Below are 71,684 nucleotides of genomic sequence, written 5' to 3'. Positions count from 1 at the left end.
ATATTACATTTTTTATAACCATGAATGTTTTTTAATCAAAGCGAAAGGTTAGTTTCTTAATGTAGAGATTGATTATGACTTTATGGATTGCGAGTGAAAAAAATAACACAGTCAATCAATTAAATTAAAAAAAATATTTTATTTTTAATATCATATTTAAAATAATTATTATAAAAATCAATAAATATAATATATATATATATATATATATATATATATATATATAATGTTTATAATTAGATACTTGTATAAAGTTATTTTATATTATCTATTTGTCCACAATAGAATATTTAATCTTATACTATTTTAAATTATTAAAGTGAATTTTGTCTCTTTTAAGTTTGTTTTTCCACACAATCCGACGTTAGCTAACTTGTTTTAAGCGATTTAATTGTCTATGAACTGCTTGTCTCAGACCTTGTTAATTATTTTTACAATATAAATATAAAGTTAGATTTCACCTTATTCCTCTATATCTCTATCGAATCGCATCATAAATTGTATAAAGATAAGATGAACGTACCTATACCTTATTCCTCAATCGAGCAAAAATTTCAAGTGATATACATAAAGATTTTTTTATCGCTTTTAACGTGTTTCAATTCAAACTTGTAGAGACTCAAATAGAAAAACTAAGATTTTGGATCAACCCTGAAGATTTGTATCGGGGTATTTTTCATTTCACAAAGTTAGGACTCAAGGAAGATTTCAACAAGAATATGATACTTGATGGAAATGGATCGTGCCACAGACTTTCAAATATCCTTCTCGAAATTACAACAAATTAATATGAATATATGTTTTTGGTCTTTCAATTTTAATCCTATTAAATGTGTAAAAAAATTAATTTTAGCCCCTCTTAAAAATATGACGTAGAACCATTAACTCATATCAAGATCCACGTAACACCACTATCACATATGATGGTGAGTGACAATTATTTCTATCCACTCAAATTAATGAACTCAGTTAAAAAAACCCAACTAAAAGTAAAATATTTTGAATATAAAGAACTAAAATCCAACTTGAAAATAGACTGAAGATATATATAACCTTCTTTTTCAAATACTCGGTTCAAATTATTGAGTTGTCAAGAAAAGCCTCATAAAAATAGATCCAAGGTCAAAAGGTGAAAAGACTAAAATAGTATACTTAACATGAATATTCTTTACGTACATTGATGATTTGACATACTTTAGACTTATTATTTTACATCATATAAATTAAAATTATAAAAAAAAAAAGTAAATTCTAAGTGAAATCAACTAGTGAGTTTGTTTAAGAAAATATTTAAAGCTTTCTCACCACTCTTTTTTTTATCACTTAAACCGATTACATATATACATTAGAAGTAAAATCTCATGTGTAATAGAATTTGAAACTAGCAAACGTTAACTAATACACCTGAATTGTTATATTAAAATATATAAGAAGTAATTTGATATTCATTTTTTTATATAATATTTTAGAGTATTTAATAAAATATATGAAACATTACGTAATCAATATCTCAAGATACACGTTGTGACGGCAGCTTTCGGAGTTTCGTTGAACGAGATTTTAACAACCACTGAACCAAACCAAGAAGCACGTAGAACAAACTAGTAGTAGTAGTAATTAAATTGTGGTCTTAAAAGTTAAAACGCATAACACATGGCACGAATCTTTTTCACATTGAGGAGTAAGAAGCCTCGAGAAGTTTAACCCTCACCCAAAATCCCACAAGCAATTTGTGAAGAAAGCTACGTGTGAGTGTGATGGAACCACACAACTACAAGCCCTTGTAGTAGTGGCCTTGCTTTTGTCCAAACCCTAAAATCATTTGTGAGCTACCATACCTCAATAAATTGGTATATATAATATAGATATTTGACCACTAGGGTCCCACGGAATACTCTTTATAGGTCTTACGTTGAATTAGAATACAATTTTTGTTGTGTATTTAACTAAGCACGTCATTGAACCTACTGCCATCATAGTTACAAAACCATTAAGAAAAGTAGAAAACCTCCACCGCAACCTTCTAACCACTCGTAATTAAAAAAAAATACTAGCCCAAGATCCCATTAATTAGTAGTGGATGTTATTTTCCGTTCTTTCAGTGTAATAGCGAAGGGAGTTAATAATTGTAATTTATTATTATAAGAGACTTTGGAGATGATAATTGATAAGAAAAGTCATTCTTATGAATATTATTGTTTGATAAAGTGGGAGATAAGTGAAAGTGACCCTTAAAGGGCCATTCACTCACTCTTATCCTACTATAGGGGGTAACTTGTGAACGTGGAAAGAATTGGGACAGGTGGCTTTATTGTTGGAAAGTGGCCAAGGAGTTATGTACAAAACAATTACGACAAATTGGCTTTAGTGTTAGGGTGACCACTTTCCCTTTGTCCTCTAAACTTGTGAATGGTCATGCTCTTGCCCTCTCTCAAGTTTTTGGAATATCTATTCTTTGCTCCACTTACCTCTCTTCCTATCAAATCCCAATTATCCTCAACTTCAAAAAGAAGCAAACCCCCTTTTTTTTCTTCTTCTTTTTTGCTTTCTTTTACCCCCACAAAAATCTAAAACCTTTTCTTCCCACTTTTCCAAATGTATTCATATTTATATTTATATGTAAAGCATGAAACCAGACGCAAGATATATGGTGGGTATGATCTTAAACAAAAGAGGTAAAGGAAATGGTGAGCACGCAATAAGGTTTAAACATTGCCTAGTTTGACACGTTACAATTGAATTATTATTTTTTATGTTATTAGGAGTTGAACTGTTTGAATAGAAATAAGGTGTTATTAAGAATATTTATAATTAACTGTTTAACTAATCGCAAAATTAATAGGAATACAATTTAAGTATTTGAATAGAAATGCCACATTAATAAATAATTATTTGTTTGAATGATATTAGATTCTATTTTCTTAAGTGTTAAAGTATTCTGAATGAAAAAAAAAAAAGAGTTCACCAAAAGTAATTAATCAGATTTTTTTATGAAATTAAATTAATTATCAATAAAAATCGATAAATATTTCGTATGAATAACAATATAAAAAAGATACTCTTATTTAACTACTTAACTAATTACAAAATTAAGAATATGTTGATGTTAGATAACACAACTCTCTAAAGAATTAATCCTAAAGCTAAATAGAGACTCAAGAAACGTCAATGAACCGTACTATGTGACACTGAGCTTATCTCTTTTTTATTTATTCTTTCAACTAAATGCTTTGCATTTCTATGTTATTTTCACTTATTCTTACTATCCGTTTTATTTTCATTCATCTTATTTCTTTCTTCTCTGCCAACCAAACATGACATAAATTCTTTGGGTGGATGCATAATACATGCTAATGTTCCGAGTTATGAATTGAACGTTACTGATTAAAAACGGAAAGGTAAGCTAGATCAAATCTTGAACAACAGTAAAAAACCAGTTGAAGAAGGTGGTTATTTTGGCCACAAATTACTAGTGGGTCCTACAGAGCCATTTTAGAGCCCAAAAAGGGTACACGATGCCACTATATTAGACATAGACAGCATTTGACATTATCATCATTTTCACCATGCTCATCAAGCTAGAATCTCGTTCGGAATCTTTAGTGGTGCCAAGTTGATGCCATCATCTCAAAACTACAATCAATACCCGATAAGCTGACTGAGGTAACTTTTTTGTGTGTGCAATATGACTCACACAAATTCCTTCATCTTGATCATCGAGTGTGTATATCACTTCGAATGAAATTGCTTAAATTTGGATTTAAATCTCCTAAAATATATTTTTGGGGAGAGATGTTCAACTTGTGAAAAAAAAAATTGAATTTAAATCTCGTAAAATATATTCTTTGAGAGATGAAAAGTTTTATATTAACTAAGTCATGAATTCAGAATTAGTTCTGTAACTTATTTGATTGGTCAATGAAAACAACAATGCATTTCATCTTTTATGAAATTAATATCCAATCAGAATATGACACGTGATAATTATTATTCGATAAGAACATGACACGTGATAGTCAACATTCTTTTATAGTAATTATAGGGACCAACATTGTGTGATTTGATTAAATACGAACATAAAATTCGTGAATAATTTTACAGGGGAACAAAATTCAAAATTAGAGACAAAATAGAGGACTAAAAATGTAATTTTGTCAACTTATTTAAAGGATTAAAATTTATAAGAATACTTTGGGATCTCACAAAAAATAAAAAAAATCATTATAATTATTGCCAAAAATATTTTTTAAAAAATTATGGTTCATAATAATATTATCTAACTTGAATTAACTTATCTCAAAGAAAATAAATGTCATCTCTAAAAAAAAATATTTACTATATTCTTATATATCCCACTGAAATCAAGGGAGTCCTAAAAATCCGGTCAATTAGTTTATGACAATTATTTTATCAATATCTTTATTTTATTATGCACTGTATATGCAAAGTGCCAAAGTGAGATTTCAATAATATATTTAATCAAGCATTGGTCTCTATAATTGCTATAGAAGGAAAGTCCTCACAGGCTTACGCCGGTCGCTAGAGTGAAAAAGATACTCTAAGTTGTTTTCTATTTTCAAATGCTAATTATTGCACTTATTTATCATGCTAAACAAGTTCTAAGTAGTATTAATTTCATTCTTAACACCTTGTCTATTTTCTGACACTAAACACGTTCATTTGGTGGCTTAGTTTTCTTCAAGAATAAAAAACCCTCATAATGTGTTATGTATTTGTATGTAAAATTCATTCAACGATCTGCCGGCTAATAATCGTCAGATTGTGCCGACTATTTTGATTTAAATATATTGTTAGTATACAATTGTTGAATAATCTCTATTGAAAATTTTCTCTCTGATTATTCTAAAGTTTTTTTTTTGTTTAAAATTAATTGTTTCAATAAAAAAAAATAAGAAAGACAATATTTTGTCTAATCATAATTTGGATCTATACAGATAGGAAACCAAACCCACTAAATTATACTATGTCTTTTTATTAATTAAATATGAGCTAATGACCTCAAATTCAGGATTATAATGTAATTCTGGCCACTCGTGCTTCCTGAAAAATGTAATCCTCCATAAATAAAATTCTCTTCCATATCAACTAAGCTAAGCCAGAAGGTATGATTAGATCCCTAATAATTTTTTATATAATGGATTCGGAATATCTCATTTCAAGTATTTTGAATATTAGGTGTCACGTCAAAACATAAATTATTTTGTTATTATCCAATAAAAATTAAATATAAAGTATTTCTTTTTAGAAACCTTTCTTATTATAAATATTTAAAGTTGTGTATGCCTGGGATCTAACTTGCAAGGTCTCGTACACAATCTGCAAGATTCTCTGTTTCCCTTGAATGAGACTGTCTACCTCTTTCTTTGTTTTTTTATTTTTTTTATTCCAAAAACGTTAAAGTGGAATTCACTGAATAAGATGGAAAAGCAAGATAAGTTATACATACATGGATGCAATCAAAGGATCTATTGTTCACACAATGTTATAAAATAAAAAAAAATTTTAAAAAAAAACTGTAGAAAAAGAGTATTATATTATCTGTCTGAAACAAAGTAATTAACTTCTTTTTAATAATAAAATAGCAATATGTTATGCTACTCACACAATCCATGAATCGTTATACATAACTTTTGTTGGTTTCACTTTCATATAAAATGATTCTTTCACTTGAGACATTAAATCAGATTCTTATTTATAAAGCCATGATATAATTTTCGTTTGAAGATTTAACCTTTTTTCTTTTGAGTCTAACCAATTGACCTAAAGTAAAGGTAATTATATTCAAAAAATTATTTTTATATGGTTTTTTTAAATATTTAATAAGCATAAACTGATGAATTTAAATCTTCAAATAAATGATAACTAGTACTTTAGCCTACGTAATATACAAAATAAATGTTATGTAGTAATTAAAATTTATAATGAATAAATACTTTTAAACTTATAAATTATATTAAAATTAAAATTTATAATAAATAAATATTTAAAAATGTAAACTATATTTTAGATTTGTGGTAAACAATTTATATTATGGTACAATTTTTTAATTATTGATGTTTTCTTTTAAAAAATGATTGAAATTCAATTTTAAAATAAAGGTGAAGTTTTTGGTTACAAAAATAAATAAATAAAATAAAAGGTGAATAAAAAATTGAAAGAGATCAGTTAAAAAAACCCTAAAAATGATATTATTAAATAGTAATTCCTAAAAATGCTCCAGTTGAAGAATAGTCAAAATAATTATTCTAATTTATTTATATATAGAAGATAAGTATACTAACAGGTTGAATTTTAGTGGAAATGACTAGTATTCGACAATGTGAAAGTGATGAATCAAGTTTAAAATCTGCATTTGAAGAAGTATCAACATTTAGTTAGTGCCTGACACAAAAAGAGGATACTTGTTAAAAAACAATATAATAAATATATAATTTCAAAATAACTGCAATAAAAATTCAATACAATATTAATTATAATGTCAATATTAACCTGTTAGATCTAATCAGCTCTTAGATATTTATAAGCTTCCACAGGACACAATGAATGAGAAGAATAAGGTGCCCTACTCTCCTTGCAGTATAAATCTGACAAACTGAGGATAAGGAAGCTACACTACAAAGAATGGATCAACAATCAACATCAAGAAAACAAGATATTTTACACTTGTTTTTACAATATTCATAATTAGCTACATATAAATTATCAGAGGGAGAGACAAATTAACTAGTGTTAATCATTAGTGTTCTTTGGATACATTTTTCATAAGTATTTATAGAAATAGAAAATAAAATAAAAAAGATTAAAATTTTCTCTAAATTAAAATTAATTTAATTATATGAACTTAATTTTTATTGAAGTTCTCTCAATTTCTCTAAAAGCTAAAATATATAAATTAATTTTAATTTATGAAAGAAACTTAATTAATTCACTTTACTTTTCTATTTTCTTTTCTTACATACATAAGAACTTATTAAAAAAAAAAGTTATCTGAACAGAATGGTTATATTTAAATTGTAGAATACCGTTAAATATATTGATGAATGATAATATACTTCTTCAGTTCTTTGAAATGATATGTTTTTATTAATGATGAATGTAAAACAAGTACTATAAAAGATCTGTTTCTCTTGATCTTGATGATTCTCTCCTTATTTGTGTTGTGATGCTTCCTTAATTATCCTGTGCAAGATCTATAGTGAGGAGAATACGCCAGGGTACCATATATTCTTCCCATACATCATCATTTATAAGGTTAAACTTAATTAAGCACATGAGATTAATTAAGGCCATTTTATGGGATGGACATGCAAAACCTTGTTTGGTTATAAGTGTGAGGTGAAGTCTCACATCGGATAGAAGTGGAAAGGTTGGACACCATATAAGTGAGGAGTATACCCATAAAAGGTTTTGAGTTAGAGTATGATGTCAGACGACTTCATTATAAGTGACTCGTGGTTTACAGGTGTACCTCTCGAATCTCTCCAACAAAATCTGTCATGGCCCATTGTCTAGCACTTCAACGTGGTTAACAATTAGTGAAAGTTTCAGTTCCAACACATGGAAATTTCTCCTTGCACGATCTGACAACCTGATGAGTGGTGGTGGTGCCTATTAAATTCAAACCTGCAATTGAGGTTATCTATGCACTCTCTAAAACTGAAGGAAAGCAAGGCAAATGTTTTTTATTTATTTTTTTATGTATGGTGTCCTTCTATTATTCAACCGTGTAAATTTAAAATATCAATGAAATTAAAATTTTAAAAAAAAACTCTTGTTTTTTAGGGAAACACGAGAAAAAAATAAATTAAAACGATTCAGTAAGTTAGTAACAAAAGTTAAAAAATAAAAAAACTATACTGTACATCAATTCAACACCCTTCCTGAGGATTTGTAAAATGTTGCTTAATTAATTGCTTTGGATTGTATTGAATAAAACTTGTATATATCTATAATCAAATTAATTAGATAGTAAAATGAAAAAAAAAAATTAAAGTGAATTGGATGATCGAGATTCTTATAAAAAAAATTCCATCCAATTGCAATTGCAAACATCCATTTCTACAAGGATGTTGATCTAGTGTTTGATTTAAGGAGAATTTAGCTTAACAAAGTGATCAAGAATTTAGAGTTAACTCTCATTTTTTTTATAGACGTGAGTTCAATTTTACTTAATATATATTATTAAATTTTTGTTTGGTGGGAAGTTCTCTTTAGAGAGATTTCATATTGCCCAAGGTTTAATTGAATTTTTTTTATTAGCAAACGTTAATTATTGATTTGTTAGTTTTAGGTTTGCATAGTAAATTTCCGGCTAAGCTTATGATAGCTATCTCAACATTTCGTTAACATCATGCTTCATAGTACTATATGCCTCCTTATTCTAGTACTTATATTTTAGGGGTAAAGGAAAATGCAAGAAAATAAAAGCTGGGAAGTTTTCATTAAAAATGAAATCTTGTTTAGTTTAGAAGTTTAGATAAAGAGAGAAATATGAGGAGGTCAATACTTGTTTTTTCTAGGTCAGAAATTACGGATGTTTTATCTCACCCATGTTGTATGATTGAAATTTTACAAGTTGAAAATCAGAGTTTAACTTTTGATTTTCTTCTCACTTGTTTGTATTAAAAAATTGTTTTCTAAAACAATTTCACATTACTTAACAATGAATGTATCATTTAAAGTCTATTAAGTTTTTAAAATTGTTTCCAAAAATAAGTATTAAAAAACTAAAAAACAATTGGAAGATGTTTTTTTCCCCATAATCTTCTGCTGTGGTCTTACCTCAAGGGTGTGAGTAATTATTGGAGTGGTGTGTGCTGAGGCATGAATTCTGTTGGTTTTGTGAAGATTTATTCTTGATTTAAAAAACTAAAGAATTTTTTAAAATAGAAAGCAAATACAACTTAAAATTCCTCCTATTAGTTTCTAGTCACTTTTCTAATATTGAAAATTCAAAAAAACTTAGAAAATTTGTAAATTAGGATTAAGAATTTAATTAAAATGCCCAAAATTAAACAAAATTTTAAACCGTTACTCAATTACATTTCACAATATATCATAAATTTGATTATTTTTACAATAATTATCTTAAAAGTTATATATATTTATAATTATTTCTAATTAATTAATTAGTTACCATTGAAAAATTGTTTACGATAGCATTGCATGTGAAAGTTAAACTCTGTATAACTAGACTGTACTTGACATGTTCGATTGTAATTATGTTGATATGATAAAAGTAGCAAGTTATTTTTTGTTTTCCTTCCTCTTTTCTCTCTTCCGTTAAAATTCAGATTTTGTAAATTAAGCAAAGATTGCGTGAAGGAAAAATAGCAGATATTTATGAAAGGAATGAGGGAAATAGAACAAACATAAAAAAATATTCTACTTTCTGATCAATATAAATTAAAATTCTGTATTCTCTAAAAGCAGTAGGATCAAACCCTCCTAACATGCTCAGCCCAAGTTAATGCAACTTGCACAGATTTTGCCAAAACAAAACAAAGCAGTAGGATCAAACCCTCCTTCAACATGTTTTTCAAGTTATGTTTCCTAGTTTTGAATTGCTTAACTTTGTCTAGGTTTCCTCCAATAGGTTAAGAAATCATTGTTGTCAGGTACGATCCAACTCGTCAATTAAATTCTCATCTTTCCATGTATATTCTCTATTTTTGTTTGAAATGTAAGAAGAAAAAATTAAATATATAATTTTTCTCAAATATAAAAAGAAATTCAACTAATTTTTATCTTATTTAATGTTATTACTCCTAAAATATTTTTTTTATTTAATTGATGTGCTAGTTTTAATGACTATATTTTATTTTTAATATCAGGTTTCAATTATATAAGTTGAAAAAAAATTAAAATTAAAATTGATGTAATGAAATATGATTAATTAACTGTGTTTAGGTGATGTTTCATTTTTATTTTCCTTACATTTGTTACCAAAATAAGATAAATTTTCCAAATTCCACTTTCTCTTTCTTATCTTTTCTCAAATTATACAAGTTTGTAAATTTTTTTCCAATATTCACCATATTTCTATGTTCGCTGAAAAATCGGGTTTGGTTACCCCGACTTCTGAATAAGCCTCTTTTTTTTTTACTTTAAATTATTAAAATAATACAAATAAGAATCAAAACTTTTAATAATAAAAATTATTAAAATTGTCTAATAATATATTTGTTTTATTAAAAAAAATAATTTTTTAAAATAATTATTTTCTCCAATTTTTTATTAAAATAATTTTTATAATTTTTTTAAGAGATATACAAGTTTCTCTTTCTTATCTTTTCTCAAATTATACAAATTTATAAAAAAATTTCCAATATTCACCATATTTCTATGTTAGCTGGAAAATCGGGTTTGGTCACCCCGACTTCTGAATAAGCCTTTTTTTTTTTACTTTAAATTATTAAAATAATACAAATAAAAATCAAAACTTTTAATTATAAAAATTATTAAAATTGTCTAATAATATATTTGTTTTATTAAAAAAAATTAATTTTTTAAAATAATTATTTTCTCCAATTTTTTATTAAAATAATTTTTATAATTTTTTTAAGAGATATATATAGATAAAGAAAAATCAAAAAATTTGAGAAAATTATAGTATAATTTTTTAGTTACATGTATATATTTTTTTAGCTAAATTTATGTTCACGGGAAGGTTTAGAGTAATGTTACAATTCTAAAAATGTGATTGTCATTCTTGATCCCATCAATGTCGCCGTTATTCACTTACAACTCCTTTGGTTTACTGCTGCACGAATTAATGTGACAATGGAGATGAGTGGGGTCCTGATTCAGGAGAAGAAAGAGGACTACAAAGGGTCATCAGGTTTTTCTATGAGATGGACGAAGACGAAAATGAACGGGAAAGTAGAAAAAATATATGAAATTTATCGGCAATATGATCATAACAAAAATAATTGTTTCAGCATACCTTAATCTTAAGTCTTTCCTTGACCAAATATAATTGTTTAAGTACTTTATTTATAATATAATATAATGTTCTTCTATAAATAAATTGTTAAACAAAAAGTATAATCTAATGACATAAACAAACAAATTATAATTAGTAAGATAATGATATTAAAAGTTTTAATTTTTTTACTGAGCAAATATATTATTAGATAAAATTCATATTTTAAAAAAATGTTCACCTACAAAATATCTTATATAAATTAAATAATACAAGATAAGTAATTATATTTAATAATATTATTTTCTTACTAAAAAATTATTTTAATAAAAAAGTATTTTTAAAATCAATTCAAAATATATTTATATAATATAATATTTTTATTATTTTAATAATTTAAATTAAAATAAAAATATAAACATATAAATTAATTTTAAAAAAAGAGGTTCATACGGATGTCGGGATAGTAAACATAAAAATGTAGTGTACATTGAGAATTTTTTTACAAACTTTGTATAATTTGAAAAAAAAGATAAGAGAGAGAAAGCGTAGTTTAAGAATTTTTTTTCCTAAAATAACATCTATTGGTCGTTCATTGTAGCACTCATTATTATTAGTTGAAATTTACATGAGTAGTACTAAATTGGAAGCACAATCCTCTACGAATAATCATCTTATTTAGCATGACCCACATGATTTGAATCTAATAATAATAAGTGTGACCAAATGGAATAGGTTGGTCGCATGTTTTATTATTAGAATATAATATTAATCCTTAATTTTGGCAACAATTTTAGTGTCCCTTAATCTTGTGATTACATTCTTAGTATTTTAGAATGCTAGTGACTATATTATATCATAATTTTTTTTAGATTAACTTCTAGATATCTTCTAGTTGTTAATAAAAAATTAACATATTAAGAGGTTCATTTAAGAAGCTCTCACAATAAATAGTTGTCCATATACAAATTTAGGTATCAAAACTCCTTTTTTTTTCCTATGTGAAAGACTTGTGAGTGTCCTATGATTAACTCATTGGGCCAGAGACTAATCCTACCCACGCCTTGTGATTGTAGTTAGCTCAATAAAGTTTTATACACAAAGAAAATCAAACACTAGTTCTCTATCTTAAATCATTACACCAATCATATGAGTTCAGGAATAGAGACTTTAATCACATGCTTAAAAAAAATTATTTCACAATCATACTACACCATCTTAATTGCTAATGTTACATTAAGTATGGTAATATTTGCCAAGCTTTAGATAATTTGGTGCACAAAATCCAAAGAAAAAATGAATTGTTGTATATTGAGAAGAATATGATCAGATATGGTAGATAGAAATGGAATCATTCCTTTTTGGGTTCCACGGAGTGGCTTAAAAATAATCATCTGACCCCACCGATGACTGGAAAAATGGCCCAATAATGGCCCAGTGGCCCACAGCCTTCATAGCATTATGCAGGTCCATACTAACGGAAGGTGGCCCAAGAAAATAATAAGGTACAACCAGAAATTCTAAATTCTACCGAAGTCCATCGAACCAACCAAAGGCAACTAATCTTAAAGGATTCAGCCCCAGAGAACGTGCAGAAACCAAAATAGTACGATATAGTTTAAAAGTAAAATTGTTTGATGAAATGTGTATATCAAATAAGATAAATTTTATTATTAATAATTATAAATTATCTTAATAATTATGTTTACCAATGTTTTTTAAAATAATATTGATCTAAAACTGTTTACATTAATAATTCATGAAAATTAAACTCGTATAGAAAAAGAAAAGAAATAATTTTTATTAATTATATTAAAAGTTTTGTTTACCATAATATCTAATTGATTGAAAATATAAAACTTGTTATATTAATAATGTGTAGAAGTTTAACTCGTATAAAAAAAATAAAAAATAAAAATAAAGATATTAAAATTTATGTTTATCACAATTTTTTTATTGAATGACTATTTAAATTTTTTTACATTAACAGTAGTACATGAAAATTAATATATATATATATATATATATATATCACTTTTAAAATAAAAAAATTAAAATGTCATGATAATTTATGATGAGATGAAAAAGCTAATATATTTTTTTTAAAAAATTACATATTTTATTGATAACGTTGTCATTAATTATTATATCTTTATGTTTTTTCTCCCAGATTGCATAGCAATAATTCGTTCCTATTTCTATTTAAAGATTTTTTTGTATTCTTGTCCCGTGTTGGTGCACGGATTCTGACTCAGTGATTGCTAAAATCCAAAACGTGTTATTTGACGATTCATGTCATGGCCTACGTGTAAACATGTTGGTTGACAAAAGTATGGCGTATAAGGTACGTAAATCCAAAGAATTAATGCCATGTACAAGATTTTATTGTATTAGAAAATATTGTTGATTTATAACCTAGGAAAACAAATATTTTTGTTTCACTTTCTGTAACACATTACTCACTCTTTAATTAGGGATAAATTTATATCAGGTTGTCCGACTAACCGCATCTGTTGCATTTGTTTTAACATCTTGATATAGCTTTCGTGTATTAGGGAGACTTTTGATTTTCTCCCGCTACGTTGTTGTATGATTTTGAACTTAATATAATTTATATTTTTTCCAAAAAAAAAAATTTATTATCACTTATTTCTTATTTTTTAGTCACCTTTCGTCATCCAAAAAGATAAGTGCTTTAAGATCTCTTCTCTAAAGTTCTAGACCTGGATCAATATTATTAGGATTCACTACTCCACTTCATTAACAAGTACTGCCAATTTATCACTTTGTGCATGAATTAATTAATACAATTTACAAGATTATAGAAAAGGTAAACAGTAAAATTTGTCTCGAAGATAAATTAATTCAAAGATAAAAATTTTAAATTTAATTTTTCTAAATATGTAAAAATTGTGAATAATTAGTCTTTATATAATTTAATGATCAAATTGGTCCCTAAACTTTACATCTTAATGTCAAATTGATCAATAAAAAATATAATTTATTGTTAAATTAATCCTTGAGCATTATAATTTAATTAACAAAATAATCTTAAAAATTTAACAGCATAATTAATTTGTCACATTTTTTATATATTTAAGAATTAAATTTATATTTTTTATCTTTTAACAATTAATTTTACCAGATCACATTTTTGGAAATGAGTGACTATTTACCTTAATAGGAAATAATGTTTGGGGAATGGGGTGTGACCTAAAGAGATAAAGGGAAATAAATGAAATAATAGGGTAAATGGGCTTTCTACTTAGTAGCAACACCTTTTTGAGATATTATTATGGAAATTGCAAGCAATCAAGCATTAAGGGGATGCCACGGCCAATTTTATTTATTTTTTATCGATAAATATTAATTATTGGTTGTTAATTTTTTGTTAAAAGAGAAATTAAATTCTTGATCTTTTCTCCTTCTCTGTTCTTTTAACTGCCCAACCAACATTTTATAACTCCACTAGCAACTTTTCCCCCCCCTGTACTGCAAATATCATTGCTAGCTTAATGAAAATAAAATATCTTTTATAAATGAAAACTCAAAATTTCTTTTCCATGAAAATAGCGTTTGTGGCCAGCAATAACGTCAAATTTTAACTCAATTTCATGACATCAGACATGGTAGCATGCTACCCACTACTAGTATCAAGTAAATATCTTTTTCATTGATCTGTTCTTGTTGGCTCCAAATGATGGCAGAAATCACTTACTAATCGATAGTGAAAAACAAAAGTTTGGTGCAAATTGGCAAATTGCTGAATGATAAGTGGTGACTTGCTTGTGAGAGTAGCATGGTATATTAATTTAATCATATAACTAAGACTTTGCGATTGACCATTCTCCACTCAATGAATAAAATTGTACAAAATGAACATCATTATCTTCTTTTCTCATTCTCAACTAAAAAATAAAGTTAAAAATGAAAGGATTAAATATTTTATAATCTCAACAAATATGAAAAATTTCGCATTTAGTCCCATGACAATAATGTCATTTTGATTTTTCATTTTTTGAAATTTTGTCAAGTGTAGTTTGTGTTTTTTCCCCACCTCAATCAATAATGTTAGTAACAGCGACAAGACTTGACACAGTCACATAAATGAAAGACTGGAAAGAGATTATTATTTTTTTATTTGAAAGGGGAAAGAGAGATTATTTTTTGAAAGGATTAAAAGTGAACATTTTCTTAGTTTAAAAGGGTTTTGATGCTTTTTTTATTTAGCCAATGAAATTATAACATATATGCGTCCATATTACTTAAATATAATGGTAATATAATATTTCTATTTCAAGCACTTCAACTATAGAGATCTTACTTGCATAGTTTTCTTTTTATTTTATTTTACATATATTGATCCATGTTTGTGTTTGAAAGATAATAATAAAGTTTGGGATGCAATATTTTTAAAATATCATACGGCATCACACTTTAGTTAATGAATCTTTATATAATTGGTTAGAATTTATTGAAAATCAGGTTTCAGCTTCTCATTCAATATAAATTAGGAGAGAATCATTAAATGAGAAGCAAAACCTACTAAAAATGGTAATTTCCAATAAATTTCAACCAATCATAGAGAGAGTTTTAGAGAGAGAGTGTCACTATCATCTCTCATTGCTGATCATATCTTAACATTATTGACTAAACTTTCAGGCCTATGTTCTCACTGGCATAGAAGTATAAGTGGAATTGGTGCTTCTGCTGCTGCTGATGTGGAGCCTAGCATAGCACCAGTGCAAATTGATCATAGTCAGCTTCTAATTGATGGACAGTTTGTTGATGCAGCTTCTGGTTAATATCTTACCTTTATGTACTTAAAACATTGTTGTTTCATTCATATGAAAACATTACAATCTATTCTATAGAAACTTAATATAACATTTTAACTATTTTACCTTTGTTAGGAAAAACTTTTCCAACCTTTGATCCTAGAACTGGAGATGTAATTGCCAATGTTGCTGAAGGTGACACTGAAGACGTAAATCGTGCTGTTCGTGCAGCTCGCAAGGCTTTTGATGAGGGACCATGGCCAAAGATGACAGCTTATGTATTGAAACATCATCTAATACTTATTTGTTCTACAAATTTCAATATGGAGCTGTTTTGATGCTGCATTTTTTCTTTTGGACTACAAGATGCTACACGTTTTTTATATTCAACAAATTTTAATCATTATCTTTGATGACCTTCTCTAGGAAAGATCGCGTATAATTTTGCACTTTGCTGGTTTATTGGAGAAACACAATGATGAAGTTGCCGCAATTGAAACATGGGATAGTGGGAAGACTTATGAACAGGCTGCTAAGGTTGAAATACCTATGGTGGTACGCTTATTCCGATATTATGCAGGTAATTCCATTATCTTTGAATTCTTCTATTTTGTAGTTATAGTATTGTATAACAAGTTGATGTTCTTTGGTATTCTTTCTGTTTTCTTCAGGTTGGGTGGATAAAATTCATGGTCTAACAGTTCCGGCTGATGGACCATACCATGTCCAAACTTTGCATGAACCAATTGGTGTAGCAGGGCAGATTGTTCCTTGGAATTTCCCACTTCTTATTTTTTCATGGATGGCTGCACCTGCATTAGCTTGTGGTAATACAGTTGTAATAAAAACTTCAGAGCAGGCACCACTTTCTGCCCTTTATGTGTCAAAGCTATTTCTTGAGGTAGCCTTATGTACCACACCTATAAATGTTTCCATTTATGTGTATACTGGCTTGGATTTCACTTTTGTGACCATCTTCTTATTCTTTTATAGGGCTGCAATCACAATTAAATTCCATACCTTCGCTATCGTATATGATGACTAGTTCCTCTTTTCTGTTCTTGTATGGCTTGACTGTTAGGAGCATAGGACTAGCTAACTACACTAACCTATATTTAATAATTCTTCTCTGATTCTTATTTCCTTTCCATGGTATATTTATTGTGATCATACAACGGATAAGGCTTGACACTCATGACCCATAACAGAAAAAGATAACAATGATAATAGAATTGCAAATAATAGAATAGTGGAAACATGCTATTTTGTTATAATTGTGACAGTGCTGTCGGACAAGGGATATGCTGGTGTCTTCTGCACCCTCTTGGGCCTACTCTCCCTTTGGACTGTATTGCTATCATTGACTTTGAAATCTCTACCCTCCAAAAATGAACCGAATATTCTTGACCGAGATGAAGGTCTTAAGACAGCAATGTAAAGATGTAGGGTATGATAATAGCAAGGCAAATTGAAATAGAATATGTATATATATTGTTATTTCATTGATCCTTTGCATGATATATATAATACATGTACAAGAATGTTCTATACCAATTCTAAGGCATGACAGACGTGATCCATAATCAGTGGCATCTGATTTATTCTATGCATTATAAGGTAAATAAATATAGAATCAAGGTAACATAGGAAAGTAAATATATACACAGCATATTTGCAATCATGTAGAAGATATTTCCTAATACTCCCCCTCAAGTTGGTGAGTGAATATCGTGAAGTCCCAACTTGTTGCGCAATGTCACAAATTGATCTTTTCCCAAAGCTTTTGTAAACACATCTGCTAGCTGGAATTTTGTTGGCACATAAGAAGGATTGATCATCCCAGCTTGTAGTTTTTCCCGTACTATATGACAATCAATTTCAATATGTTTTGTACGCTCATGAAATACAGGATTCGCCGCAATGTGTAGAGCTGCCTGGTTGTCACAGAATAATGGTGTTGGAGCATCTTGTGGGACTTTTAAATCTTGTAATATGAACCGTAGCCAGGTCAACTCCAAGCATGTATTAGCCATAGCTCGATATTCAGATTCGGCTGATGATCTAGAGACAACAACTTGCTTCTTAGACTTCCATGAGATGAGAGAATTTCCAAGGAAAAAGCAAAATCCTGTAACAGATTTTCTAGTGGCATGACAACCTCCCCAATCTGAATCACAAAAAGCCTTTAAGGTAAGGTCATTAGCAGATGAAAATAGTAAGCCCTGTCCAGGTGTGCCTTTGATGTATCTGAGGACTCTCAATGCAGCATCCCAGTGAGGCTTTCTTGGCTCATGCATGAATTGACTCAATGTTTGGACAGAATATACAATGTCAGGTCTTGTGACAGTAAGGTAAATTAACCTACCAACAAGCCTTCTATATTTGGTTGGATCATTTAGTACCACTCCATCTGTGGGAGTTAGTTTCAAATTTTGTTCCATTGGAAATTTATCAGGGCGAGCGCCTGTCAGTCCCGAATCTTGCAAAATGTCTAGAGCATATTTTCTTTGAGACATGAAGATACCTTCTTTGGAACGAGAAAACTCAATGCCCAAAAAATATTTCAAATCTCCAAGATCTTTGATACGGAAACGCTTGAGAAGAAACTCTTTAAGGCGTTTCATTTCTTGAAGATCGTTGCCCGTGAGAAGTATGTCATCAACATAAATAAGAACAATTGTGAGTGAAGTACCTTGAGATTTGATGAAGAGGGAGTAGTCAGCCTTTGATTGTTGATAACCAGCCTTTTGAATGGCTTCAGAAAAAGTAGAGAACCAGTTTCTTGATGCTTGTTTGAGTCCATAGAGTGACTTATTGAGCCGACATACAACGTTCTCCCCCTGTTGGCGAAGACCAGGTGGAGGCTCCATGTACACTAACTCATGCAAATCGCCATGAAGAAAGGCGTTTTGCACATCTAATTGGTGTATGAACCAATTACGAGCAGCTGCAACAGTGAGAAGACAACGAAGAGTAGTGACCTTGGCAGTAGGGGAAAAGGTTTCTTGATAGTCAATGCCTTCAACTTGAGTATATCCCTTAGCAACAAGGCGTGCCTTATAGCGCTCTATCGTGCCATCAGATTTGTACTTTATTTTGTATACCCATTTGCAACCAATGGGCTTATGACCAGAAGGAAGAGGTACAAGGCTCCATGTGTTATTTTGTTCTAATGCTTCTAATTCTGCATTCATTGCATCTTGCCAATGTGGATCATGGACAGCTTGATCATAGGACTGTGGTTCTGTGTGGGCTGTAATGTTAGCTAAAAAAGCACAATGTGAAGAAGAAATGCGTGAATATGAAAGGTAATGTGAAAGAGGATACCGAGTACCTGACCCAGAAGTTGGCTCTAAGGGAGATTTATTGACTTGTGTGGACATGTGGTAGTCTTTATGCCATATCGGGGGGTTCTTGTCACGGAGAGACTGCCGAACTTGGGGAATGGAGGGAGTTGGAGTGTTTGAAGTGTGGGAAGTAGGTAGAGTTGGTTCAACTATAGGTGAGGCAGCGGAAGATGTTTCGGTAGTTAGGTGTGAAGGATAATTTGGCTCATGTGCAGAAGGTATACCAGTTTGTTGTGATTGATGATGAGATGGTGTAGGAGAAGGCCAATCATCAATGGCCTCATATGAAGGATGAGATGAAGTTAGGTTGGGTTCAGATGTGTTTGGAATGGAAGGAAAATTGGTTTCGCAAAATTTGACATCACGACTCACAAAGAAAGTCTTTGTCTCAGGATTATAAATTTTATAACCTTTTTGACCAGTAGGATATCCAACAAAGATACCCCTTTTTGCACGAGGATCAAATTTATGTGTAGGTTGGACAATAGTAGCATAACATAAGCAACCAAACACTCTCAAGTGATCAAATGATGGTGGCTTATTGTATAATAATTCAAAAGGTGATTTGTTGGATAACAATGGGGATGGCAAACGATTTATAAGGTAAACAGCAGTTAATACACATTCTCCCCAAAATTCAAGAGGTAGATGAGAATGAAATAGTAATGCTCGTGCCACAACTAGAATATGACGATGCTTGCGTTCTACAACTCCATTTTGTTGTGGTGTGTAAACGCAAGTTCGTTGATATTCTATCCCATGAGATTGAAAGAATTCTCTCATGGACATGAATTCAGAACCATTGTCAACTCTAATTGCTTTAACAGTAGCTTGAAATTGGGTATAAGCAAAATTAATGAAGGATTTCAAAATATTTTGAGAATCTGATTTGTATCGCATAAGAAATACCCATGTGCATCTTGTAAAATCATCGACAATAGTTAAAAAAAAACGTGCCCCTGAATGTGTGGGGACTTTATGAGGACCCCAAATATCACAATGTAATAAATCAAAAGGAGCATGAGTTGATATAGTGCTTAAAGGAAAAGGAAATCTAGTCTGTTTAGCCATAGGGCAAACATTACAATTATTCTCAAAAGATATGTTGTTTGGAGACAATAAAGGAGAACATAATTTGAGGCGAGATGTAGATGGGTGTCCAAGACGCATGTGCCATATATTTGAGGGCTGAGAAACTTGATGAGAGACAGGTATTTTTTGTAATGGAGACATGTAATAAAGACCACCACATTGTTCACCCGAGCCAATCGTCTTCCCCGTAGCCAAGTCCTGCAACACACAAAAGTCAGGAAACAAAATGACACAACAATTTAGAGATTTGGTGAGCTTGCTAACAGACATCAAGTTTAACCGAAATGAAGGAACACACAAAACATTTTTAAGGTTATATTGGAATTGAATGACATGTCTCCAATAGATGTGATTGGAGCAGAAGACCCAGTAGGTAAATTGACAGAAGGTATGGATGGAAATTTTGTTTCAGAGAGAAATGTAGAATCAGATGTGATATGATCGGTAGCTCCACTGTCCAAAATCCAAGGCTTGGTGAATACAGAATTAATTGAGGCATTAGAGAAAAGAGACAGACCTGCAGCATTTGCATGAGCATTGCTATTACCAGAGGTATTGTTTGGAGACATCATATTCAATGCGCGGGCAAGTTGCTGAAGCTGTTCTGCAGATAGCTCAAGTGCATTTTTGGAAGAATCTGCTGCATTGGCAGCAGAGAAAGTCCTAGGTGCAGTGCTTCGAGGCCCTTGTTGTCGCTGTTGTGATTGGATGTGCTTGTTGCTTTGAGTTCCTGTGTTGTAAGTCCCATTTTTAATTCTGCATCGATCCTCTGTGTGCCCGTTTTTATTGCAAAAATCGCAATAAAATTTTAGAGTCCGACAATTGCTAATTGTATGGCCATCTCTATTGTAGTGCTCACAGTGTTTGTCTTTGACAAATTTGTTGGAGAGGCTGTCTGGATGACTATGGATTGCAGCGGCAATGGAGAAATTCTCCGTTGTTTCGGAAGTCATCTGGCGCTGTGTCTCATCTTGAATGACTAGAGAGTAGGCCTGTCGCACATTGGGTAATGGTGACATCATGAGAATGTTGGTGCGAACAGTGCTGTAGGTATCATTAAGACCCATGAGAAATTGCATCAAGCGATCTTTTTCCCTTTGTTCATCATGTGCTTTCATCTGGTTGCAAGTAGGAAGAGTGCGGTATGTTTCTAATTCATCCCAAAGGCCTTTGATTTTTGTAAAGTACGTTGAGGCAGCCATGGTGCCTTGGGATATAGAGGCTAAGGACTTTTGAATCCGATATATTGCTGGAGCATTCTTTTGTGAGAACTGATCTTTAAAATCTTCCCAAACCTGATGCGCAGTCTTGGCATGAATGACTCCCTTGGCTAAATCGGGTTCTACAGAATGGGTGAGCCATGATAAAATCATGTTGTTACACCGATTCCATAGGGCATGCTCTGCAGATTGATCTACTGCTGATGGTGCTTTGATGGATCCATTGATAAAGCCTATTTTGTTTTTGGCTGTGAGGGCATGGATCATCGATATACTCCATGATGGGTAATTGGTGCCATTCAGTTTTATTGGGACAAGCAAATGACCAGGGTGATCTGAAGGATGGATATAGTATGGATTTGAGGAATCCATATTAGAACTGTTGTTATTTGAATTGTTGCTACTGCTATTTGGTTGTTTTTGAGGTGAATTTTTTGATGGTATTTCATTTTCTAGATCGTGCTCTGATGCCATCTTAAGACAGCAATGTAAAGATGTAGGGTATGATAATAGCAAGGCAAATTGAAATAGAATATGTATATATATTGTTATTTCATTGATCCTTTGCATGATATATATAATACATGTACAAGAATGTTCTATACCAATTCTAAGGCATGACAGACGTGATCCATAATCAGTGGCATCTGATTTATTCTATGCATTATAAGGTAAATAAATATAGAATCAAGGTAACATAGGAAAGTAAATATATACACAGCATATTTGCAATCATGTAGAAGATATTTCCTAATAGAAGGCTACAGAAACATTTTCTTCTTCAAGCTTAATTGTTAGCTGTTACCAATGCTAGATCAATAACCTAAGCCTAGCCAAAATAAAATTAACAAAAAAAATACCTCTTCCATTAAAGAGAATGTGTATAAGTCTTCAATGTTACAATTGTCACCATTATTAACTGGACCTCTAGGAAATTGAAAGCTTCAATTGAAATGAACTTAAGCCTGCAATCTCAAAATTGCTTACCACAAATAGATTGTGGTCCTGCATGTGTCTATACCTTTTTAATGGTCCTCACTGATGGATTTGATGCAATAGGCAGGACTTCCTCCTGGTGTTCTGAATGTTATCACTGGCTTTGGTGCTACTGCTGGTGCATCGCTGTGTAGTCATATGGACGTTGATAAGGTACTTCAAAAGATTTAGAGGAAGAATTCTTGAGACTTAAAAAAATGGGTAAAATGTGTTGTATGTATTTCAAGAATTGGTCAAAATTGGTTTTAGTCTCTATATTGTAAAAACAATGGCTTTGGCCCTTGTATTTATGAAATGTTGTGAATTTTGTCCCTGCTCAAGTCAAAATAAAGTATAGGGTTAGCGACAAAATTCACCACATTTTATAAATATGAGGATCAAATTTTTTTTTTTTTAAATTTAGGGGTTAAAACCAATTTTGAGGGAACTAAAACACATTTCATCCAAAAAAAATATATCTTCATTTGCCTTATTCTCTCTACAGTCTACAATACAAATATGCATTAATTTATGCCGCCTACATGGCCTAATAGCTAATAGTAAACTAAAAGTTGACTGATTTTGTTTTTATAGCTTGCTTTCACAGGATCTACTAGCACTGGTAAACGTGTACTAGAACTGTCTGCACACAGCAATCTGAAGTAACTCTGGAGCTGGGTGGAAAATCTCCATTCATTGTGTGCGAGGATGCTGATGTTGATGCAGCTGTTGAGGCTGCACATTTTGCTTTATTTTTTAATCAGGTTTGATGATCCTAATTTATTTTATGAGGAGTGATAACAATACACTCTACTTAAAATTTATTGAGAACTACAAAAGCATTAGCGAGACTCATTAAATAAAAAGTGAGATCCACAAAATTTGTGATTTCTAATAAATTTCAGCCAACAGTAAAGAGTGTGTTCAAAATAGTATGTTAAAGACTGTGTTGGTAGCATTTCTCTTACGTTATTATTCACAAAAATGAGAACAGTGCATTCTCAATTTTTATTTATTTATTGCATGATGATCCAATATGGTTCAAGCTGTTTTGTTTTGCTTGTCTACAGGGGCAATGTTGTTGTGCTGGTTCTCGCACATTTGTCCATGAAAGCATATATGATGAATTTGTGGAAAAGGCTAAAGCTCGTGCTCTTAAACGTGTAGTTGGAGACCCTTTCAAAAATGGGGTTGAGCAAGGTCCTCAGGTATCTATGACTACCTCCTATCTTCTATTACCTAATGAACCTTAAATCAAAGAGAACCTTTGGTTCAAATAAGAATAACATCCTAAGTTTTTCAATATCTTTGGTTATAGCAAGTAAGAGAACCTTATGGTTTTGCAATTTCTCATTCATACTAACAGAGTTTTCATTTTTTTTAACTATGTAGATAAATGCTAAGTAGGTGGCATCTTAAAGGGTGATGAATTGATAATTGTATGTGTTTCAGATTGATTCTGCGCAATTCGAGAAGATCATGAAGTACATAAGATCAGGCGTTGAAAATGGTGCTACACTGGAATCTGGTGGTCAAAGAATTGGCTCCAAAGGCTATTACATCCAACCCACTGTTTTCTCAAATGTTCAGGCAAGATACTTACAATTAACAATGGTTTTATTTCTGAACAAGTAGTAACATAACTACAAAACAGAAGTAAATAACTAAACTGATTTCCTTGTTATTATTACAGGACAACATGTTGATAGCAAAAGATGAGATATTTGGTCCAGTACAATCTATCTTGAAATTCAAGTATGCTATAAATCATTCGATAAAAGTGCTATCATGTTTGTACTTTGACATTCTTCAGTAGCTCCTTCTCTTAAATCCTACTTATTCTGTTTTGAAATAAATCATAGGGATCTAGAGGAAGTGATAAGAAGAGCCAATGCAACTTCCTATGGCCTGGCTTCTGGAGTTTTTACTCAAAATATGGACACTGCCAACACCTTGATGCGCGCATTGCGAGTTGGAACAGTATGGATCAACTGCTATGATGTCTTTGATGCAGCAATACCTTTTGGTGGATATAAGATGAGTGGACAAGGGAGAGTAAGGGGAATCTACAGCCTTAGAAGCTACCTTCAAGTTAAAGCTGTTGTCACTGCTTTGAAGAATCCCGCATGGTTGTAGTTTTCCACACTAAGTTTTCATGTTCATAATGTCTTACCTAAAGAAGAACTAGCATCTTTCATGGAACATTCCTAAGGCATTGAATTAGCCTATGTTATTGCACAAATAAAGGTTTTCTGTGTCAATCTTTTCTGCCTCAAATTACCTTCTGTTAGAAGTTAGAACCCTTGGTGTCAGAAAGCTTAAATAGGCTTAGATTCTTTTTTGCTAAGAAACAGACATAGTTGAAGTATACTTGCAGCCTCAAGTGAAAAAAAAAATTCCATAAAAAAAGTTATTTTATTCATCAGATCAACAATAAAAGTATTTATGCATAGTTGAACTATACTTGATTAAGTTTGGAATTAAATAGGCTTTGATTCTTTTATACTAAGAAAAAAGGCAAAGATTTCATCAACCAGTCTTATGTAATGGTCCTTAGTAACTATCACAGGAAATTAATACAAGTATTTTTAGGATTCAAGTAATCAATGAATCTAAATACAAAATTCTGTTATAAATAACGAACAAAAAATTCTCTTAAAAATTTTCAAACCAATGTCCATAAATCTGATTATAAAAGTGATCTCAAATAATTAATACTTTTATGGATTAGAAATATTGTCAGCTGGAGTTTCTGGAGTAGAAGCCTTCCTCCCTTTTGAAATGAACAGAGCCTCTTCTAGTCTTTTGACAACCTGCTCCATGGATGGACGTTGTTGGTTGAGGGCTGTACATGATAGTGCTAACTTAAGTGCAAAATCAAATGCTTCTTCAGAGTACTCTCCTTGAAGTTTAGGGTCAGCAAATCCTGTTATCCTCCCATCCCTGGTGAATGCTTTTGCCTAAGAAATGAAGTATGTCATACAAAATATGCACAACGGATCAATTTTTCAAAGAAAACTCATGAAATAGTATAAGATATTTAAGATTCATGGTTTCTTACCACTTTGTTCAGTGGCATTGGTTTCTTCAGTTTCAAATTTATAACCTTCTTTCCCGAGAGGATTTGTAGAAGTACCATTCCAAAGCTGTAAACGTCACCTGATGAATTCACATGGTGGTTACTTTGGTACTCGGGGTCAACATATCCAAATGTTCCTCTCACTTCAGAGCTTACATACGTTTCGCCCACCTCAATAACTTTAGACAGTCCAAAGTCTGATAGCTTTGCCTCAAATTTGGACCCCAGAAGAATATTTGTTGGCTGCATGCAAAATGTAGGTAACTCTATTAAATATCCATTATACTTGAGACCTTTCATTGGTTTTGTATACATGAGAAAGTAGTTTAGGACCCAAAGAAATGGGAAAAAAGAAAGTCCTGAGTGACTGAGTGAGACTTGACCTTATAATTGCATTATATTGTCAACAATTGAATAGGATTCCCTAAGTTTTAGATATAGAAGCATTGATCCATATCTAGAGATTTAGTAACCCCAATAATAAATCTGGAACATGTCATGTTACAATAATAAAGATTGACCTTGATATCACGGTGAACAATGCATCCTCCTTGGTAAGTATGTAAGAACCAAAGACCTCTAGCACAATCAATTGCGATTTCTAGCCTTTGTATCCAGGATAGCACCTTGTTCTTGCCTGATGTATTCAATTGTTAAATCTTCAGAGAACATGGATAGAAGAGTAAACATATTCAAACAATCATGCCAAAAAAAGGGTAAAATTATAATTACCAAATAGCCATTCTGAAAGGCTCCCATTGGGACATAGTTCATAAACCAGAAAACGTTCATCTCCCTCAACACAGTAACTCAACAAAGCAACAATATTAGGGTGTCTGACATGAGATAAGCTTGTAATTTCTCTGACAAAAGTGTTCACATTTCCATCATCATTGATTATGTGCTTTATTGCAACATTCAGATTATTTGTCATTGTACCCTTATAGACCTTACCTAAAATTGAAATCCATTAATAAGATTTCCTTATACATACAACTTCAATCAAGCTTGGACAATTTAAACAAATAAGTGGATGTCTTCAATTGGTTTGGCAAGGCAAAGAACCAAGATTTTAAGTTTTTAACTCTAGAAACACTTATCCAATTCCTGTAGCTCTTATTTCCCAGTAATATGTATCTGTATTATGCCTAGACATCTAGGAAATTTAGATTTAACTGTCTTATTGTATTTTGCGATTTTGTCTAGACTCATTCATGATTAGGTTAAATAATTTTTTGTCACCACCAGCTTTTCAACAAGATGAGAAAAAAGAATCTCACCTGAAGTTCCTTTCCCAATGATATTCATTTCATTCAGATGGTTTGTGGCCGCATACACTTCCTTAATAGGAACTCTAGGACAGGCAGTTTTCCTTAACATGTCTCCAAATGTTACTGTAAAAAAAAAAAAAAAAGTTCATGACATGAGCATAATAACCTTAATCTATGATACTATCTAGCATGAGTTTAAAATAATTGTGGACTTACCTTCTTTTTTTGGTGGGGCTGATCTGAAGTATCTACGAGACATGAAGCATGCAGTGATAAGTATTATCAATATAACCCCTATGATTGCTCCAGTCACAATCCATATACCTTATTCCACATAAAAGCAATGATGACCAAAAGAGAGGATCACACCACAATATGCATATTTGGAAGCACAATCATTGAAACATTTAAGCACCTATATTCCTCTTCATCTTCTGATTATTGCCTTCTGTGATTTGATTTTCTGCTAGAGAAAAGAAGAGTGATCACAAAGGTTAACTAGCACTTCATATAAGATAACAATCCAAATTTATGTGTACACTCACCTGAATAAATATGTTGTGCTCCAAGGCATCTCAGAACTGTTTTGACATACATCACATTTTCAATTTTGCTGCTTATCAATGTCACAAGAACTGCAATTCTACAGAGATCAGCTTCAATTTTTTCAGTTTTGGCATTGGTCTTTCTGGAATCTGTCCCTCCTATTGTATTCCAGGTCTTCAGGCACAAAGAACATGACTGTTGACAGTTTTCATCTAAACTTCTAAGCTCATTTCCTAATCTACTCCTAACATCAGAAACCAACAAGTCAGAACACCCACCAGCACCACTTGTTAGGTTCTCAATTCCACAACCAAAAACATCATCATTCAAACTTTTCATTCTAGACAGACAATTTCTTTGCTCAGTAGAATCTAAGTAAATCTTTCCAGTTTGATTTGCCCGCCAACCGAGTGCATAGATGTAAGCATCGAATGCTGCTCCACAGCACTTGTTATGAAGGATTTCATCCCAGTCTCCCTCTTCACTTCTTGAATCATTCAATAAAGGTGAAAGTTGAATTTTGAGGCTGCAACCTGTATCCACAGCCTCAGAAGTTGCCGACTCCATAGTGGTGATCAAAATGAAGATACAAACAAGCAATATAGATGTTGGAAACACAGTTCTATTCCAATTCCAAAAATCCATAGGGAGTTCATGCATTTTAAGAAGAATTCACATTCAGTAAATGCAATTCTTCTTAAATGCAATTTTAAGAAGAATTCATGTAACTAAGAGTTATAGTAATAACGACCAACACTTGTAATGAAGTATAAGCATTTTTTGGTTGTCCGAAAATGAGAGAGACAGAAAAGAGACTCTAACTTCCTCATATTGAGCATTGGATTGGTTAATAGTCTATGCAACCACTTGTTGGAAAAAGCACATAATTGGAATATCTTGTTGATTGTCATTTTAAGAGTTTGACAAGCAGTTATTTTGTTTGTTATTAGAACACTCAAATGAAAAGCATTTCAGAGATTTGGGTGCATCGTCCAGATGGCAACATAAACAAAACAACTAATTAACATCATCTTTTTGCTTGTTGTGTGCCATGAGCATTGTTGCCGGCCAATGCAAGTCTAAAGTTATTTAAGAAATAGAATGTTACTGTTCCTCACCCTTTTCACTTGCCATGTTTATGACATTATTAAAATAGTTCTCTTGTTATTTGAGAATTAGAAGCATCCATGCAAAACTAGATTAATAGCTAATGGAGATATGATAATTAGAATTACAAATTAACTTCCTGTTACCATATTATACAGAGACCTTCAATTTTTTCAGTCAAGATAGTCATATTTCAGCATGGAGACTTAACTAATGAAGCCTGAATAATTATCTACCCATTCCCCAAAGATGTTACAAATAAATAACCCCTCCAAATGGTACCAAATGTAGCTTACACTTGTACTAGCTTTTTCACCTTGTTTATTTAAACTTTTTAATTGAAAGATATATTTAAGAAAATTCATAGTAAGTTATTTGTAAAAAAGTAAAACTTTAACCTGTAGTGCTTTTTTCAGAAGTTAATAAAAATAATTTCTTAAAAATTATATAAAAAAAGCCTCAAAAATCACGTTTTTTTAAAGTTAAAGAAGCAGGTCTAATTCACAGAAGGCAATTGCTTCCCGCACCCCTTTGTTCTTCCTGCACCTCCAAAAAACTCAAACAGACAACAATACCCCTCCATCCAACCACCCACCACCAAACACGGTCGTTGACCACTGTGGTGCAAGAAAGAAGTTACGAATGGCATAGAAAGGTGTAAAACACAACAACATTCTGGAAATCCCTTTCCGGAATAGTGAAAAAAATTAACATTCTGGAAAGGAGTTTCCGGAATTGGGATTTTACCATTCTGGAAAGGGGTATTTTTGTTCTTTAGGAGGCGCAGGAAGCAAAAAAGGAGGTGCAGAATGCAGATGCAGGCCCAATCCTGATTTTTTTGTGGGAGATAGAGTGCACTTTGGTGCCGGCAGTTCAGTGCAGCTTCGGTGACTGAAGAAGTCCATGACCGTGAAATGGCTTCCAAGAGCATGAAGCAATCGAAATATCTGCACTTGTTTTGCAATTTCAATTTCAATTCCAATCCTTTAACCCATCAACGCTTTTCTCGCCTAGACAGCACCAGAGAGAAAAGCACCATAGGTTTGAGGCAGCTCGTTAGAAGCTTCTCAACCACTGAACATGTGAATCTTGATAAATTACAGGTACTCTTGCTTAAAATTTTCAATTTTTTCATCTGGGTATGCTTTTTTGCAACGTTAGACGAAATGGGTATTGTCCAAAATTGCTTGTTGAAAAAAAGTGTAGTGTTGGGTTAACTGTGAGGTAGTATGAGACAACGGGATGGTTGAAAATATGAAAAAAAAAATTGAAATTAGCTTTTGGAGAAGCCAAAATTCTTAATAAACACTAGTAAGAAGGAAAATTGAATTAAGGTTCTCCTGTAAGCTCAAATTAGCTCAAAATTCTTAATAAATTGCAGGTACTCTTGCTTAAAATTTTCATTTTTTCATCTGGGTATGGTTTTTGCACGTTAGATGAAATGGGTATTGTCCAAAATTGCTTCTTGTTGAAAAAAGAGTGTAGTGTTGGGTTAACTATGAGGTAGAAGGAGACAACGGGTTGGTTGAAAAGATGAAAAGAAATTTAAAATTTTGGTGGGATATTCAAATTGTTTAAATTAGCTTTTGGAGAAGCTAAACTTCTTGATAAACACTTATAGGAGAAGAAAAATGAGAAGGAAAAAATGAATTAAGGTTCTCCTTCGCTCATGCATAAGCTCTTTCCTTTAGCTTCTCCGAAAACATTGTTATAGTATTTCTTTTTTTATTTGTCTTGTGTTGCTTAGTTGGTGAAGTTTAAAATGTCTTAGGTGGAGAGAGAAATGGGAATCAAGGTTAAATCCCAGACAAGAACAATGTTCTATAAGCACAGCATAAATGGTGACGATTGTAGCGATGGAAAGAAGTCACCTATTTTTTTTCTGAATCCTATTGATACTCCTGAATCATGTTCACAAGCCACAGTTGATGTTGACACACTCACCAGAACCATCAATGACCACCCTTTTCCATTGCAACCCCTTCAACCCACACTCCTGCACCTCCTCCCTCCTTCCACCTTCTCCACTTCCCTTGTGGAAAACATTCTTGGCCGCTTGTTTGCTTCACATTCCAATGGCCTCAAGGCCTTGGAGTTCTTCAACTACTCCCTCGTCCATTCCCACTTCCCCCTAAGTCCTGCTTCACTCAACATGACCCTCCACATCCTCACAAGGATGCGTTATTTTGACAAAGCATGGGTCCTGTTGCGAGATATTGCAAGAACCCACCCTTCTTTGCTCACCCTTAAATCAATGAGCATTGTGCTCTCCAAAATCGCCAAATTCCAGTCCTTTGAAGACACCCTTGATGGGTTTAGAAGGATGGAGGATGAGGTGTTTGTTGGCAGGGAGTTTGGCACTGATGAATTCAATGTGCTTCTCAAAGCATTTTGCACACAGAGGCAGATGAAGGAGGCCAGGTCTGTGTTCGCGAAGCTGGTGCCACGGTTTAGTCCCAATACTAAGTCCATGAATATTCTGCTCTTGGGGTTCAAGGAATCAGGTAATGTTACTTCTGTTGAGCTTTTCTATCATGAAATGGTCCGACGCGGTTTTAGTCCCGATGGTGTGACCTTTAATATTAGGATTGATGCTTACTGTAAGAAGGGTTGTTTTGGTGATGCTTTGAGACTTTTGGAGGAGATGGAGAGGAGGAATGTTGTCCCTACCATTGAAACTATAACTACTTTGATTCATGGAGCAGGGTTGGTTCGAAATAAGGACAAGGCATGGCAATTGTTTAAGGAGATCCCTTCAAGAAACATGGTTGCCGATGCCGGTGCTTATAATGCTTTGATTACTGCTTTGGTTAGAACTAGAGATATTGAATCTGCTTCTTCCTTGATGGATGAGATGGTTGAGAAATGCATTGAGCTTGATAGTGTAACTTACCATACAATGTTCTTGGGATTGATGAGGTCAAGAGGGATTGAAGGTGTGAGTAAGCTTTACCAGAAGATGACTCAGAGTAATTTTGTTCCGAAAACAAGGACAGTTGTGATGTTGATGAAGTATTTCTGTCAAAATTATCGACTTGATTTAAGTGTATGTTTATGGAAGTACCTGGTGGAGAAAGGATATTGTCCCCATGCTCATGCTTTAGATCTTTTGGTCACTGGATTGTGCGCAAGGGGCTTGGTGCATGATGCTTTTGAGTGCTCCAAACAAATGTTGGAGAGAGGAAGACATATGAGCAATGCATCATTTCTGATGTTGGAGAGGTTTTTGTTGCAGGCAAGTGACATGGACAAGTTGAAGGAGCTTGACCAGATGATTAAAAAATTGCAAACTGTCTTACCACCATCTAGAGGACATGCTACTGGTATTTCTACCTCCGGGGTTATAATGTAGCATCATAATATAACTATTGCCACCTGATTTTGGTGGATTTTTCCTTTGAGTTAACATGTGTATTTCTTTGAATTGCGATTGAATTATTTATAGTAATGCTAATTAAAATCAAAGTCTTCCGAGATATTTTTTTATTAAAATCATCTATACATTTTTCAAGTTTATTTATCCTCCGTTAATTTTCTTGGAAGCTCTTTAAACTACCAATATCCTCAGCTTACCCAAGCATGGATATTTAAGCCTTTATTACAACTCATGCAATAAATAACTACTTCACTATATCCCAAACTACAGCATTAACATGGTAGCATTTGACCAAGCCACCTAAATATTTATATTCAGCCGGAGGGCAGTTCGATTTGTATGAGCTATTGGTAGTTGGTGATAATTGGATGAAGCTAGAATCTCATTCAGTTGGTAATTTTGAGCTAGCAATTTGGTCTTCAACCTTATCATAACTTTTTCCTTGCAATTTGGAGGGTCTTGAGCTAGTCCTTCTGGCAGTCATAGAGCATGTACCAGCTCCTATAGTGGAAGGAGTGATTCTCCTCTAAGCATGCTTTTACTTGATTCATACTAATAATAGAAAGGGGTAATATGCCATGTTGCTGTTGTTGATGGTGTCCTGCACAAGGGGAATAAGAATTCTTCTGCAGCTAATTGGTCAGTCATATGAAGCTTTAGATATTTGCATCATGCATCCTGAACTTGTATACCGGAATGTCGCTTACAGGACAAGTTGGTTATGCTGTAAATGGCATGCAGTCAACCAAAGAAGCACGTGTTGATGATACAATTTACCATTCTCGAAGTCCCGTAGAGCCTCTTCCAGGTATAGCTATTATCTTTCACCTTGCATCTTCAAACATCGATTTGTTGACATTTTTGTTGGAGACTGCAAAATTACTTGTCATCTATTATTCATTTATGATGGTTGTCAAACCCATGCATGTAGGCAATTCATTCTGTGCTTTGCTGCATAGAATCTCTTGAATCATGTATACCTCATTCGCATTGGCAGCACTTGTAGGTGCGCTAGGTAATGAAATTACTGAAAATAGAATGAGTCCATTTAATTGCTTGACCATTATTATTTCTCCTGTAAAGAATAAGTACCTTAAATGATCAATCTGATGTGAAGTTACATTTTGTTCTTTCTTCCTTCAAATGTAAGAGAATGTTATTTTTTTAGTATCTATAGGTGCATCTCTTGGTCCCAAATGTCTTGTTTTTAAATTATTTGATCATTTTAAACTGTTGCTTCAAGCCAGAAAAACAAATGGTGTTCTCTGGTTTTGATGTAGCAGATGAATCTGATTTTGAAGGCATGGGACTTCGTGATTGTGGCTGCATTTCGCTGCTACTTATTATATATCAGTTTTTACTATTTTTACTCAAGAAAATCACTTTTGTTAACACTTTTTCCTTCTTTTTTTATCAGGCACAATTTAAATATTATGAGATTGCAATTATGGATTTATGGTACTATTCTTTTGCCTCATTTTCCCAATTGGAATTGATATTGGTATTGGCATATCAACCACTACCACGAAAGCAGTCCAAAGGAACTACTAGTTGAAGGGCTTCTGCTATCAATCAGCATCTGCTGGGATCCTCATTTACACAGCACTTTTTGATCTTCTTGCCACTGACTTTATGAACACAAAAATGCTAACGAGTTTTAGGCTGTTCATTTGAACTATCTATTTTTTACGGAACCCTCTTGATCAAACTATTGGTTGGTAAACTTGAGTGAGCATAAAAGTTAGTACAATCAAGCATAGTTATTGTACAATCTAAACACAGAACAAGTCACAACTTGTAAACCTTAAATTGAAGAATGATAGTGAAGTTGTAGTGTGATGCATGGATTAGTTAAATGTCTATGATAAATGTAAATTTAGATTAACATATGATGATCGTAAATTTACATCAACAAAATTACATCGCTCGTGCTATTCTTTGTTCTTGGACATTGTTTGATTTTATTTTATTTTTTACCAAAAATAAATTGGGTTCCTTAATTATTAAAACTGAAAAGTTTAATCAGATCCTTCAAGAATATTTCAATTATTAAAAAGTTCATTTAGGTTCTCTAATTATCTAAAAATCATTATTCCTAAAACAAATATTCTCGAGAAAAGTACTAACTACTGTGTTAATTATAAGTGGGATCTCATTTTTGTATTTCTTGCATTTTTTTTTCACTATTTGTAAAAATATACGAGTTAGTGGTTAAAGAGCAAAACAATTATTTCTTGTCATGGGTATAGGGATAAAAATTCAAACAACAATTATTTTTTTATATTGCACACACTCCTTTAATTATTTAAAATACATATATTAATATTCAGTATCCATTTCTCTCTATATAAATTATATAGCTATCTCGAACGAGATCATTTCTAAATGTCATTCTTTGACAAAATGGTTTTGAGATCTTTTCTTTAACGAAAGCATTTTTTAGGATTTTTTCTGAAATACTTATGTTTTTTTTTCTTGCAAGATAAATACTTATCTCTTTCAACCTATATTTTTAATATTTTTGGTTCTTCCTTGAATTTTAATAACATTATGTTACAGTATAAACTATTTTCCATAAATCTAAAATATAATTCACATGTTCAAAAATATTTATTTATTTATTTATTCCAAATTTTAATTATAATTTAATCCATATAGTTAAAAGTATTTATTATTATAAATTTTACTTATATAAAATAAATATTTATTCTGTACATACTAAAATATTAATTATTGGATAAATACATTAATTACACTGTATATTCTTATAACAAAGTTACCATAAACATTAAAAAAATCTCATGTACTATATCAAAAATAAAATAACCTCAATCCAGAACGATGCGTTTTGCTGACTCTTCTCTTTCCCCCAATCCCTAAACCCTCTTTCTTCGTTTCAGTTCAATCTCTCTCTGTCTATTCCCAATTCGCAAGTTTCACTGCGCAATCACTGCATATACCTATTCATTTGGCCACGAACTTCACATTGGGGTGGTAGCAGTAACTTTCTCGCACCATCTGATTCAAAATTTGCATCTTTATTAGTTTATTTGCAACTCTATTGATGAATCTGGTTGGAATTTTGAAATTTAAACAAGTTTTTTTTTTATGTTTCTGTTCTTTCTTTTTTGTTTATAGGTATTTGAGGCAAGAAAAATGGGAGTGATTCAGAAGTTTTTCGTTGCATCACTGTTCATGTGGGCAATCCCTATTGCAATTTTATATGCTTTTAACCATAATATACTTCCTGGTAAGATTCTAAACTACTTAAGATTTTTTTGTGTTGTTGCTATTTTGAAGTGGGTGTTGTTTTGTAGAATTGTGCTCAAATTTGTGTGTTTTATATATTCTATCTATTAGTTTGACTGGAAAACCTGGTGAAGTTCCTTTTAAGGGTGGAAATCTGTATAAAAGTTTCTTGTAATTTTCAAGAGATGGTATTTTTTTTACTGTTTTTTTTTATTGTTGAAAACTGAAAATGAGAATATTGGGCCTTGTTTGTTTACTATGTTCAAAAACAGTTTTTTGCTTTGTAAGATTTGTTTGTCCCTGAGCACGTTTGAAAGTGATTGTCTCTTGAGCACATTGCTTTTTTTCTAATAGTTTGTCCCATGAGCACTTTAAAATAGAAGAGAAAGAGAAAACACCTCCCAGATGTTGTTTTGTCTTGTTTTAGAAACAATTTTCAAAAATTAATAGAATTTGGATAAGAAATTGAGTTCTGAGTGGCGTCAAATTATTTTAGGAAATAGTTGTTAAAGTGAAAGAGGGCGAGCCCTAGTGCAGCGGTAAAGTTGTGCCTTGGTGACTTGTTGGTGATGGGTTCGAATCCGGAAACAGCCTCCTTGCATATGCAAGGGTAAGGCTGCGTACAGTATCCCTCCCCCATACCTTCGCATAGCGAAGAGCCTCTCGGCAATGGGGTACAAAGTAAAGTAAAAAGTAAAAGTTGTTAAAGTGAAAAAGAGAATCAAGCAAGCCCTTGGTCTTGACAATTGATGATCTTGGAGGAAATGTTAGTGCTTGTGCTTCTCATACAATGCCTGACATAGAATTTGTCTTTTCAAATCATCTAGAAAATTTGATCTATATACCTATATACAAAGCCTCCAAAGAAATTGGTAGCTTTGCCCATATCCCATATGGTATAGTATATACTGTTGTACAAGAAGGTAATTTTCTGCTTCTGATGGAGTTTATTTTGCTAAAGTTTGTAATACAATTATTACAATGGAGAAACCCGTATCATCCGAATCCTTATCTGTGGTCGGAAAAAGTAAACTGTGATAACTGGTAGTTGACTTGCACATTGGAGTTAGTTTTTAGCATTTTGTGCAATTTGGAAATGGTTTTTAAATGGTGATACTCTTTTTTTCTTTTTTTGTCTCTTTCTCTTCTTTCCTGCTTATAGACTGAGGAGAGAGGATCATACAAGAAACAACCAATCCATTTCCATGCATCATTATCTCTGGTATTTAGTTAAACCAAGTATGCCATTCACACCCCATTCATTAGAACTAGAAATTGTTGTTTGAATTGTTTATAATCTGTAAAACTAGTTGGGGAGATCAGTTTCAATTTTTTAATTTTCATGTGAGAGAGAGCAATGATTTGTTACTTGGATATGCCATAATTGCTTAAACTCAAGCATTGAGGTACTGAAGAAGAATTTATGGTACTTAAGCACGTATGAAAACAGCAGTTTGTCAGAGCTTTAAGTCAGTTCTTCAAAATTCTGACCAAATCCGCTTAATTCTTTAAGCAATTTTCTTACTCTTTTAATCAGTGTTCTCTTGTCTTACAAGACTGGCATCTAATAAATGTTCCCATACTAAGGCTGTCATATGTTGATTTAACCTTAGTTATTTATGGAGTGGTTCTTCCTCGATGCCTGCTGAGAATGGATATTATCAGTTTTTATCGAGTTTAATTTCATACACTGCCAGTATAAATATTTTTACATTGTTTACCAATTAGACAATAGCCAAGATATGGTTTTGAAAGTAATTATTGTAAAATTTAACAATCTTACCATATGTTAGTACATGATTGAATGACAATGTATCAGTGTGTCCTAACTTATGATTAAATTCCTTTTCATTTCATTAACTTTTCCCAGCTAATTGGAAATTAGGCCCCATACAAAAAATGGAATGGAAGTTGCAAAACTACCACCTTACTGTGTTTCGTTTTTTGTAACAGGAACATCCAATTTGTCCCCATACTCTATGACACTAGTGAGCGGATTTCTTGCTGTCATATCTGTCAATGTGGTGATAGCATTTTACATATATTTGGCAATGAGAGAACCTGCGGCGGATAAACACGAGCCTGATCCTAAATTTCTTGCTGAGGCCAAAGCTAGCATCAATCAGTCTACAGGGGATGCTCAACAATCCCAGACTCTCAAAAAAGAACAGTAGATGTGATGCAGGACTACAAAAGGGTGAGAATCTTAGCTTGGGAGGAGTTGTTACTAGATCAAGGTTGAGGAACCTACAAGAGGATATTAATATGAAGATGATTTCACTTGTGGAGAAGAATGATAGAGGGGACTTGAAGATCATAAATTTGGTTCTTTTGATTAATGAATATTTAGCTTGCTGCCAATTGAGAGTGTTTCTCTTTGGTTCTTTCTTGGAACCCTTTGATTCTTATCAAAGAATTCCATTGCATGTGGCGAATCTACCTTAACTCATTAATTCATCCGAATTGAGACACTATTATTTCATTTCCTTACCTTGATCCATTTTTTTCCCTTTTCTTAATTTTTTTAAAAAAAATTCAAATTAATGATGCTGAAATTTGATCCTCATTAGGGGTTTTATCAAGATGGTGTTTCATCTTTGGGTGGAGAGGAAAGAATGGGGATAAAGGGAGAAGGTCCTGAATCGTGTGTCAATATGCATTCGGGATTGGTTACACCTTTGTAAAACTTTTGGCTTCTAGATTGGTGAATCCGGAATGTAAGTTCACAATCTTTCAAGGGCCAAGCCTGAAAGGCACATGTGCATGCTCGCTCAAATGATCTACAATTAGATTATCTAATTTTGTTATTGTGCTTTTCAATGCATTGATGAAAGTTATTTCATGTTTGATTTATCTACAATTATATATTTTTTACTAGTAGTGATTTCAAGTCACAAGACAGTGATTTTATAGTTGTGTTAAGTTCATTTTGAAATCATTTAGTTGAAAGTATTAATTTTAAAATTTATTTAATTTAAAAATAACTGTTGGTAGAGGAAAAGGTTTAACCCAAAATAGTTAGACAAAACTTGGATATTATCAATATTGTTGGTGCTATTATCTGATCAAAATTAGCATTCAGACTTGGTGAATATTGGATGTTTTAATTATTAAGATGAAAACAACAGTTAATAAAATAAAATGTCTATGAATAACCCTAACATTTAATGAGTAGGAACCAAAATTATTTTTACCAGAGATCAAGGAAGTTTTACTTCAGTTAACAATTCAATAATCTACCGTGCAATCAACGAGATGCTTGTGCTTGAAAGATTAAAAAGAGAACGAAAAAAAAAACAACCAAATGGAGCAAAACAGCATAATATATAACTATGATAACACTAGAAGACTCATCGTTCATCATTCTTCAAATATCTCAACAATACTCATTTTGACCTCTCACAAAGCTGCAAATTTCTGCAGCTTGAAGCAAAGTGGTAGCTGATATCTGATTTCCAATTGAATCTACTAGGTGCTCTCTTGATTCTACTCCTCTCTGACCAAGTTGTGACTTCCTAATGTTGGATTTTCTCTGTCAACATTTCTGGATGGAACATTTTCTTGGCTTTCTCTCAACTGCACCAAAACCATATTGTCATGTTGCTGACTTTGGCTCTCCCTAGACCCACTATTTGGTGCAACAGAGTAGTCATTGTTGTTACCTACAACTTGGTTTCCACTATGAGAATGAGCATTACACCTGCAAGTTGGACAAATGGGTGTCTTTAGAAGCCATGCGTCCACACATTGGGCATGAAAACTATGCTTGCACACAGGTAAGAATCTGCACTTATCTCCTGTGATTAGGTTCTCCAAGCAAACTGCACAATCCACAGGGCTGCTTGTGTTGTTGCCTTTGGAATTGTCAACATAATCATAACATGGAAGCTTCTCCAAGTCATCTATAGACATGCTTCTTCCCCCATTTGCTCTCCTCTCAACCATTGATCCTCTCCTAGCTCTCTCGGAAAAACAAACATGAAGTAGGACCAGGAACACAAATCCAACAAATATTAACACCACTGTTATAATAACTGTCATTGTCAACACTTTTAGCACCAAACATGTAGATCAATTGGCAGCATGAGGTATTCCAGTTTAACCAGTGATCTCGATTTTGAGTTTTGTAATATGCCTATTATAATAATAAAAAAAACTCTAATAAAACTCAGAAAGAGAGTTTTGTTGTCAAAGCGTCTTTAGTTGTTTCACTTAGACTCGAGCATAATTGTCTTCCTGTAGGAGATACCCATAATCTCAAATCATTGTCAACATTAATGTTGAAAATGAAAAAGAACTTACAAATTTTCTAAACATGGATTCATAATGCTATATATTGTATGCTAAATAACATTGAAAAAAAATGCAAATCTCTCTCTATTCAATGATTGTGTAAAGCAAATTCTTGCCAGGACCTATCATCAAATATAGCAAGAAAGTTTATGCAAAAAAATATGCCATGTAAAGTAGAATTGTAGCACAAGAAAGAGTGAGCTGATTTTGGCATAGAAACACAAGTTTATTTGTTCTGATGAGCCTGGGAATTTCATTTATAAGAAGTTAAGAACATAGTTGTACATCTTGGTTTTTTTTTTTGTCTTTTTCCACCTTTTTTTGTCTTGTGTATTAGGTGAGTGTGGAATGTTGATGGAGTGGGTGGGAAAGTAACCAGTTTTTACAAGTGGACACAAAAAATCACGGTTAGCTTGCACTTTGAACCTGTTCCTCTTCATCTTCTTTCCCTTTTCTCTTTACTTTCCCTTTTTCTGTGTTTGGTTTTGGCAGTATGTACCCCATTTTCGTATTACAATAAGACATGGGATAGTACTTAAAGGCATTATTAGTTCATCTAAAATAAAATAAAAAAATTATTAATATTATTTCTGGCAAATCCGGCTCTTAATCAATGTTATATTTCCAAGTTTATGTAGGCGAGAGAGAGGGAGAGGTAGAATCAAACGACATTCAGTGTTAAACTTTTGTATTTATATTATTTTTATCACTATTTACTTAGTTATCAATGGTTGAATTGAATATGTACCAAGTATTTTTATACACTTCAATTAATTAATAGGTTAACTCTAATTTGCATTTGTTCAATTTTTTGTTTGTTTGTGATTTCAAGCTTTGGCAGTAGGATTATGATGCCTCATTTAGCTTTGGACAAGGATGGAAGGAGGAAGTCCTCCAATGAATACCAATGTGAAGATTGGAGATGAAAAATAAATATTTAATTATTATATTTCATTTTTTGTTGTTATATACATGTTGAGTCATTGTTGAATATTGACTTTGGCACAATCATGTTTGAGTCAAGTAGAACTATTATGGATGACAAAATTTTTCCTTCAAATATTTAACACAATTGCGTACTCAAGACTCGAACCTGAAATATCTAGTTAAACTAAAACAATCTCCTATCAATTGATCTACATAATTGGTGGTAATTTGTGGGGATATACAATGGAAAGATTAGTTGAGATATACCATAGAAATGTATTTTCGTTACATATATCGACAAAGTCTTTTCGTGATACACAATGAAAATATGATATTTTTGTTGTGTATCTCAACAAGATCTTATCCATCCGTTGTGTATGAGGACAAGAACTTATTCAAATATACTACAAAAAACTAGGGATGTTCAAAAAATGTAATTTTAAAAAAATAACTATAACTAGTTATATAAAAGTAGGTATAAAATTATAACCAATTTTATAGTTATGGGTATTTCAAATAACTTATTTATATTTAAAAAATAGTTATAGTTATAAAATTATATCTAGTTTTATAGAAATTTTTATTTCAAATAAATTGTTTTTAGATATAACTTGCTATATAATTGGTTGCATACAACTAATTTTTTATCCATATTTTAAAAATAATAACTAGTTATATCAAATGATATCCATATTTTAAAAACTAGTTGTGGTTATAGTTATAATGCCCATTTATAATCTAGTTATTTATTAGGTATGATTATATTTATGTATGTACCCAAATCATGAGCACCCCTAATGGAAACTTATTTCCATTATGTGTGGGAGTGTGAACTGTTAGGGGTAATTTAGTAAAAGAAATTAAAAAATACAAATTTAGAGGGTTTTAATAGCAATGTGGGCGTGCTAAATGATGATAGAAGGCCCATTTAGGATCCAAAAAAACCTTCTGGCTTGAAGTTGGGTGCGTTCTCTCTCTCTCTGCAAAAGAACAAATTCGATCATAGAAAATCAATTTGGATTTCAATGCCTCTGGCTCACCGTTGAATTGAATTTTGATGGCTCAACAACCGTCACCATCGTCATCGCCTCCACGGCGGAAAACTCCTCCGCCACCGCAGTACGTGGAGGTGAATTGCAGAAGCTCCGGCAAGACACGGCGGTTTGCGGCTGGCACCGACGCGGGGTTTGCGGTGGCGCTGATCAATCGGAAGCTGAAGGGAACGCTGGTGGCTGCGTCGCACATAGAAGCAGTGAAGGATGAAGAAGAACCAATCGCTTTTGGCCCCACTTCGCTTCTTTCTAACTTCGGCGAAGGTTGGAAACTCCAAACTGTTACACTCACGGATCTTTCTTCAGGTAAGTTGAATACACAAACTAAAAATTGCATTTTTTTTAGTACCTCAAATTAAAATTTGCATTTTTTTTTAGTTCTTCGAAAAATGTTTTTTTTGTCCCTCCTACGGTTAAAATAAAACTGTTCCAAATTGTGCACCAAACTGCCAAAAACTCGATGGGAGGACTAAAATAAGCATTTTTTTTCCAAATTGAGGACTAAAAAAAACAAATTAAAATTTGGGGAGCCAGAAACAAAAGTGACCCTAATTTGAGGGATCAAAAACATGATTAAGCCTTATTTCTTGAATGGTTACGAATATTAAAATGATTGTAATTGTATTATCATTTAAAAAAATTCTCTTCTATTGTTTGCAGAAGTGGGGGATGGACAATTTCAACAGATGGCAATGCAGACACCAGGACTAGTAAGTTTATTTTCAAACAAAAGGGGAAAAAAAGAGTACTTTAAAAGTTTTGCCCACTTTTGCATACATGTCATTTTCTTAAGCTAACTTTTAAATTTACAATTCACCATTTATATTTTATTTCACTTAGGATAGCTAGTATTAGAAAACTATAGTTGAGAGAATTTTGAGAAATTGTGTCTAAGAGACCGAATGAGTATTCTCATTAATGATAAGCTAGTGCAAAGAGGTTTATATGTGAAGAGAAAATGAGCGGGTCATCACCACACTGTTAAAGTAGCAAAGCCTAAGAGTTAAGATAGATGCAACTGTTATAACTAATACTAACGGTAACATACTAACAGCAACTGACCTGTACCAACAGCTAGGGATGCCCGATACAGACCTGTATACACTAATAATCCTCCTTCAAGCCCAAGGAGGATGAGATAATTTTGCTTTTTAATTCCAGAAAGAGGGTAGGAGATAGTGTGGTAGAAACTTGAAGCTTGGGAGGTAGTGTTTGAATCCATAAGATTTCTGAGGTAGCTGAAGCAAGGCTGCAATATTCAATTGCAGTAGGTGGCCACTGTTGGATAAGTGGCCTCGATAACTTAAGAGGGGGATCAATTAAGTTTCATAATTTGCCCACTAACAAGCTTTAACCCCCACCCCTTTAAATGATAGACTTAGAATGCAGAATAAGAAGAAGAAGAAACAATCAATTTAACAATGTTGTTTTAAATGCGTAAGATAAAATTGATTGCAATAAAATAAATGAGATAAGGGAAGAGAGAAATGCAAACTCGATTTATACTGGTTTGGTTATTTTCCGTGCCTACATCCAGTCCTCAAGCAACCCACTTGAGATTTTCACTAACTTTGTAAAAAACTTTTTTACAAATTCTAAACACTCAAAGAATCTTTTTCCCTTATGTCCAGAAAACTCACAATTCAAGAGACAACCAATCTCTTGATTACAACTTACTTTCTGAGATGAACATAAAGATTTCTCTCCTTTAGAGTGGATAATACAATTTGATGTTCCTAGATGAACTCTCAATAGATTTGCAAGTGTTTGCCCAAGAGTTGTTGAGAGAGCATTTGACAATGAAGTTCTCTTAGAATATATCTCACTTGCTTTTTGAAGTCAAACACACACACATATGTATAGACCCTTCGTGTCTTTTCAAAATGGTTTGAAGAGATGTGTCTTTTCAAAAAACTTTTTCTGAAATTCTTCATTGGTAATTGATTACACAGTTATATTTTGAAGGGTCATGATTTTTCAAATTGAATTTCAAGAGTTCCGTTGCTGGTAATCGATTACAGCTTTTAAATTCAAATTTCAAAACCCTTCTAAAAGCTATTTTTTCAAAATTGTCTTCTGGTAATCGATTACACTGCCTGGTAATCGATTACCACATTTTTGGATGTCTTGGAAATACTTTGTTTTGAGGCAAAACTTGATCTTAAATTAATCTTGAAGCAATGTTTGTTTGTTGAAGCAACCTTGTATTAATCTTGAAATAATGTTTAACCTTTGAATGTTTGTTGAAGTAATCTTGAACGCAACCTTGTTTGATTATTCTTTGGCATCATCAAAATCATGTATTCATACATTCATAGCCACAACCCTTTGCTTTTTGTGCCACTAGAAGACTGGATTAGGCCTGAGAAAAATGCACATACTAGAGGTTGTCCTGCGATCATCAGAATTGGAACCTTGGAGACATCATAGTTTTCTTAAATATTTTATATTCTTATATGGGCTTGGGCATGAGGCAAGAGGCTCGCTTAAGCATGAGAATAATCTCGCTCAAGCGAGGCCTTCTGATAGGTCTTGGACTCTTGGTTTAGCTACTGACTCTCCTCACTTAAGCGCACAAAATGTCGTGCTTAAGCGAGGCCTTCATGTTCTTCCTTTGTTCTATTTACTTTGCTCAAGCCCCATTTTGCTTAAGCGAGCTCAACTTCATCCATTATCTTTATAATTCCTCTCGCTCAAGCACTCAAAATCACTCGCTTGAGCGAGGCATGTAAGTGGCTCCTCATTTTGTTTCTAACTTGGCTCACTTAAGCGCACAACATGCCATGCTTAAGTGAGAAGGGCTCAATTTCTTCAACCGATTTAAATTCTTGTAAAAAGTCCACAAAAAGTCCCAAAAACTTAAATTCTAAAGTTCCAATGTGATATTTCACACTTCAACCTAATCTTAAGGTAAAACAAGGCTCAATGTATCAGAAATGCTAGATAATTGCCTCAAATCACATGTGAAATTAAGGTATATTTAACGATTATCATACATCATATTCATCTGATAGGCCCTCAACAATGACATCTAATTGCTTGAGTTGAGATAAGATCACCAACAGCAAACTGGGAATCAACGATGGCTTTGATGTGAAAGAGAAATTTTGAGTGAGTGATTTCCAAGTTTAGTTCTTTGTAGTTCAGTGTGAAGTAGTTCAATTGTGAAAATGATTGGGGATTCACTCTCACAGATGCAGCACAGATTCTTGATACCATATGAAAAATATAGTTCAGACCTCAGAGAACTTTGAGAAAATGAAAGTGTATTTTCATTAATGATAAGCCAGTACAGAGAGGTATACGATGAGAAAACGATTGGATCACAACCATACTGTTACAATTCCAAAGCCTAAAAGCAGATGCAACTGTTCTAACTAACATTAACCATGCCGACTAGTATACACTAATAGGAAAGAACAAAATACTAAACATTTATTTAATTAAATTTAATAAAAAAAATTACCTCAATCACATTATTTAAACACTGTTAACCTAACATCTATTTTCTTAAATTTTTTATTTTTTACCATTTCAAGTGCTGACTTCTGAGCTTGTTTTCCATTTATTGACTTTCATTCTCCAGGTTTCAGGTGTCCCAAGTCCTGCAAGCAGGATATCCAATCCAATCAGCTTTGTATATCTTGTTAAAATAATGTTTGCTTTTATTTTGATTTTTGTACTTGGTGCAATTTTTACTTTGTTTCTCGATAACCTTCCTGCATTCATATTGTTTCTTAAGTCAATAACCTAGTACCTTTTTTATTGCTTGAAATGTATTATGTATATATGCATTAAATAAATTGTTCAATCTATAGCCTTTTTGTTAAGGACTAGAATTCAAACTATGGAAGGAGACGATGTCAGAAACTGAACTGTGAGAGCATTGTGTCTCTCTTGAACATTTCAATATTTCAACATTAATTTTCTAGGGGCATGTTTTAGAGTGGTTGTATAGAAGATGTCAATTTATGGGAACAGTAATGGATTCCAGCTCTTAAGGCTTTTCTATCAGAGTGCAAATTGGGCATCATTCCAAAGGTAGAACTATTTCCTGATGGGCTCTATGCAATGGTCTAGAAGATAAACTCTTATTATGTTGCTAGAAAACAATCCTCCAGATTTACATGCTTCAAAATTATGTCCTATCATTGGAGGATTTTGGACAACAACTGTTAAATCAGCAGATTTGTGTGATCATAGGACAAGATATTGTCCTCCATCAGGTGGTGGAGAAAGCTTTCGATGGTCAATGTGCATGAAAGTCACGATTTTTGTTGAAAATGTGAAAATATTAAGAGAACGTACAAAAGTTTCATGAACTTCAAACTTGATATTGAAAGTGCTTCAGTCATTATATCAAGAAGTTGTCTACCAATTTCTTGACTTAAATCAATGTCATCATAGTCATTTAATTTAAGTTTTTGTGTGTGTGTGTGTGTGTTTTTAAGAGAAGTCGTTGTGTCTTAAAGCACTAGAGATTTGTCATCTCAATTTTATCTTACATGAACTTTAAAGTTCATATAAAATGAAATTGAGATGACACCAAAGATTTATCATCCTATTTATCCTATTCATTATGTATAATGTTGTAATATACTAATTTTTATTGGATGTGCTTAAAAATATTTTACATTAACAATGCATATAAATTAAATTCTTATTTTTCATACTTTTAATATCATTATTTTAAAAATAAATTAAGATATTTGATATTATAATATATTTAATATTTATAATAACTAGATTTTACTCACAAACACACACATATAAGTGCAAGTATAGAGCTAGTTGAATACTATGTTTAATACTTGTATTTGGACCTATCTCCTTTAAATTTTGCAGGTAAATATTCTACCTTCAACATAAACCCCGTTGAGTAACATAGGGTGTAACACTCTCATTTTTACTATGCCTTATTATAAATTAAAAATGAAAAAAATACCTTAATTTAATCGTATTATTTCAAATACTATTATTAAAGGAGATGTTTTAAAATGAATATTAAATATATTATTCTATAGCTTTGAAGGAAAAATTATCCAATACACAATCTAAATGTGTTATTTAATAGAATAAACATGTAAGATTCTTTTTTTTATCAGCGAATTTAATAAGATAATTAAATAAAGCCTGGTGAAAGAAGAAAAAAACCATTATTTTTTCCTTTTTAGATACTAGAGTTATTACTTTTGATTATAATTATATACACACATTAGCTACAAATGGTACCACTGATAGAATTGAACCACAAAAATTAAAAGTTCAATTGGTTTATAAATGATAATAGGAAAAAAAAAATTTAATCTTAATCTTAAAATTTAATTGTACGCATGTATAGACTGTTCAAATTTGGTAGAATTAAAATGAAAAAAATCATTTGAATCAATAATTGTGGTATTATAGTTGAATGATTTTACTTTATTTTTCCTTTCTTTTCCTTTGTGGACATCAAAAAATAATTGTATATCTAATAAAAATCCAATAAGAATCATACTTAAATATATATGATAAACAATTTAAAATTCTGGGTGTAAATTTTTTTGCATGATCAACTAGCAAAAATTATTATTGCTATAAATTTTTAAGATAATTATCATAAAAATTCGACTACTTTACTACATATAATAATTTGAGATTGAACAATTAGTGCATGTATGATTTATTTCTTATATATTTAAAAAAATACTAATTACACTAATTAAAATGACAATATTTTCTGTAAAAAAATGACAATATCTTTTTCTTATTAAAATATTTTTACCAAAAGAATTATAACATCATTTGTGAATTAATTTTGACCATCTATTGTTACAAGTAATTCTTTTTTTTAAAAGAAAAAAAATACTAATCTCATATCTTTAATAATAAGACTTTCAATACAGCTTAGAACTTATTCAAATAATTGGTGACTAGCAAAATATCTAAACACTCAAGCAAAGAAGTGAGTTACTTAATTAGCTTGTCGCCTAATGATGACATTTGGAAGATTACAAGTAACTCTTAGGGCAACCAATTGTCGTTGTCCCATAATGCTCAACCTGCATCCGAGACACATTATCATAGTCCATCTCAATATTCAGGTACAAGTAATTTTTTAACTTTACATATGATGAAGGCAAAGAGTGAGGTTTCAAAGGAGGAGGAGCATTTGTTACTAAGAAGTATGTTGAAAGCGAAGTGGAAAGCAGAACCAGAGGTGGCCTCCCATGGCGTTGAAGAGGTGGAAGGGCATGTGGAAGGTGAGGTGCAGTCGTCCTATATGGGGAAGCTACTCCAAAATGATGGTCATGTGCCATTCTCAGCCTTTGAAGGGAGGTGTTTTGGGGTATCTGAACTAGAATTATCCCTACCCAAATTGGTTGATGAGGATATATCGAGATTTAAAGAGGTTCAAATTTTTTATGATGAGTTTCGGGACTAGTGTAAACCATGGAAAGGTTCTTTTATGGTGAATGTGCTATGCAAGAATGTAGGGTTTGTATTCTTCAAGGAAGTTGAGGAGAGACTAGACGAAGAAATGCTCTATTAAAATCATTGATGTTTGACAAAACAATTATCAAGTCATCATCTTCACATCTAATGAAGACTACAATAGGGTTATTTTTTAGACCATTATATAATGGTTCAAAGATGAAGGTCGCTCTTTCAATCTAATGTTGTAGTATGCAAAAGATTGGTGGTTTGGATTCGTATTCTAGAGCTCCCTATTGAGTTATTTAATGATGAGTTCCTGGGGAGAGTGGGTGCAACTCTTGGCAATATGCTCAAGATTGATAGAGTGACAGCGATCCAATCCTGGGGATGTTTTGCGTGAATATGTGTAGAGCTTGATCTAAATGAACCGCTCTAACCTAAAATAATTGCTAAGGGTTATTTACTTAATTTTCAATATGAACATATATATATGCCACAGTAACAGATGGACATAGTTGTTAATGAGCCAATCATTGTAACAAATCCTGCTAATCATGTTGAAGATGTTGTTACGAATGTTACAAAATTGAATGTTAAGTCAAGCATTTATGGGCCATGGCTGTTGGCGAAAAAGAATATTAGACGAAAACCCATTGATGTAGGAGGGAAGGAGAAAATCAGTTGGATACGTTCCAAAGAATATGGAGATGTCAAAGTCAAATATTCCTAATCAGTATAAAGGCTCTCGATTGGTTGTGTTAAACAAGGATGGAGAAGGAGCTAAAACTAAGAGTAAGCGTAATAGGCCTATGTCCAACCCAAATAAGAATGGTGGTGGAAATAAGGTAGGATGTGAGAATGGGCAAAAATTGACCCAAGTGCAATTCAAAGCGAAAAAAGAGAAAGCAATGAAGGTGACCCAACCTGTGAAACAAGTCTCAAGGAAGAAAAACATGATTATCCCAAATGGGACAGTGAATAGAACCAAGAAAGGTATAAGGAATATGCAAGGTGGGACGCGAAACTTGGATAAGGTGCCTAGAGAAATTGAAAAGGATAAATCAAATGAACATTCGAGGAAAGAGTTAGACCTTATCCTGGCCTACCAAAAATTGGGTGTGAGTTTCATGGTTAGGCAAGAAATGTATAATGGTGTGGTCTTTCCAAATGTAGAGATGGTGGATTTTCTAAAAAAAACAAGAATAACATACCACTCCAAGGACGATCTTCTTCAATTCCTCTAGGAGTTTCAGGGGCTAAGGATGATACTAGAAGGCAAAGTGTGAAGGGGTCGAGTATTGAGAGAGAAGATATGTCTGTTTGTCAGACTGAGAATTCTGGGTCAATCGAGGCCAACACCCCAAACAATGATCAGTGAATGTTTTGGCCTGGAATTGTTGCGGCACCAAAAGTAGGGGGTTTGCGAGTTTGGTGAAGGACATAAGTAAGGAGCACAAAGCTTCTTTTGTGGTTCTTGTGGAAACTCATCTTCCAGGGGATAGAGCAAGGAAAATTATCAATCATACGGGTTTTGATTCTTTTCATCTAGTTAAATTTATTGGGCAAGTAGGGGTTATCTGATGTTTGTGGTGGTCTAATGCTTGGAAGGTGTTTAGTTTGTTTGCAAACTGAACAAGCAGTCCACGTGAAAATTTGTTTGGAAAGAGGAACAACTTGCTTGTTGTCTACAATCTATGGAAGCCCACAAATTAATGGGTGTGCAGCTCTTTGGAGGAGTATTGAGAGTTTAGCTAACAACAATTCTCTTCCCTGGATGTTGCAGGGTGATTTTAACACCATCATGCACCCATCAAAGAGAAGTGGAGGAGAGCGAACTTCTCTCTAAAAGGAATGAGAGATTTTTAACATATGGTGTAGTTGTGTCGCCTATAGGATATGGGGTTAACAAGGCCACCATATACTTGGAGTAGGGGGAATTTATCTGAGTGATTGGATAGAGCATTATCGAGTCAAGTATGGCGTATTCAATTCCCTAGAGCAATGGTTCTTCACCTGCATCATTTCAAATCAGATTATAGGCCATCTTGGTGTGTATTGAACCAAGTCAACCTCATAATATGAGGAGAAACCCTTTTCAGTTCCTAGCTTCATGGCTTACTCACCAGGATTTTGATCATGTGGTTAAGGAAATTGGCGACAAGAGGGGGGGAAGAGATTCCATGGAATTTAAAGATCTCAAACCTTGCTAGGAATCTTTGGCAATGGGATAAAGATGTTTTTTGCCATATTGTTAGGAGGAAATGAGAGCTTATATGTTGCCTAAATGGGATTGATAGGAGTCTGTGTCAAGGTCAGAATCTTTTTCTTAAGAAGCTCTAGAAAGACCTTTGGATAGAACTAGAAAACACTTTTTTTCAAGAGGAATTACGCTGGTATCAAAAGTCAAGGTGCAAATGGATGAGGTTTAGGGATAGGAATTCTAAGTATTTCCACGGTATTACCATAGTCAAGACACAAAAGAATTATATCCACTTATTGCAGAATGAAAATGGTGATTGGATGAGTGATATTCTACAGATCCTAAATATGGTTTCCTCTTTCTATAAAAATCATTTTCAAGATGAAGGTATAAGGCAACAATTTTGCCTCTGGGGGAGTTTCCTACTTTGGATGAGTCGATTTTGACTTCCATTGGGAGAGAAATCATTGATGAAGAAAATAGAAGGGCAATGTTTAATATTGGTAGTTTCAAGGCTCTGATGAGGATGGATTTCATGCTCTTTTCTACCACTCCTAGTGGAACATTGTAGGTCCCTCTTTGTGTAAGCTCATTAAACATATTGCTGCAAATCCTACTGAGGTAAGGGACATCAATAAAACCTTAATTACTTTCATTCCAAAGGTTGACACTATTTCTCAACTTAGTCAATTTCAACCTATTAGCTTATGTCATGTATCTTATAAAGCCCTAACTTAGGTTTTAGCCCATAGAATTCGAGAATACATGCCTTTCATGGTCAACCCCACTCAATGTAGCTTTGTGTTAGGTAGATAAGAGAGGGATAATATTATTATTGCACATGAGGTGATTGATTCTCTGTGAAGAGGAAAACAGATCAAAAAGGTTGGATGGCGATTAAAATAGATCTAGAGAAAGCTTATGACAAGCACAAATGGATTTTGTTAGAGACACGCTTATGGAGATTGGGTTGTCAAATTCCCTTGTCAACCTGGTTTGGCATTGTATTTCCACATCCTCGATTAAAGTTCTTTGAAATAAAGAAGCTTTGAATGCTTCTGAACCCTTGAGAGATTATTCAACAAGGTGACCCTATTTCAGCTTATTTATTTGTTTTATACATGGAAAATCTTTCTCATTTGATTTCGTTGGCGGTGGGGAATAAGTTATGGAAGCCTATTAGGTTAGGTAGATGTGGTCCTCATCTTTCTCACCTTGTTTTTGCAAATGATCTTATTTATTTGCCAAAGCAAACATGGACCAAGTAGAGGTTATCAAGGCCTAACTTGATTTTTTCTGTGAGAGTTCAGGAGAAAAAGTTAATGCTAAAAAATGAGAGTGTTCTTCTCTAAGAATGTTAATTGGGCAGTGATCAAATTAGTATTGGTCTTGGGTTTAGTAGAACGAATGATTTGACAAAGCATTTAGGTTTCTAGCTCCCATATGAAAGAGTGTCAAAAATCACAACAAAGGATGTTATAGAGAAAATGAAAAGGAGGTTGAGTAACTAGAAGGCTCAAAATTTGTCTTTTGCGGGTAGATTAACACTCACAAAATTTGTCATCTCATCCAAGCCTTCATACTCCATGCAATTTGTCTATCTCCCTAGGGCAATTTGTGATGAAATTGATCGAGTGTGCCAAAATTTCTTGTGCGACAATTATAAGCAAGTGAGTAAAATGCATCTTCTAGATTGGACTCGAGTTTGCTATCCCAAATTTGCGGGTGGCCTTTGTCTTTGTATGGTGAGGCACACAAATGATTTTTGTAGAAGATAGGTTGGGATTTTGTTTCGTCCAAGTAGTAATTTAGAACAGTAAGACCAAGTATCGCTTCCAAGGGGATTTTATTTGTACTCAAGATGATGTATATCCATTTTTTGTATAATTAATGAATAGATTTACAAAGTGTAATTTGAAGCATTTTTGTAAATTAAACAACTACACTATCTAAGCTATGATTGAGTAAGAAAAACAAACACTGGGAGTGGCGAAGGATCGTGAACGCAAGATTTGAATATGTTGAGGGCTTTCCTACTGAAACTACTCTTAATGCGATATAATTAATTTTTCTCTATTTAATATTACTCTAATTATCACCTACATCTATTAATGTACTATGACCGTGATTCCTCACATGAGAGAGCCTAATTCCCCTAATTTCTTTCTTCATCCCTCAAGAAATAAATTAGTTGAATCGCATGACTAATGGAGATGTATAAACAGGCTAAACAACCTCACATTATCCTTAATAGTGAAGCATTCAGATGTTCTTTCTAGTTCTAAGGAATAAAAACATTTTTCAATATCTAAACCCTAAACATAGCATATATATGAGTGATCAAATAAAATACATGTGAATAACCATAGAAAGATACAATGAAAACTAGTAATAACATTAAATAGATAGTGAGAGTCATTACATCAAGAGAGTTTGGTGGAAAACTCCTCGACAATGGATGGTTTAGCCTTTCATTGTCATGAGAGGCTTAACTATACAAAAGGGATGAAAATATGTGAAGGGATAGAAGGAAGATGAGTGTGGAGGTATTTAGTGGCTCCTAATGGTTGTCTTCTTCTTCTTCTTCTTCGAGCTCTAGGTTTTCTATTTTGCTCCCAATTAGTCGTCCCCTTTTTCCTCCTGTTTTTCACTTAAAAAATCATTCTGATATGATATTTTCGTGATTTCCACCCTAAGTGTGGTCACGCGCTAAGCACAAGTAAGTGGTTGGGTGCTAAGCGCGCAACACGCGCTAAGTGCATCTTCACATGACTTCAAGCTCTCCAAGCAGCTTCTTCCTGCTAAGCGAGATCTTCCCGTTAAGCGAAATTCATCAGGCTTCAACTTTTCTTTCAATCCCTCAACTGTATTTCTACAAAACAAAAACCACTAAAATAGTATAAATCTAACAGTTTAGGCATCTACTACACAAAAACTCTGAGGATGTCAAAATTCCAATGATTCACACAAAAAGAAACACTAAAAGATGAGAAATTTGATAATTCCTATGTCTTAATTAAAGAATATGCTTATGTACATCAGTTATCAGATTTATTATTGAGCCTTCCAAGTTATGGGTGCAAGTGGTGAAAGGGAAGTATGGTTGTGGCGATTTATCCTTGCATGTTATTAATAGTCAAATATGTGGCTCTAATTTATGGTGAGGAATCAAATCCATTTATGACAACATGAGATCACATTTAGTTTAGAGATTGAGAAATGGAACACAGATCTCAGTATGGTCTGATAGGTGGGTCATTGATTATGGTTTGCTCTGGCTCCCCTAGAACATGACGATTTGGATTTAAAGGTCTATGAATTAGTGAGCATATTCAAAAGATGGTGGTTCTTATTGCTAAGAGTGGTCATGATATGTTTGGCTTGGGGTGGTACTAGTGATGGTCATTTCACTTTGACCTTAGCTTATCATTTAATTGTGTTCAATACCCCCTATGTTCTAGTGATGGTCATGTGTATGAAGAGTTTGTACTACATGCATTGAAAGATTGTTTTGCTACTTAGTGGGTATGTAAACTATTTCTCGTTATATCTTGGTGGAATTCATTTTTTATAGGAGATAATATTTTGTGGATGATGAGGAATTTGAGAAGTGAGCATAATGATAGGGATTTTCTGTATGGTCAAGTGAAACGACAAGCTTCGAAATAGTATTAAAACTTTCATCCAAGTTGTCTCCCAAAGGACTAGTGTTTATCTAGGGAATTCTAATTAAACAGCTAAGGTTTTGTAAAAGTATTTTTTTCAAAGGATTGTTTGGAAAATTTTAAAGACCAATTAGTAAAATAAATAAATAAATAAAAATCAATTGTAAGAACAAGAATAATATGAAATGAAGTAGCAGAATTGATCATAGTGTTGTTGTGAGAATTGAGAGATTTGAACATACATGGTTGGACTTGATTTCCCTTATTTCAATGTAATGACCACAATTAATCTAATTATTCATATCGTTTATCCCCAATTCACAAATATATTCTAAACCTAATGTCTTGTCAAAAATCCTAAATTATTTAGATTAATTCTCAATGTATTGGAAAATTAATCTAAATAATAAGCATTATTGATTAAGAATTAACAGAGTCTAATTGGTATTGACCTATGTCTAACGACAATCCCAATTAGGTACTCTTCTCAGTTTCAAGAACCAAAAAAGTTTTTGTCAACTAAACTAGCCATTTTTATGATCAAGCAATAGGTGATCAACCTAGAACAATCATTAAGAATAAAAGAAGAATAAACACACAAACAATTGTATTAAAAGGGAGAATTACATGAAATTAGGTCACTTAAGGTTGTCAAATTCGCGATTCTACGTAAACTCGTGAAATTCCCGTAAAATCGACTCATAAACTTATAAGAGTTTACTCAATATAAAAAATATATTAATATTCTTATATATAAAATCATAACTAAATATTTCAACCCTAAAATAAATCAAAATAACAAACTTTAACAATAATTCAATAAACTAACATAGTCCACATCCAATCAAACATAAATTCATACAATACAAAATATAAGTTCTTAAAATAAAAGTATTTAAAAAACATAGAAATAGTTCAAATGTCCATTAATCCACTAATTAAATCATCTCCAATATCACCACCACCATCATCATCTTCATCTCCATCATCTTCAAGCTCTTCCTCGGTTGAGAAGTGATCTCCAACATCGTCAATCAAAACCAAATTGTCAATACCAAATACATCCAAAGTTGAATCACTTAAATTTCTTCCAACCAAGTCAATATTGCTTCCAGTACCACTTTCACTAGAGGTTGCTCAACTTGAAAATTGTCTTCATCAAAAATAACATCTCCCTCTTTTGTTATCCACCCATCATTAGATTCCATATCTTCAAATGAAAGATCAACAGTTTTTCTTATTTTTCTACTTTTCAGCTTCAAATTATACATCACATAGACTAAGTCATTCATCTTCTTTTGATGCAAGTGATTTCTCCTCTTTGTATGAACCTATAAATAACATAAAAAAAAATGAAATTCATAACTTAACTAAAGTCTAGAGTCTAAACTAAACAAAAACAAATATTAAAAAACATAAATAAAGTCATGAAGTTCAATTACCATTTCAAATGAGCTAAAATTTTGCTCACATCCAAAAGAACTACAAGTTAAGCTCAAAACACAAATAGCAAACCACTTTAATTTTGGGCATCCATCCCCAAACATTTTCCACTATTTTGTAGGTGGCATAGTCTTCCTAGAGTTTATTTTTTTGGTGAATCTTTTATCATACGAAATAAATAAATAAAATATTTGGTGTACTTTTTACCCTCCTAAAATAAGGATATTTTAGACAATTTTTTGGCTATTTTATTTTTCATTTAATTTTTTTGTGAATAAATAAATGTGGAAAATTTAATAGAAAGTGAGTTTTAAATGCATATTTATTTATTAGGAGTTGAAAGAGAGATAATAAATTTTAATAATATCACTAATGAATATTTGAATTCATTCATTGATTTATTAAATTTACAAAGATCCCTAATATATATCAAAATAACAGCTAGATGCGTTGGATCTATATTTCTTAGGAGGATAAATAAATGTTCAATGTATTAGTTAAATATAAGTTGAATCTTAGAATTTTAAGCGTGTCTTTAATATTGTTCTTGATTGTATTTATCGTGTCATAATGATGAATTTAGTTTTATTAGTTTTTCAGAGGCTTTTAGACTTTAATAATATCTATCATTAACGAAAAAATTATTATGTTTACAAATTTTAATTTTAAAAATAAGAATATCCTATTTTAAAAAAAAATTATAATATAAAATAAGAAAATTTTGACCCATTTTTTCTCACTTAGAATAAGGATATTTTAGATTTTTTTTGTTATTTCATTTTTCATTTATTTTTTTGGTAAATAATAAAAAAAGTGGGACATTTAATAAAAGTGAGATTTTATTTATTAGGTATAGAAAAAAAAATATAATAGATTTTAATAGTGTCATGAGTATTTGAATTCATTTATTAATTTATTATATTTTTAGAGATCCATAATATCCACTAAAATAACACGAGCTGCATTGTGTCCATGTTTTACACGAGGCTTAACAAGTTGTCAATGTTTTAATTAATAATGAGCTGGATCTTCAGAATTTTAGGCCTGTCTTTAATGTTATTCTTGATTGTATTTATTGTGTCATAACTCATAAGGGTGAATTTAGTTTTATTAGTTTTTTCATAGGCTTTTAGACTTCAATAGTATTTACCATTAATGAAAAACTGATTATATTTACAAATTTTAATTTAAAAAATAATAATATCATATTAAAAAATATTTTATAATATAAAATAAGAAAATTTTGACCACTTTTTCCCCACCTAAAATAAGGATATTTAGAATTTTTTTGTTATTTCATTTTTCATTATTTTTTGGTAAATAATAAAAAAGTGGGACATTTAATAGAAAGTGGGATTTTATTTATTAGGTAAAGAAAAAAATAATGGATTTTAATAGTGTCATTAATGAGTATTTAAATTCATTCATTAATTTATTATATTTTTAAAGATCTATAATATCCATCAAAGTAACGTGAGGCGCATTGGATCCATGTTTATCCCATTTTTTATAAAATAAAATAAAAGGTGTTTTATTTAAAAATAAATAAAGTTTTAGAAAAATAATGAAATTTTTATAATTAAATAAATCAGGAGAAATAATTTTATTGATTAAAATGATGATTTGAAGAAAAATAAAAAAGGATTGTATTTATTCATTTGATAGAGAGTAAAATATAGTTCATTTTTATAAAATAATAAAATAAAGGAAAAAATAGAGTAAATAATATACTAAGAGTACCCTAGATATCAATAGACATAATACGTCTCTATGTCTCTTCCTCTCAAATTCGTTTTCCTTTCTACTCTCCCAAAATTCTCTTTTTTTTTTCTCATGCACTCAAATCTATCACAATAAAATTATGATATCGGACTCGTTAACCATTAGATCATTGTAAAATTTGAAAATCAAGTTTGGAACTCATTTTTACACATCCCCATTGTTGGGATTTGTGAAACAATGTCTGTGGCGAGAGAAATGTCTATCGCACAAAGTTTTCTTTTTTTCGCATATACCCAAATATGTCTTAGTAAAATTACAATCACAGACTCATTAACCGTTGGATTGTTGTGAAATTTAAATATTAGGTTCCGATCTCATTATCACACATCTCCACCATTGGGATTTTCGACAACATATCTATGATGAGAGAAAAATCTCTCGCATGGAGACAGTAAAATGAAGGCTTCAATCCCTTCTCATTCTTTCTAACGCTTGGAAACCCTAGCAGAGCAACCAGAGAAAAAGCTTGAGGAATCTTAGGGAACCACTAAAGATGATGTTATCACTGTCAGACTACACATGTGAGCCCGCTTAGAGTTAATAGATGAGTTTATTGCAATTTGGGGTTAGAATGAATATATATAGGGATCCTTAAAGGATCAAATTGAGATTTATTTTGAAATGTTTACTGTATTGTGATTCTTCCTTTATGATTATAATTACGAGATTATTGTGTTTGACGAGCCAATTGATGTCCTGATGGAAATTGATTGATAAAATTGAGTGCTCTTAGTGTTTTCATGATTTTAGCTATGATTTTGATTCCTTTGATTTTGATATGATTGTGTGAAATTGTTTGAGGGGTTTAATCATATGAACATAACATACTAATATTATTATTGTGTGACATGTATGTGATGCATGAAATGTGATAACATGTTGTCTTGGGATTATGGAAGTGTGATGAACTATGTGTAAGTGACAAGTTAAGTATGTGTTAAATTGTGAGATCACACATGTGTATTGAGATGTTGTGTGCTTTAAGTTATGAGCTATGAATCGTACAAACACATGATTATAAGACCCTTTAAGGGCAACGAGTTAATGTGCGACGAGTATTGTGATGGGATCCACTATGGAAACCCGACAAGTTTAATCACTTTGAGGCGCGACGAGTTAAAACTTATTTTGAGAACGATTGAGGAGTTGTGTGTTTGGTATAGTTCATAGATAGAGTCTGCATGCTAAAATGTTTTCTAGGTTGGACCTGAATCAGGAGAGAGAGACCCTGACGGACTCTTCGGAGTGTAGGCCTTGAGAGTAAATACACTCGGTTTGAATGTTCCTTAAAGCCTATGTTGATCCCATATAGTTGGAGCGTTCTCACAAAGTAGAGTGACTCTAACTGGTCTCCCTATGATTTCACCTAGTGAGAGTGACTTGACTTACCAGTGTGTGGTTTATCTTATCATGTACTCCTAGGCACCCAACGAGGTTTTTCACTGACATGGTACCACATTGCATATAGGATTGAATCTTAGTATATTTGTTGCATAACGCTTGTGTATTGCTCGATGTTGATTGGTTGAGTGATATTGTGTTTTGATCCTTGAGAACGTGAATGATGTGAAAATGTGTGAGACATATAGTGTTGAGATATAATGTTACGCGATAAGTGATGAAATGATGTGAGCTATGTTTAAGTAAATTGTATTTCATTTATATGATATGTATGTCTACATATTGTCTTGTTTCTCTCTATTAGTTAGGAATGTGATAACTCACTCCCCGTGTGTTGTTTGTGTTTGGATCCTTTGATGATCTCGAATCTTGTATTCGTGGGAGCAAATGACTAGGTGGATTGCTTTAAGCAACCTTGTGCTGGAGGACGTCAGGATACAATGCTCTGATAAGATGTGATATTGGGACATGAGTTTCCGTTTTAATTGCATGATGTTTTGAGTCGAAAATGTTTCTAACAAATTTTATTTGGTAATAGTGAAGTGAATGTGAATTTTTTACCCACGTGAACTCTTTTATGCTTAAAATAAAATCTCATTTTATGTAATTCCTTATTTTCATATATTTTATTATATAATCATATATATCATAATAGAGGGTGTCACATTTTAAAGAGGTTAAACAAGTTGTCAATGTTTTAGCTAAATATGAGTTGGATCTTCAGAATCCTAGGTGTGTTTTTGATGTTGCTCTTGATTGTATTTATCGTGTCATAAGGATAAATTTAGATTTATTAATTTTTCTAGAAGTTTTTAGTAATATCTATCATTAATTAAAAAATTTAATTATATCTATAAATTTTAATTTAAAAAATCTTTTATAATATAAAATAAGAAAGTTTTGGTTCACTTTTTTCCCACCAAAAATAAGGATATTTTAGATAATGTTTTTTATTTCATTTTTCATTTTTTTTTGTAAATAAAAAATACTGAAACATTTAATAGAAAGTGAATTTTAAATGAATATTTATTTATTAGGTATTGAAAAAAGATAATGAGTTTTAATAATATCATTAATGATATTTGAATTCATTCATTAATTTATTATATTTTTAAAGATCCATAATATTCGTCAAAATAATATCCGGTGCATTGGGTCCATGTTTGACCAAGTTATTGATGTTTTAGTTAAGCATGGGCGAGATCTTCAAAATTTTGGTTGTCTTTGATGTTGTTTTTTATTGTATTTATTATGTCATAATTTGTAAGTGTGAATTTAGCTTGTATTAACTTTTTCAAAGGCTTTTAACCTTTAATAATATCTGACATTCAAAAAAATAATAATTATTTTATAAATTTCAATTTAAAAAATAAGAACATCATATTTTAAAATAAACTAAAGTAAAAATAACTAAAGGTATTAATCAGTGTTATACCTTCATTTATCAATTGTAATTATATATGTTGAGTACTAATTTGAGATTGTTTAGAAAATTATTAATATATAATTATTGTTAATATCGCATATATCAAAGTTCTATATGTGAGTTGTATAACAATATAAAAAAAATACAGTAAACCATATTAGCATATTACATAAAGGATATTCAATAACTAATTAGTAATGATTAAGAGTGATTATCATATGAAATGTAACTTACTATAATAATAATAATAATAATAATAATAATAATAATAATGATAATTGTCTAATTTGAGTTAATTTGATAGTCAATTTTGGTTAAGAATAATTACAAATTTTTTACTTTACGGTTGTTTTTAATGAAATAATAATAAAATTAATATCATTGTAATTTTTTATCAACAGAAGTCAAAAGAAGAAAGTCTAAGTGCTTTGGAGAAAAATTAATGTAAAAACTTGAAGAAAAAACCTTGAAAAATGGATAATTGGCTTAGCACACAAGCGAGACTCAACATTAGCGGTCAAGCTCAGGCTTAGCGCGAAGAAGGCCCACGAAAAAGTTCAAAGGCGCACTTAGCGTGACATCCAGCACTATGCACGTGACCACCTCGCTAAGCCCAGACGTGTCGCGCTCATCGCGTGATCACCCTACTAAGCCTATGATAGGTGTGCTTAACGCGAAGTCAGCGTGAAAAGTATGTTACCTTGGGCCTATAAAAGGAGTAGGAAGCAAAGGAAAATACACATCGAATCTCAGAACTCTCTATTAAAGATATCCAAAGCCTAAGCATGGGGAAACCCCCTTCTTTAGCCATTCCTCCCTTATTTTCCTTTAGTCATCCAATCCCTTCTTTCATTCATATTAGCCCCTAAAGTGTAAAGTTTCTCTTGACCATGAGAGACTAAACTCCCTATGTTGGGAGCCTAGCAACCAACACCCTTGTAATGTAACTTTTGTTACTATCTATTAAATGCAAATTTTGTTTATATTGTTTCTTTTCTACTCTTCATTTTATTCTATGATCGTATGGTCTGATCATCCATGCATTTGTTTTAGGGGTTATACATTGAGAAATGATAATTTCTAAAGAACTGGGGAAGTGCATCTAAACAACTCATACTATTATATCTTTGCAAAGGGATTTATGAGAAATAATAGATAAATCTCTTTGTAGTGAGGGATCAGGGTTGAGTGTCTTAGTAGACGTGGGTGGAAATTGAATTGAGATATCATTAAATAGATAAAAATATTAATATTGCATCAAAGATAGTTAAGCATGCTAGGCCCCAACATATTTAAATTTTGAAGTTATTATTTGCATTTAATCTTGTTTATTTTATTGATCTTGCCTTTTAATTTCAAATTCTTTCTTTCTTTGTAATTCTTTATCTATTGCTTACAAACAAAGTCTATGTGGATTTGACACTCGGACTTCCGTTTTAAACTTTACTACATGTGACAAATCGGTACACTTGCTAACGAGTTAACAATTATTATTATTATTATTATTATTATTATTATTATTATATACATAAGCAAAAATAAATACTTTATGATATAAAATATATGTTATTTTAAATTAAACAAAAACTCAATATAATACTCTTTATGGAACATTATTGTTTTATTGTTTTAATAATAATCAATTATTCATTTGTTATCTTTTATATATCTTTTAAGTATATATTACATATCAACCCTTTTTTTAAAAATAGATTAATATAATTTTGATAATTTTAATGAAAATCTCGAAAGGTTAGATAATATTTTTAAAGATTGAGATAAGCGGAAGAAACAAATTATGTATGATACAAAGAAATTTAATGGTGGTGAAATTCTAATTGAAAAAGTGAGTTTGGTTGAGAATGAAATTGTTCAAATGAAGCGAAATTGATTAAGAGTGAAAACAATGTATAAAACAATTAATTGATGTATTTTTCACTATGAATTCAGAGGAACTTGAACAACAATTTTGATTTTGTTTACTTCCTATATCACCTAAAATATTTTTTTATATAATCAACTAAAGTTGTTTCAACTTAATATTTTAAAGAGAAAATAAAAGTAGTATTATATGTCATAAAAAATTCAATTGAAATTGAAATACTTCAATTGAAATTCTTTTATTTTCAAAATATTATGTTTGGATAAAAAAAATTAAAATTGTGAGGGTGAAAGAAAATGAATGCAAAGAGAAGAGTAGATATGGTTGGTGTGCTTCCAAAGAGAAGAATATTGATTCGGTATGAGAAGTCACACGGGAACCGGGACACAGCGGTGTACATTACCACACCCGACCACAACATTCAGTCAACGGCGCAAGGCATGACTCAGGCCCTCCGTGGAGGCGAGCACCTCCGCCATGTGATTGATAGCGACGGTTGCTTCTCTGACTGACGGGTGCAATTCTACGTGTTCTCATATGCCTACACCCGATCGATACTCCAAAAGTTCAGATGGTATTTTTTGAATAAGAGGATCATCGTGAGGGAAGAGTCACGAGTTCGAGAACAAGATTTTGGAAACTTTAAGGTGGAATAGAGGATGAAGGTTATAAAGGAAATACGCAAATGTTTTAGAAGATTGTTATGTCAAGAAGAGAATTTAAATTTCTCACCTTTTAGAAGGAAATTAAAATTCCACATTTTTAGTTGTTTAAAATTTTGTTTTAAAATTCCAAAAATTAAATTTTTCATAAAAAATATCCAAACAATGAATTTTAGATTACAAAAATTTAAATTTTCTGATAAATTACTTTTCTCGATTAAATTCTCTATCCAAACGCACTCTTAAGGAATTGTAATTTCTTAACTAGAGAATATATATATATATATATATATATATATATATATATATATATATATATATATAACCTAATTAAAGATAGACAATTGAAATGATTAAATATTTATAGAAATATAAAAATTTAAAGAATTATTTTCCTAACTTCCAATAATGATATTTAATTACAAAATTCATTTTAAAAATATTTGAAAAAGATATAAATTGAAATTTAAATAATTATTATAATTTATATCCAATATAAAAAAATGTGTATCACAAAGTACAAGAACTAGAAAAGGAATAAAAGTAATTGTGTGGTAGGTTTTATTTTTGTTAACATCAATCCACTAATTTAAGATGAGAGAGATGATATTTAATTGGGTTAAAAAGTAAAGGGAAAGAAAATATTTGATTAGGATGTACAGTTGACTCACTTCTACAACTTCTACAACAAACAAACTCAACGAATGATTCATCGGTAAATCAATACCATTAAATATATTTTTTTTAAAAATTCATGAGTGAAAATTTAACATTATAAATTTATAATTATTTTTTATTAGTTAATTAAATTTAATTACTCATATATAATCCGAACATAACACCACAATCTTATATAAAGAGAAGACCATTGTGAACACCACCATACTCTCTATATTGTTATTGAAATCAAAATAGAAAACCATTATCTTCTTTGTCTCAACAAAATTCCACACTCACAGCCATCGCACACAACCAGGTGGTGATGACTGTTGGTGGCGAGGGAGTGCTTAGTGCAGGTGGCACATGGAGAGGAGCCTCCATGGGGGAGGGTGGTGGCATCAGGTTGTCACGATATGCTTGGACGATGTCGATGGTGAAAGAGTTCGATAGAGTTTTGGGAAATGAATAACAAGGCAATAAGATCTCATTTGGGTCGATTCCGAGGTTGGAACACACATCTTGGTTGTGGTGGTGGTGTGGCAGTAGTGGCGACAACATGTTGAGGTTGTGGTCACCGTGGTGGAATCAGATAGTTCCATGATCATTGGAGAGTCGGCGTTGAGTGACATGGAGGCAAGTTAGGGCTTGAAGTTTGAACCATTGTGTGTGTGATTGTGCATATATTGTTGTTGCAAAGAGATTGGGGGAATGAACAAGAGAGAGAGAGAGAACAATTTGAGAAAAAAAGATTAGGAAAAGATAGGGAAAGGCCTTTATCTATATTTTAACGTAAGCTCATAAATCTCTTTCTTAGTTCCTATTCCCTTTTTTATTATTTTTCTTCACTTCAATTGCGACAACTTAACCTCACTCTTATTTATGTACAAAAAAGAATTTTAGGGTTTATATTTTTTAACATAGAGTATTATTTTATTTAAATATTATAGTATATCTATAACTATTAATAAAGATAATTACCCCTTTGTTGTATACATTTTTTATTCTTAAATTACCCTTTAATATATATAACTCTTTTTATTTCTTTCATGAACTTTCAAGATGTAATTGCTACCACTTTTCCAAAAAAAAACTATTACCACTACTTTTTTTAACTACATTTTCTTTAAATAAAGATAGAGGCACAAAGTGCCTCTTTTTCAACTAGTCAATATATAATGTTTGTAATGTGTATCTTGTGTAATTATCAAATTATCATGCATGGAAAATATTTTTTTGAAATCCATCAAGTATTATTTAAGATTTTTATTAATATGTAATTATAATTTCCTCATATTTTTAGTAGAATTGATGTTCTTTTTAATTTGTTGATGGATTTCAACACATGTTTTTATCATAAATTATTTTATAATTACACAAGACACAAGTTACACCAACTATATATTGAAATGCTCTTATATTTTAATCAAATAATACTCTTTATTTAAAAAAATATGTAAACCCTAAAATTCTTTCACAAAATTTTTCAGTTGTTTTCCTTTTATGTTATTTATCTTGGACATAAATAAGCACGAGGTTAATGTTTCACACTTGAAGTGAAGAAAAAAAAGGAATATAAATTGAGAAAAGAGATTAACGAGTTTACCTGCGATTCAAATTACGGTTCTATCCATGTTTTTTTTTCCTAATTTCTCCCTTACTCTCTCTCTCTCTCTCTCTCTCTCTTTCATTCATTTTCTCAATCTTAGTTTGATATCTTCGTAACAACAATCTCTCCATAATCACACACACAATGGTTCACACTCAAAGCCTAACTCACCTCTGTGTTACTCAATGTCGACTCTCCGATGATCATGGAACTCTCTGATTCCATCGACAGTGACCACAACCTCAACGTGCCGCCACCACTCCTGTCACACCATCACCCTAACCAAGACACATGCTCCAACCTTGAAATCGACCTCAACAAGATCATTTTGCCTTCCACTTTCTTCCTCGAAACCCTAACAGGCTCTGTTGCTTCGATGTCATTCGCGCCTATCACGACAATCCTATTTTGTCGCTGAGAGGCCTAATGGTTGTTATGCATTCCTATTTTTCATTTAATTTCACAGATATTATCTCACTTCTCTTTAATTATAGCTAAGTTTGTTCTTTGCTGTAGTTAGAAATTACATAGAACTAGTTAGATATTTACTTGCACTTAGAAATTAGGAAATTCATTAACTTTTATGTGCTTTTGCAGAGAATTAGTGCATGGAAGATGAACTAAAGATTTGGATTTGAAGACTGCTAGCTTAACAAGAAGATCATGCCGCTCAACTAGGAAGCAATTTTAGAAAAGGACACGTGGGAACTTATGGCTAAGCGAGAAGTTTGTCTCACTTAGTGGATTTCTCTTGAAGAAGCCACGTCAACACTATCAAGGTCTCTTAGTGAACAATTGCTCGCTAAACGAGTCAACTTCTCCAGAAAAAATAAAAAATGGTCTCAAGAGAACTCACTAAGTGAGAGTACTTTAATGAGAACAAAACAAAATAGAGATTCTACATGGAGTTCCACATCTTTCATCATTAAGACACATTGAGTATCATCGTAGAGTTTTGTGTGTGGCAGTTAGAGCTTTCACCTACCATTTCCATTTTCCTTCATATTCTTTTCCATTTTTGTGATTTTCGTCGTACTTTTTGTTGCTTCTCATAGTAAGTCTCATATAACTATTCCTACTATCTATTTAATGATGATTCACTATTAATGCTACTTCTATGCTTTTCATGCTTCATATATGTTTTTCATATAACTAATCTTTATTTTTAAACAAATAATTTGATTTGGCTTCTTCCACTCAAGGAATCAAGGTTAGAAGACTTAAGCGGATTTAGATAATACTAAGATCCTCATTGAATGAAGAAAAATCATTTTTGTTACTAAGATCATGCCAAGTATCACCAACAACCCCAACAAGCTTGTTTTATTGTTGTTTCCAAACCTTGCACACCAATTGTTTGTGTTTTTGTCCCTTTGAAATTTGTTTTGTGCTAGCTATTTGATTCAAAATTGAACTTATTTTTTTCAACTTTATCTTAATAACAAAATTACCCTTCTTGTTGAATTTACACAAAAAGACTAATACAAACAAGTCTTCTTTATATTTTGAAAATACTGCATAAATTGATATGCTTGCCAACGATATAAGAAGGCCTCATTCCCCTCACCCATGGTGGCTCCTTTCCATGTGCCAAGTCCTCCCCCACCTCTGACGGTCGTCACCACCACCACCTCATGTGTGACAACTACGAACATGACTTCCACCTAGCCACCACCAATTAAAGACAATCAATTTAAATAATTAAATATTTGTAGGAATATACAAATTTAAAGAATTATTTCCCTAATTTCCAATAATGATATTTAATTACAAAAGCCATTTTAAAAATATTTACAAAAGATATAAATTAAAATTTTAATAATTTTATAATTTATCCAATATAAAAAAATTTAGGCATCACACAAATACAAGAACTAGAACAAGAATAAAAGGGATAGTGTTGGTGTTTTTTTTTTTTGCATGATTCAAATTTAAGACTTTATTTAGAAGAATTGATATTTCTTTTTTAAGTACAAACTCTCACGTAAGAAAAAATATAAGTTACATAATAAAAATAGAACTTTCAATATTATTATCATACGTAAATTTAAAGTGAAAAAAAAACGAGAAAACCAATCACAGGGTGTAGCATGGGCTTGCAACCCTTGTGCGTTTGTTTATGTTTTTTTTTAAGAAATGATATTTGTTCAATTTTCTAGAATTTAAATTTTATGTATTGCTATTATAAAAACCGTCAACTAGTAATTAATTATTTTAATATTTTTTTTGAAATAATTATTATAAAAACTAATAAATTTATAATATATAATTAAATAAAAGGGTGAAAATTATTTGCTCCATTTTTTATTAGCCACTACTATTTTTTACGAACGGATTTACTTATTAGTCCCTACCTTACGAGGCAGAAAACGAAGAAAAACTGAAATACAAACAACAAATCCACGCAACCTACAGGCTCTACACATGTCAGCACGCTATACCTCTTCATAGAAAGTACACTCTCTCCAACACAAGTTCACAAGATCATTTTTTAACTCGTTTTCCACTTAACATATTGGATAACTTTTTATTATTTTTTCTTTATCACACACACAGTTTTAAAACATTTATTTTGAATCTTTCCATTATATCCCCAGTTTAATTTTCACATATTTTGGTGTAAAAAAATCTACACTATCGATTAATAAAAAATATTATTGATATAATCTTAAAAATAGTTATTATAAAAATAAATAAATAAATTTATAGTATGTTAATTTCTTTTTTTAAATATAATGCACATTTACCTAATTATTTATTAGGTATAGGGATGACAAAACAAATTGAATTTGTCAGGTCAATTAATATTTTGTTACGGGTTAGATTAAAACTTTTAACTTGCGATATATTTTGATCTGTCTTATCTTAACTCAAACAAAATGGATTAAAAAGAGTGAGACAGACTAACTTATCACCCTAGTTTTTATTTTAGAAAATTAATTTTAATATTTATTTTGATATTTTATGTGTATATTATTAAATTTTATTTAGTTTATTTTTTGCCTGAATAAATTATTATTCAAAATTCAAGGTAATAAAATACATTCAATTTTTTAGTAAGTATTTATTATTTAATATTTATAAAACATAAAATTAATTAAATTAATTTATCATTATTTTTTTAATATTTTGACTTTTGGCGGGCCAACCCGCCAATCCGAGCATAAATGGAAAGAGCTTGAATTTTTAACTCACTTTTCTTATATGGCTAGGATGAGACAACCCGATTTTGATAGGTCATGACAATATCAGACGAAAATGCATAAATTGATCCATTTTATCACCTCTAATTTGGTGTATTTTCTTGTTTTTTTTTCATGTCAAATTCTAAATTTTCATAAAGCTATAGTATGTATTTGGACACGCGTGCATTACACATGTTAGGAACTAAAATCTCATCAAATATCAAATATAACGATGATTATGATATTTGGTGATTCCATTAACACTCATCATTTCTCTCTCTTTCTTTCCGTCACAATAAATCTCCTATTTGTTTTTCTCTCTTTTTCTCGTATGTGTCCACAAATCATTTTTGTATATTAATTTACACACATGTAATAATGTATAACCTTATGTGAATGTGTGCCAGTAAAGTAAACTTTTATATCTAAGTGCATGTTTAGCGCACCATTCGTCGCACCTCAAGTAGATGTTCACGAAAAAAGCTTGATATCTTTTGGATTGAATGAACGTTGAGGGAGGTGCTAACGTCCAAACATAATTTAAATAAACATATTGATATATGGTGTATTTGTATTTACATTCAAATGTGAAAATTATAAATTTCTCATGCCATGTTCACTACTTAGAAAAATGCAAAACAAAGAATACAAATGATTTACAAACACACACGTATAGCATGTTCGGTTCTACCTACATCCTTGCCTTTCTGATGAGCCAATCAGCGGCGAATTCAAGACTGGATTTAAATTATAAAAAATAAAATCAGTGGGTTTAATTATATAAATAAAATAAAATAAAATATAAAAATATAAGATTTTATTTACAAATTTAATAAATTTTAAAAAGTAAAAGGGTGCAAGTGCTCACCATCATCGCGTTCAACAAAAGCTTTATTTTGTAGTTTTTGCATCCATTACCCATATTTGACGTAATTTCTTGACAAAATATACATGCTTAAAGTTAAACGGAACATGAAGGTAGTATTACTTTAAAATTGACTTGAAACTACTATAATCTTATACTAAACCAAACATGCATGTAACTTTTTGCCCTTAATAAAAAAAATGATGGTTTTAATTTTCACTTCTTTTAGTAGAATTGATGTGATTTTTAATTTCACAATGATTTTCAAACATTTTATAATTACACAAGACACAAGTTAGACACATCGTATACGGATATACTCTTATATTTTAATCAAACCAATACTCTTTATTCCAAGAAAATATAAACCCTAAAATTCTTTTTAATAAAAAAAATCGTTTGTTTTTCTTTTTATGCCATTTATTTTTGACATAAATAAATAAGCACGAGGTTAAGGTTTTGCAGTTGTTGAAGTGAAGAAAAAATAAAAAAGGGGAATAGAAACTGAGAAAAAGAGGTTAGCGAGTTTACCTGCGATTCAGATTACGGTCCCATCCCCGTCTTTCCCTTTTCTTTTTCTCACATTTCATTTCTCTCTCTTTCTCGTTCGTTCGCTTCAATCTCTCACAGTTCGATCTCTCTTCTTCGCGACAACCTCTTTAAATTCGCAACATCGCACAATGGTTGAAGCTCGAAGCACTAACTCGCCGCTTTGTCACTCTGCGCCGTCTCCCCGATGATCATGGAGCTATCGGATTCCACCGGGGCCGACCGCAACCCCAACGCGCCGCCGCCGCACAGCAACCAAAACCAAGACGCGCGTTCCGGTCTCGGAATCGACCTGAACGAGATCCCCTCGCCTTCCTCTTCGTTTCCAGAAACCCTACCGGACTCCGTCGCCGTCGACGTCGTCCGCGCATACCATGACAACCCAGCTCCGCCGCCGGGTGGCCCCGCCGCCCTCCCTCGCGGTGGCTCCTCTCCCTGCGCCGCCTGCGCCAAGCCTTCCCCCGCCGCCGTGAACCACCACCAACTCGTCGTGTGCGACGGCTGCGAGCGTGACTTCCACCTCTCCTGCGCCGGAATTCGCGGCGGAGGCCGACAGGCGGCGAACCTCGACGAGTGGGTCTGCGGCGAGTGCGTCGCCGCCGGAGTTAAGAGCAAGCGGTGGCCGTTGGGAGTGAAACAGCTTCTCGATATCAATGCTCCGCCGCCAAGCGACGGCGGCGACGAGGAGGTTCAGGATTCGAGGTAAGGAAAAAACTTTCAAGCTCTCATGCTATATGTTTTGTAACATTGTTTTGTTGTGTTTTTCAGTTTGCTGTGTTTGTACTGTGTAGTTTGAAGTTGAACCCTTTAAGGAGGTTTTTCAGTGAGGATGTTGGAAATGAGTGGCATGGCTTGTTGGTTTCAAAGAATGAAGAGGTTTTAAGGGTGGCGGGATCAATGTGGGTGGTTTAGTGTCTGCTTGTTGTGCTGAGAACGTGTTTTTCTTCTTCTTTGGTTCATTTTGTGTTTTTAGGTTTTTGAATTTTGTAGAGTATGCTAGGTTGGTATGGTTTTTGATTTCTTTATGGAAAATGGTGGAACTTTTGTGAAAAGAGCTTTTAGGATATGGTAGCTGGTAGGATATGTGAGTGTGAGGCCGTAAGTAGTTACTTCAAAAATCAATTTTTTCTTTGATTATCTAGTGGGATAAGGCATTGTGGTTGTTGCTGTCTTTGATTATCTTATGCATCCTAACGGATTCCTTTTTCGTATTCAACTTCGGGTAACTCTTTTTTCTGTTTTAGTTTTTGTGATAAATAATAATGTGCTTTATTTATAGTATCAAAAAGAAGCAAACACACGCGTTGTGTAGGGGAGAATCGAACTGTTCACATTGATGACAACACGTGTCATTGTGACTGGGGCTGGTGCTACCTGAGCTATATATAGTTATGGTTATAATTGCATAGTTGGTTCCACATTTCAATTTTCCATTTCCAAATATGATTTGATCCCATTTCAGGAACCTTGTCATTTAAACACAATGAAACAAATTTTCAAGCGCCCTCCCCTCTTGAAGACAGGAAACATCAATGTTGTTAAAATCGCAATCCAGATCATAGGATTGCATGGTCTTACAATCTCGCTACCCTGTCGCATTCTGTACCGTGACTGAAATTGCAAATTGATGAGATCTTATTAGTGAAATCATGAGATCGTGCAAGTTCTGCAATCCTGAAATTGGAGATTTTTTTGTTGGGTTGTGTGACCTGGTTCACACGAACCTGGATTTTTAACCGTTTTGTGTGCCCTAAATTGTGACTTTTGCTTGCTGAAACAGCTCCCATCTCATTCATTTCTGTTTATAGGTTTTGAATTTTAGAAAATATGTTAGGTTAGTATAGGTTTTTAATTTCCTTTTGGAAAATGCTAAATTTTATAAAGAGTTTAGTGAAGTTTTGGGAAACTGAGGTAGTTGGCTGGTGATATGGTAAAATGGTAGAATATGCAAGTGTGAGCAGTTACTTTCAAAATCACTTTTTTCTGTGATTATCTATGTATCCAAGCGATTCCTATTTTGTAGTCAACCTCCGGTAACTGTTTTTAGTTTTTGTGACAAGTAACAATGCTCGTTATTTTTAGTATAAAAAATAAGCAAGCAGCTTCATAGCACAGGGAATAGCTGGCCTAGAGGAGAATCGAACCCCTTACATTGTAATCAGAAAACATGCGTTGCAACTTTGACTGGTGCCAGTTGAGCTATAAGCTTGTTGGCTTATATAGTTTTCAACTTTTTGTTATATTTGCATAGTTGTTCCTGCATTTTCAACTTTGTGTTTCCAAAAATGATTCGAACCAATTTCCGGAAAATGTTCATTAAAACAACCAAACAAATTTTGAAGCCTCCTGTCCTTTTGAAGACAGGAAATTCATTGCTCTAATACCCTTATATATATATATATATATATATATATATATATATATATATATTTCTTTTTTACACCTTTGGTGTAATGTTTGTAGGACATATGATTCAAATGTAATCAGAAAGGAATTTCATATGGTACTATTGTTCCTTTGTTAATCGGAAAAGACTTGCTGTGAATACTAAATAGGAATTCAAGTAAGATTTTGGGAACATTTAATGTACTTTCAATTAAAGTTAGTTTGGGTGATGCCGTGATGGAAATGGAATTATAGTTCATAATTTTAATTTTAATTCCAATTCTACTATAGTTGAAATT

At 32.0% G+C, this 71,684-nt stretch overlaps 8 protein-coding genes and 1 pseudogene across 10 annotated transcripts in view; 5 read left to right on the top strand and 4 right to left on the bottom strand.

The window, feature by feature from the left end:
- The first annotated feature begins 15,923 nt into the window (after nucleotides 1-15,923).
- LOC114400213 lies at nucleotides 15,924-24,618 on the top strand (annotated as a pseudogene).
- On the bottom strand, nucleotides 17,149-18,561 carry LOC114400214 (uncharacterized mitochondrial protein AtMg00810-like). The gene has a single exon (XM_028362550.1). The coding sequence runs from the start codon at nucleotides 18,345-18,347 to the stop codon at nucleotides 17,433-17,435; it is 915 nt and encodes a 304-aa protein (XP_028218351.1). The 5' UTR covers nucleotides 18,348-18,561; the 3' UTR covers nucleotides 17,149-17,432.
- A 219-nt stretch (nucleotides 24,619-24,837) lies between the features above and the next one.
- LOC114400375 (nodulation receptor kinase-like) lies at nucleotides 24,838-26,370 on the bottom strand. The gene is made up of 4 exons (XM_028362810.1): nucleotides 26,169-26,370; nucleotides 25,958-26,073; nucleotides 25,419-25,679; nucleotides 24,838-25,317 (listed from the first exon to the last, which is right to left on the bottom strand). The coding sequence occupies exons 1-4, from the start codon at nucleotides 26,368-26,370 to the stop codon at nucleotides 25,078-25,080; spliced, it is 819 nt and encodes a 272-aa protein (XP_028218611.1). The 3' UTR covers nucleotides 24,838-25,077.
- Nucleotides 26,371-26,532: 162 nt separating this feature from the next.
- On the bottom strand, nucleotides 26,533-28,015 carry LOC114400373. Its single transcript, XM_028362807.1, has 4 exons — nucleotides 27,253-28,015; nucleotides 26,924-27,031; nucleotides 26,717-26,830; nucleotides 26,533-26,573 (listed from the first exon to the last, which is right to left on the bottom strand). The coding sequence occupies exons 1-4, from the start codon at nucleotides 27,911-27,913 to the stop codon at nucleotides 26,533-26,535; spliced, it is 924 nt and encodes a 307-aa protein (XP_028218608.1). The 5' UTR covers nucleotides 27,914-28,015.
- Nucleotides 28,016-29,209: 1,194 nt separating this feature from the next.
- On the top strand, nucleotides 29,210-33,623 carry LOC114400212 (pentatricopeptide repeat-containing protein At3g61360). Its single transcript, XM_028362549.1, has 4 exons — nucleotides 29,210-29,463; nucleotides 30,132-31,683; nucleotides 32,446-32,544; nucleotides 33,154-33,623. Exons 1-4 carry the CDS (start codon nucleotides 29,275-29,277, stop codon nucleotides 33,162-33,164), a joined length of 1,851 nt encoding a protein of 616 aa, XP_028218350.1. The 5' UTR covers nucleotides 29,210-29,274; the 3' UTR covers nucleotides 33,165-33,623.
- Nucleotides 33,624-34,560: 937 nt separating this feature from the next.
- LOC114398347 lies at nucleotides 34,561-37,565 on the top strand. Of its 3 annotated transcripts, none has more exons than XM_028360535.1 (3): nucleotides 34,561-34,727; nucleotides 34,875-34,986; nucleotides 36,939-37,565. In XM_028360535.1, exons 2-3 carry the CDS (start codon nucleotides 34,893-34,895, stop codon nucleotides 37,157-37,159), a joined length of 315 nt encoding a protein of 104 aa, XP_028216336.1. In that variant the 5' UTR covers nucleotides 34,561-34,727; nucleotides 34,875-34,892; the 3' UTR covers nucleotides 37,160-37,565. The 3 variants fall into 3 exon arrangements, with proteins under 3 accessions (XP_028216336.1, XP_028216337.1, XP_028216335.1); XM_028360536.1 differs by having other exon boundaries at nucleotides 34,561-34,730; XM_028360534.1 differs by having other exon boundaries at nucleotides 34,561-34,736.
- A 590-nt stretch (nucleotides 37,566-38,155) lies between these two features.
- On the bottom strand, nucleotides 38,156-39,053 carry LOC114400372 (RING-H2 finger protein ATL56-like; the record flags this gene model as incomplete). Its single annotated transcript, XM_028362806.1, has 1 exon — nucleotides 38,156-39,053. A coding segment is annotated over one exon (582 nt), but the record flags the coding sequence as incomplete, so codon positions are not given.
- A 2,100-nt stretch (nucleotides 39,054-41,153) lies between these two features.
- LOC114400850 lies at nucleotides 41,154-45,677 on the top strand. Its single transcript, XM_028363498.1, has 3 exons — nucleotides 41,154-41,563; nucleotides 41,918-41,967; nucleotides 44,844-45,677. The coding sequence occupies exons 1-3, from the start codon at nucleotides 41,263-41,265 to the stop codon at nucleotides 45,009-45,011; spliced, it is 519 nt and encodes a 172-aa protein (XP_028219299.1). The 5' UTR covers nucleotides 41,154-41,262; the 3' UTR covers nucleotides 45,012-45,677.
- Nucleotides 45,678-68,891: 23,214 nt separating this feature from the next.
- LOC114398121 (methyl-CpG-binding domain-containing protein 9-like) overlaps nucleotides 68,892-71,684 on the top strand; it is a 14,147-nt gene continuing 11,354 nt past the window's right edge. The window contains exons 1-2 of the mRNA XM_028360271.1: nucleotides 68,892-68,968; nucleotides 69,082-69,702. Coding sequence (XP_028216072.1) covers nucleotides 69,188-69,702 — 515 coding nt within the window. The 5' untranslated portion in view covers nucleotides 68,892-68,968; nucleotides 69,082-69,187. The remainder of the gene's footprint in view (nucleotides 68,969-69,081; nucleotides 69,703-71,684) is intronic.

Source organism: Glycine soja, chromosome 19, assembly GCF_004193775.1.
Source record: "Glycine soja cultivar W05 chromosome 19, ASM419377v2, whole genome shotgun sequence".
NCBI lineage: Eukaryota > Viridiplantae > Streptophyta > Magnoliopsida > Fabales > Fabaceae > Glycine > Glycine soja.
Note: the sequence above shows the minus strand (reverse complement) of the source record. Positions and strands in the feature narration are given on the sequence as shown.

What these genes read in the sequence shown, in the direction of transcription:
- LOC114400375 (XM_028362810.1), bottom strand. Translation starts at nt 26,370, where the DNA reads ATGACAAATAATCTGAATGTTGCAATAAAGCACATAATCAATGATGAT. An exon ending in CCTTTCAGAATGGCTATTTG is followed by an intron (nt 26,074 to 26,168) that starts GTAATTATAATT and finishes TGAATACATCAG; the next exon opens with GCAAGAACAAGGTGCTATCC. An exon ending in TTGTTCACCGTGATATCAAG is followed by an intron (nt 25,680 to 25,957) that starts GTCAATCTTTAT and finishes TTTTGCATGCAG; the next exon opens with CCAACAAATATTCTTCTGGG.
- LOC114400212 (XM_028362549.1), top strand. Translation starts at nt 29,275, where the DNA reads ATGGCTTCCAAGAGCATGAAGCAATCGAAATATCTGCACTTGTTTTGC. An exon ending in TGAATCTTGATAAATTACAG is followed by an intron (nt 29,464 to 30,131) that starts GTACTCTTGCTT and finishes AAAATGTCTTAG; the next exon opens with GTGGAGAGAGAAATGGGAAT. An exon ending in ATCTAGAGGACATGCTACTG is followed by an intron (nt 31,684 to 32,445) that starts GTATTTCTACCT and finishes TGTCGCTTACAG; the next exon opens with GACAAGTTGGTTATGCTGTA.
- LOC114400850 (XM_028363498.1), top strand. Translation starts at nt 41,263, where the DNA reads ATGGCTCAACAACCGTCACCATCGTCATCGCCTCCACGGCGGAAAACT. An exon ending in ACTCACGGATCTTTCTTCAG is followed by an intron (nt 41,564 to 41,917) that starts GTAAGTTGAATA and finishes TATTGTTTGCAG; the next exon opens with AAGTGGGGGATGGACAATTT. An exon ending in CAATGCAGACACCAGGACTA is followed by an intron (nt 41,968 to 44,843) that starts GTAAGTTTATTT and finishes TTCATTCTCCAG; the next exon opens with GTTTCAGGTGTCCCAAGTCC.
- LOC114400214 (XM_028362550.1), bottom strand. Translation starts at nt 18,347, where the DNA reads ATGAAACGCCTTAAAGAGTTTCTTCTCAAGCGTTTCCGTATCAAAGAT.
- LOC114400373 (XM_028362807.1), bottom strand. Translation starts at nt 27,913, where the DNA reads ATGCATGAACTCCCTATGGATTTTTGGAATTGGAATAGAACTGTGTTT. An exon ending in AGCACAACATATTTATTCAG is followed by an intron (nt 27,032 to 27,252) that starts GTGAGTGTACAC and finishes ATGTGGAATAAG; the next exon opens with GTATATGGATTGTGACTGGA. An exon ending in AGCCCCACCAAAAAAAGAAG is followed by an intron (nt 26,831 to 26,923) that starts GTAAGTCCACAA and finishes TTTTTTTTACAG; the next exon opens with TAACATTTGGAGACATGTTA.
- LOC114398347 (XM_028360535.1), top strand. Translation starts at nt 34,893, where the DNA reads ATGGGAGTGATTCAGAAGTTTTTCGTTGCATCACTGTTCATGTGGGCA. An exon ending in TAACCATAATATACTTCCTG is followed by an intron (nt 34,987 to 36,938) that starts GTAAGATTCTAA and finishes TTTTTGTAACAG; the next exon opens with GAACATCCAATTTGTCCCCA.